The sequence below is a fragment of the Coregonus lavaretus genome (genome assembly GCF_964263955.1).
Source record: "Coregonus lavaretus genome assembly, chromosome: 9".
Taxonomy (NCBI): Eukaryota; Metazoa; Chordata; class Actinopteri; order Salmoniformes; family Salmonidae; genus Coregonus; species Coregonus lavaretus.
Window position 1 is genome coordinate 3,361,427 of NC_139996.1, and position 72,089 is coordinate 3,433,515.

Genomic DNA, 72,089 nt, shown 5'->3' on the forward strand with positions numbered 1-72,089 from the left:
TTCTGAAGTATCACTACTCTGTTCTATCTGAAGTATCACTACTCTGGTCTATCTGAAGTATCACTACTCTGTTCTATCTGAAGTATCACTACTCTGTTCTGTTCTGAAGTATCACTACTCTGCTCTGTTCTGAAGTATCACTACTCTGGTCTATCTGAAGTATCACTACTCTGGTCTATCTGAAGTATCACTACTCTGGTCTATCTGAAGTATCACTACTCTGTTCTATCTGAAGTATCACTACTCTGTTCTATCTGAAGTATCACTACTCTGCTCTGTTCTGAAGTATCACTACTCTGGTCTATCTGAAGTATCACTACTCTGTTCTATCTGAAGTATCACTACTCTGGTCTATCTGAAGTATCACTACTCTGTTCTATCTGAAGTATCACTACTCTGGTCTATCTGAAGTATCACTACTCTGTTCTATCTGTAGTATCACTACTCTGCTCTGTTCTGTAGTATCACTACTCTGTTCTATCTGAAGTATCACTACTCTGTTCTATCTGAAGTATCACTACTCTGTTCTATCTGAAGTATCACTACTCTGGTCTGTTCTGAAGTATCACTACTCTGCTCTGTTCTGAAGTATCACTACTCTGTTCTATCTGAAGTATCACTACTCTGTTCTGTTCTGAAGTATCACTACTCTGTTCTAACACAACAGACATCCTGTTAGTACAAGTATAGTTCTGAAATATTTCAGTGAATTATAATTGAACTGAGCTAGACCCGTCAACTTCTACTGCGTGACTGTACGATATGGTCACCAAAAGCAGATGAGGAATTGTAAATAAGTTGCCAAGTCAATATTTGGTCATATCCTGTATGATTTAATGCTTCAGTAGAGCTCTGAGCATTTAGCAATGACTGGGTGGTGGAGTTGATGTTAAAAAATTTCCTCCAACCAAAAACAAATAATCTGAAGACACAACCCAGTGTTTGAACAGTTGTAGGATATCTATGCTTGTGTCCCAAATTGCACCCTATTCCCTAACTAGTGCACTACTCATGACCAGAGCCCTATGGGGAGTAGCGCACTACGTAGGGAGTAGGAAGCCATTTGGGATTGAGCCTATAACTTTGTGGTCCTGTGGTGAGGCCTGGCTGTGAAGCAGACTAACACTAACGATCATCCCTCTTTTCCAAGAACAGGCCATGAAACAGGACAAGTACTAAACCACCATTGAATTGTGTAACACTGAAGTTCAAAGAAGTTCATCCCATCAGGTTTTAAAGGTTTATTTGAACATCTTTGTACATATGCAGAACATACGTAAAATGTGATGTCGTACAATATATTAAAAAGCAGGTAAAACCATAAGATCAGCGTGAACAGATGGACAGTGCATAATCAATTAGTCATACAAAGGCCCACTCCTTCATTTGAAAAATAACTAAACGGCAGCCCCGTCACTTGGTTTGCTGTAAAAGCTGTCTTTCCATTGATCATTGTTTACATAAGGGTTTACTGTAATCAACGCCAAATGGCACCCTATACCCTATTCCCTATACCCTATACCATACACCATATACCCTATACCCTATGCCCTATACCCTATTCCCTATACCCTATACCCTATACGCTATACCCTATACCCTATACCCTATACCCTATACCCTATACCCTATACCCTATACCCTATACCCTATGCCCTATACCCTATACCCTATACCCTATACCCTATACCCTATACCCTATACCAGGACTCTGTTCCAAAGTAGTGCACTATACACTGAGTGAACAAAACATTCCTGATATTGAGTTGCACCCTTCCCCCCCCTTCCCCCCCCTTCCCCACCCTTCCCCACCCTTCCCCCCCCCCCCCCCCCTTTCCCCCCCTCCCCCCCCTCCCCCCCCCTTCCCCACCATTCCCCACCCTTCCTCACCCTTCCCCACCCTTCCCCACCCCCCTTTGCCCTCAGAACACCCTCAAGTCGTCGGGTCATGGACTCTACAAGGTGTTGAAAGCGTTCCACAGGGATGCTGGCCCATGTTGACTCCAATGCTTCTCACAGTTGTGTCAAGTTGGCTGGATGTCCTTTGGGTGGTGGACCATTCTTGATACACACGGGAAACTGTTGAGCGTGAAAAACCCAGCAGCGTTGAAGTTCTTGACACAAACCGGTGCGCCTGGCACCAGCTACCATACCCCGTTCAAAGGCACTTAAATCTTTTGTCTTGCCCATTCACCCTCTGAATGGCACACATACACAATCCATGTCTCAATAGTCTCAAGGCTTGAAATGTATTCTTTAAACTGTCTCCTCCCCTTCATCTACACTGACTGATGTGGATTTAACAAGTGACATCAATAAGGGATCATAGCTTTCACCTGGATTCTTAATGTTATGTACAGTCATTATATAGGGAATAGGGTACACTTTTGGGACGCAACCAACTTCTCAGGAATATCGATAGTGATCTAAGGACTATTATGCTTAATACATTACCCAATGTCACTTACAGTGAAGTTAATCTGATCTCTGACAGACAGACATAACAATGGTAACGCCTAAAGTTTGATCAGTCCCCTCCTTAAATACAGAGTCAACTATCCCAGCATCATCAAGGTGCTTCCCTGAGTGTAGGTACTTCCTTGAGTGTAGTAGTTTAAAAGCAGGTACCTGGTGCCATACATTATCAGTAGGAGCAGGTAGATTACCTGTTCAGGTGGACCAGGAGGACATCGTTAGAAGAACCATCATGGCACTCCAATGGGTAAAGCCGTGGATTGCTCTCCTCTTCGGACTGTCTGCTGCATATTCTGAGACTGGTAAGAAAAGATAAGACAAGATATGATAAAATGCCATTTAATATCACCTTAGGATAATTCATGTAGCATAGTTTAGGAACTAAAGAGGAGCTGGTCTAGAAGCTAAATAAGACTTGTTCCCTGTCTTTTTCCAGTTATGATTCCAGATATGACTTCCATTGGGAGTCTATATGATTCCAAACTGCAAATCTTGTCAGGTATTCTTTTTTTTACATATATGTTACCTAATACTCAAATATCTATATTATACTGTTATATTATACATCTCGTATTCAGACATGAATGGTGCAACTATACAGTACATTTCCCCCCATGCAGCAGGAGTGAGTCCCACTCATAACGGGCAGGTCTGCAGCACATGGGGTAACTACCACTACAAAACCTACGATGGAGACTTCTTCCAGCTGCCCTACACCTGTAACCACGTGCTGACGTCGCTGTGTAAGAGCAGCAGCGGCTATGAGGCCTTCAACGTTCAGCTGCAGCGGGGAGAGGTAGACGGGCTGCCCACCATAACCAAGGTATTCCTTTGGGATCAGTCCTTTGATTGGTTTTTTAAATTGCACTATGATTTTAATGTAAGGTGACCTTGAGATGTCCTGAAAGGCATCTGTCAAATAAAATGTATTATTATTATTTTTTATTTATTTATTAAGGTGTCTTTGAAGCTGGATGGAACCTTCGTGGAACTGGCCAATGGTAACGTCAGTGTCAACGGAAAACAGTGAGTTCACAGTTCAGTCAACAAAGGCTCTTAGATGTGTAAAACCATTGGCTCTTAAATTTAGTGTAAAATAAATTGTAATAGAGGAAGCAAATTATAGGCGGTTTGTTACCACTTAACTACATCCAATGGAATTAATGTTATTCAGAGATCAATCTTATCAACTGTAGGGAAACAAAACGAATGGAGAGTTTTTTTTAATTTTTTGCTTCAATTGCATTCAGTTGCTACTTTTGTACAAAGAATTCATACATTAAAAATTGTTTTTATTAATATCATGGATGTAGTGTTGGATCATAATTATTTTTGCTGTTTTAACATAATCTACATAATGTCAGTTTCAACGGGCAACAGGGAGGTTCATCAGTGATCAGTGATCTAAAAGCATGAATTGTATAGCATTCAGAGGTAAAACTCTTTTTCTGAAGTTTAGTTGAACAATGTTGACCCTTGTTGGAATACCAACCCTTCCCTCTGATGAACACTGTATTGTTTTGTTCCCCTAGGGTCACCATACCATTTGGTCAGTTCAACGTCTTCATTGAGAGGACCGTTTCCTATGTGAAGATCACAGCCAAGCTGGGGTTAGTCGTCATGTGGAATGGAGATGATTCCCTCTGGGTATGTGTTCAGTCTGCTTTACTAATTTCAATGTGTTTTCTGTCACACTACAGTGATATGCGGTTGTTTTACCTGCTTTGGTTCAATGCACTGATTGTAAGTCGCTCTGGATGAGAGTCTCTGCTAAATGTCAAATGTATGTGATGCTTTGCTGCAATATACTGGTCCTGATGAACGTGGTCTATAGTTAGCTAGTGAATGTAGAACAACATCAGTGTTAGTGGAACTGTTGGGATAAGAGTGGGAACATATCAGTGTTAGTGGAACTGTTGGGATAAGAGTGGGAACTTATCAGTGTTAGTGGAACTGTTGGGATAAGAGTGGGATCATATCAGTGTTAGTGGAACTGTTGGGATAAGAGTGGGAACATATCAGTGTTAGTGGAACTGTTGGGATAAGAGTGGGAACATATCAGTGTTAGTGGAACTGTTGGGATAAGAGTGGGAACATATCAGTGTTAGTGGAACTGTTGGGATAAGAGTGGGAACATATCAGTGTTAGTGGAACTGTTGGGATAAGAGTGGGAACATATCAGTGTTAGTGGAACTGTTGGGATAAGAGTGGGAACAGAGAATGGTGTGAAGACGGCGTTAACTGCGTTAACATGATAAGAGTTTAAAAGGTTTTAACAACATGATGAGAGTTTAAAAGGTTTTAACAACATGATAAGAGTTTAAAAGGTTTTAACAACATGATAAGAGTTTAAAAGGTTTTAACAACATGATAAGAGTTTAAAAGGTTTTAACAACATGATAGTTAGAGAGGGTGTAGCGAAATGCTTGTAGCACAGGTACAAGGAGTGGAATGTTAGCATAAACAGCCTGGTACCCAGGCTAGAACAGCCTCAACTCATGATGAAGTGTGTGAAATGTCAATTCATATGAACTGCTGTAGGTGCATGTACAGCTGGCTGTATGTGAAATGTCAATTCATATGAACTGCTGTAGGTGCATGTACAGCTGGCTGTATGTGAAATGGACATATTAGCGATGCGTTAAACCTCAGTCATCTTCCATTGGTTTTATAGGTGGAGCTGAACTCAAAGTTCCAGAATCAGACGTGTGGGCTGTGTGGAGACTTCAACGGAGTCCAGATTTATGACGAGTTCATTAAGAATGGTAAACACAATCACCAAATGTCTTAGGGGGGGGCGGATTATGCTCCTGTTCTGCTTATGAATGTGTGGGTTCAATCTATGGCTTAGGAACAGGTCCTAAAGTATTTTACCATGTTAAGAAAGCGTTACAAAAAACACAAAACACATGATGACAGAGATAGATAAAACTCTGTTTCTTTTCCCACAGATGCTCATCTCAACATAATCGACTATGGTGATCTTTGGAAGATGAATGGCCCAACAGAGACCTGTACAGAAATCCCTGGTCCCAAGGAGCAGTGTGAAGACCAGGTATTTACACGTCTAGAGCTGAGCTGAACATTTAAGATTTCGTATTCATTACATTTAAACATGATTGTAAGATCTTGGAATGTCAGTTGAAATATCAATATCAACATCCTCATGGCTGACATTTGATCAGTACAAAATCCCTCTATGTTGCCTCTAGTAATTATTCTTCTTCTTCTTCTCCTTCTTCTCCTTCTTCTTCTTCTTCTTCTTCTTCTTCTTCTTCTTCTTCTTCTTCTTCTTCTTCTTCTTCTTCTTCTTCTTCTTCTTCTTCTTCTTCTTCTTCTTCTTCTTCTTCTTCTTCTTCTTCTTCTTCTTCTTCTTCTTCTTCTTCTTCTTCTTCTTCTTCTTCTTCTTCTTCTTCTTCTTCTTCTTCTTCTTCTTCTTCTTCGTCCTTTTCAGACCGAACTTTGTGAGCAGCTTCTCACCAGCCTTGCCTTCAGTAGCTGTAAGGAGCTGATTGCCACAGACTCTTTCATCAAGGCCTGTGCAGCAGACATGTGTCACTGTGGCAACAGTAGCAGCAGTGCCACCTGCGCTTGCCCCACCATGTCCGAGTACTCCCGCCAGTGTGCTCACGCAGGGGGGAAACCCAAACAGTGGAAGACCGAGGAGTTCTGCTGTAAGGGAAATCTGTTTTGTCTTTGTATTGGAACAGTTCTGTTGGAACTCAAAGTAAACACTTTGGTCATGCAATAATGCTTTGCCTTAGGTCATCTGTAGTGTCTTCTTCTTCTTCCAATAATGCTTTGCCTTGGGTCATCTGTAGTGTCTTCTTCTTCTTCGAGATGCTGGTATTTACATTTACGTGACGGAAAACTGAGGAGCAAATCCCAATTTCCACTTAGTTGATGTCAATAAAAGACTAAAGTGAAAATCTGAAGTAATGAAGACTTGGAAACAGATTTCTGATTAGGGTTATTTGTCTGTGTTGAGCAGTGGAGACGTGTCCTTTCAACATGGAGTACCAGGAGTGTGCTAGTCCCTGCACTGATACCTGCTCCAACCCAGAGAGGAACCAGCATTGTGAGGAACACTGCACCGACGGATGCTTCTGCCCTGCCGGTACATGCACTAATATACAGAATACAACATCATACGTCAGCAATGTAACCATTTTAAAGTAGCTGAATACAACATCATTTACATTTAACATTTTAGTCATTTAGCAGACGCTCTTATCCAGAGCGACTTACAGTTAGTGAGTGAATACAACATCATACGTCAGCAATGTAACTTTTTTAAAGTAGCAATAAAAAATATACAAATGTGATCTCACCGACGGATGCTTCTGCCCTGCCGGCACTGCACACTCACTGATTTTAACAGAGATGGGATCAAGTCACAATTTTGCAAGTCTCAAGTCTTAACTTTCGAGTCTCGAGTCAAGTCCCAAGTAATAATGGGTAAGTCCCAAGTTCCACAGCTCAGCTCCCTAATTTGGGGTTTCGAGTCCTCAAGTCAAAGGTTAAGTGTTTAATGCCAATTTCAATGCATCAGTGATTTTGGACCCACATGTTTTACAAACTGCCCCCAGAGCAACTTACAGGAGCAGTTTGGGTTAATTAAGTGCCTTGCTCAAGGGCACACTGACAGATTTTCACCTAGTCAGGTCAGGGATTCAAACCATTGACCTTTCAGTTACTGGCCCAATGCTCTTAACCAATAGGCTACCTGCTGCTTTGGTATGCAGATATTTTCTAAACAGGGCACATGGTTTTAAAGAAATTCTGGAAAAACTCCTGGCCCTAGGGAGGATGAAAATCCTGTCAAACTGCAGCAACCTTGTACTTAATATGAAATATGTTTGAAAACGACTTTCCGTTACCCATCAACCACTGCAATTGGACAATAGAAGTCACAGGGCGGAGCTTGCTTTATGCAGGTTTGCATCGTATAGGCAACTGCAATTACAAAGTAACTCACACAGTCTTTTTATGTCTTCAGTATTGTGTTGTTTGATTAATTTCAGTTAATCATTTTGGATTTAAAAGATCAAGGGAGCCTAGCCAGCAAGCCCAAGTTTGAATATAGCCTAAACCGAATTTGATCACATTCACATTTTCTCTAGAAACAAATAAATGGGCTATAAATTGGCTACATAACATTACCACATATTTCCCCTGGCCAGAGGGCAGGAGGGGACAGGGCTCATTGGCTACATAACATTACCACATATTTCCCCTGGCCAGAGGGCAGGAGGGGACATTGGCTGTGGCCTATGCAGCTAGAGGCTGCAGTTGTTATCAGTCGTCTAGTTGATCAGACTGAGAAATAGTCCCATTTTCTTCCCCTATAGTTTAGGTGGAGGCTGCTGCAGCATTTCTGTCAAGGGTTCTTGCTTGTGTATGTCGGGAGTGATGTGTTATCATGTTGGCTAAACAAATATCGGAGGACAGTGGAGCGGCACGCGCTTTGCTAGATTATGTGCTTTGTGCCCGTGAATCTGATTGGTCAAGTTATTATTATCAGGTGACTAAATGTATTTAATGTCATTTATGGAACCAGGTGAATAAATGTATTTAATTTCATTCATGGAACAAGGTGACTAAATGTATTTAATGTCATTTATGGAACCAGGTGACTAAATGTACTTATTGTAATTTATGGGATCAGGTGACTAAATGTATTGAATGTAATTTATGGAACCAGGTGACTAAATGTATTGAATGTAATTTATGGAACCAGGTGACTAAATGTATTGAATGTAATTTATGGAACCAGGTGACTAAATGTATTGAATGTAATTTATGGAACCAGGTGACTAAATGTATTGAATGCCTTTCTCATAGGAACCGTGTTTGATGACCTCAATCTGACTGGCTGTGTAGCTGTGAACCAGTGCTCTTGTCTCCACAACGGACAGTCTTACCAGCCTGGACAATCATTCTCAAGAACATGCCATACATGGTAAGAGCTGCACTGTATTTATATACACTAAATTATTGTGTGTGTTGAGCCGGATGTGTTGAGCCGGATGTGTCGAGTCGGATGTGTGCGAGCCGGATGTGTTGAGCCGGATGTGTTGAGCTGGATGTGTTGAGCCGGATGTGTTGAGCCGGATGTGTCGAGCCGGATGTGTCGAGCCGGATGTGTCGAGCCGGATGTGTCGAGCCGGATGTGTCGAGCCGGATGTGTCGAGCCGGATGTGTCGAGCCGGATGTGTCGAGCCGGATGTGTCGAGCCGGATGTGTCGAGCCGGATGTGTTGAGCCGGATATGTTGAGCCGGATGTGTTGAGCCGGATGTGTTGAGCTGGATGTGTTGAGCTGGATGTGTGCGTGTGTGTTGAGCTGGATGTGTGCGTGTGTGTTGAGCTGGATGTGTGCGTGTGTGTTGAGCTGGATGTGTGCGTGTGTATTGAGCCGGATGTGTTGAGCTGGATGTGTTGAGCTGGATGTGTGCGTGTGTGTTGAGCTGGATGTGTGCGTGTGTGTCTATGTGTGTGTGCTGTAGGCTAAACTGACTGTCTCTCTCCATTAGTACCTGTAACCAAGGCCAGTGGAGTTGTACAGATCTAGATTGTCCAGCTACCTGCTCCATAGTGGGAGGTTCCCACATCACCACCTATGATGGGAAAGACTACACCTTCCATGGAGACTGCTCATATGTCCTGTCCAAGGTAGGGATCTAAACTAACGTATGGAGACTGCTCATATGTCCTGTCCAAGGTAGGGATCTAAACTAACGTATGGAGACTGCTCATATGTCCTGTCCAAGGTAGGGATCTAAACTAACGTATGGAGACTGCTCATATGTCCTGTCCAAGGTAGGGATCTAAACTAACGTATGGAGACTGCTCATATGTCCTGTCCAAGGTAGGGATCTAAACTAACGTATGGAGACTGCTCCCGCTGTATGTCCAAGGTAGGGATCTAAACTAACGTATGGAGACTGCTCCCGCTGTATGTCCAAGGTAGGGATCTAAACTAACGTATGGAGACTGCTCCCGCTGTATGTCCAAGGTAGGGATCTAAACTAACGTATGGAGACTGCTCCCGCTGTATGTCCAAGGTAGGGATCTAAACTAACGTATGGAGACTGCTCCCGCTGTATGTCCAAGGTAGGGATCTAAACTAACGTATGGAGACTGCTCCCGCTGTATGTCCAAGGTAGGGATCTAAACTAACGTATGGAGACTGCTCCCGCTGTATGTCCAAGGTAGGGATCTAAACTAACGTATGGAGACTGCTCCCGCTGTATGTCCAAGGTAGGGATCTAAACTAACGTATGGAGACTGCTCCCGCTGTATGTCCAAGGTAGGGATCTAAACTAACGTATGGAGACTGCTCCCGCTGTATGTCCAAGGTATGGATCTAAACTAACGTATGGAGACTGCTCATATGTCCTGTCCAAGGTAGGGATCTAAACTAACGTATGGAGACTGCTCCCGCTGTATGTCCAAGGTAGGGATCTAAACTAACGTATGGAGACTGCTCCCGCTGTATGTCCAAGGTAGGGATCTAAACTAACGTATGGAGACTGCTCCCACTGTATGTCCAAGGTATGGATCTAAACTAACGTATGGAGACTGCTCCCGCTGTATGTCCAAGGTAGGGATCTAAACTAACGTATGGAGACTGCTCCCACTGTATGTCCAAGGTATGGATCTAAACTAACGTATGGAGACTGCTCCCGCTGTATGTCCAAGGTAGGGATCTAAACTAACGTATGGAGACTGCTCATATGTCCTGTCCAAGGTAGGGATCTAAACTAACGTATGGAGACTGCTCATATGTCCTGTCCAAGGTAGGGATCTAAACTAACGTATGGAGACTGCTCCCGCTGTATGTCCAAGGTAGGGATCTAAACTAACGTATGGAGACTGCTCCCGCTGTATGTCCCAAGGTAGGGATCTAAACTAACGTATGGAGACTGCTCCCGCTGTATGTCCAAGGTAGGGATCTAAACTAACGTATGGAGTGATATTAGTGCCAACAGAAATATTGAATACAAATTTGATTTCTTAATAGACATTATTCAATTCAGACTCCATTTCAGTTGGCACTAATATGACTCCATACTAATGCATACTGTATGTTTAGTAGATTTAACTCCTGACTCGCTAGCGAACATGTACTGGCCCATGAGCGGGCCACATCCGGCATAGATTGGCGGTGCATATACGTACCATTGTTATCACTATCCATATTCATCTCAGAAATAATATCTAACTTTTCTATCAAGTTGCACCATAATATACACTGCCTTCATTCACACCCCTTGACCTTTTCCACATTTTGTTGTGTAACAGCCTGAATTAAAAATTGATTAAATAGTGTGTTTTTTTTGTCACTGGCCTACACACAATATCCCATAATGTCAAAGTGGAATTATGTTTTTCAAAAAAAACATTAAAAGAAAAAGCTGAAATGTCGAGTCAATAAGTATTCAACCCCTTTATTATGGCAAACCTTAAGTTCAGGAGTAAAAATGTGCTTAACAAGTCACATAATATATTGCATGGACTCACTCTGTGTGCAATAATAGTGTTTAACATGATTTTTGAATGACTACCTCATCTCTGTACCCCACACATACAATTATCTGTAAGGTCCCTCAGTCGTGCAGTCAATTTAAACACAGGTTCAACCACAAAGACCAGGGAGGTTTTCCAATGCCTCGCAAAGAAGGGCACCTATTGGTAGATGGGTACAAATTTAAAAAGCAGACATTGAATATCCCTTTTTTATTTTATTTTATTTTCTTCTTCTTCTTCTTCTTCTTCTTATTATTATTATATTCAGGTTGTAAGACAACAAAATGCAGAATAAGTCAAGGGGTGTGAATACATTCTGAAGGAACTGTAATTCCCTAGAACTGAAAGTATGCAAGTAGTAAGTAGTGTGTTAAAAAAAAAATGAGTTTCCTTAACTTTACTGTCATACCTTGTGCCAATTGTCCCCAGCAAACCAACAACACTGCTTTCACAGTCCTGGGTGACATAGTGAAATGTGGAAATACGGACACTGAGACCTGCCTAAAGGCTGTGACCCTGGTGATTCCAGAGTCCAAGGTAAGTTAGCCTCTCTGCAGTGACACACCCACCTGATAGTGTCATATTAAAATACATCAACATCAAACCATGTTGTATATGTTTAGAGAAAAAAAGCTCAACGTTGAGACTTCTCCTGCTGCCAGTAACTCTTATCACCACTTCAGGGCCAATTCTATTTCAATTCCAGTCAATTCAGGCAGTAAACTGAAATCCCAATTCCAATTATTTTCATTGTTTTTCAGTGAGGAACATTTGGAATTGCTTCTACACCTGCATTACTAGCTGTTTGGGGTTTTAGGCTGGGTTTCTGTACAGCACTTCGAGATATTAGCTGATGTAAGAAGGGCTATATAAAATAAAATTGATTGATTGATTGATTGATCACCAGGGGAGTCTCTCGGTCGTCATCAAGGCCAGTGGAAGGGTCTTTGTCAACAAGATGTTTTCTCAGTTGCCGCTTTTCATGGGTGAGTTACTGCTTGATGGCAACTTGAGAAAAGGGATACAGAAATGTGATATCTGTCTATTTTATTTTTGTCATGAATCAGTATAAACTTCTGTTTGAAACCCACCAGACATGTCACCCATTGAATTGTCTCTTTTTTCTTAGCATCATGTAACACCAATAGCATCCCACAACACAACGGGGGAGCTAAAAGTTAATGGTCCACCAGATTGTGACTAGAACTTGTGTATATTTTCCACAGCGAATGTAACAATCTTTCAGCCCTCTACGTTCTACATCGTTGTGCATACCTCTTATGGGCTGCGTCTAGAGGTCCAGCTAACTCCTATAATGCAGGTCTACATCATAGCTAGCAGCTCCCACAAGGAACAAACCCAGGGTATGTTTCTCTCAGTTCATTCAACGTCTTCGTGGAAGATAAGCGTCTTTGGGTCTTTGAAAAGCGCTATATAAATCCCATGCATTGTTATTATAAAAGCTGATTGGTTGTCAAACTATTGTTATTGTAAAATACCACTTGTTTGGGGGGGGTTTCAGTCAAACCTCATCTGAAACAATTATTAATAAACTAACAATACTTGATGCATTGCATCTTTAGTCAATGTTAGTTTTAACCACTTTAATGAATCTGTTATATTGTTTTGTACCTCTTATCCAGGTCTTTGCGGAGACTTTAACAGCGTCCAAGCTGACGACTTCAGAACCATCAATGGACTGGTGGAAGGAACCGCTGTGACGTTCGCCAACACGTGGAAGACCAAAGCAAGCTGCCCTGATGTGACACAGAGCTTTGAGATCCCATGCAGTCTGAGTGTAGAGAACGGTACTCCTTCGACCTCTTTAAAAACACTAACGTATGTCTAATGCAGCGGTTCTCAAACTAGGGGTCGTGAACCATTGTGGGGTCGCCTGATATGAAAAAAGGGTCGCGGGAGAATTTCCAAAATACCCCAAAGTATATACACTGAACAAAATATAAACGCAAAACATGACAAGTGTTGGTCCCATGTTTCATGAGCTGAAATAAAAGATCCCAGAAATGTTCCATAAACACAAAAACGTATTTCTCTTAAATTTGGTGCACAAATTTGTTTAAATCCCTGTCAGTGAGCATTTCTCCTTTGCCAAGATAATCCATCCATCTGGGGTCAAAAAAAGGCCACTCTACCCCAGTGGTAGAAAAAGGATCACTCTACCCCAGTGGTAGAAAAAGGATCACTCTGTGCATAGATCAGAGTTTATTTTCTAACTAAACATTTGTATTGTTTGCTTATGTTTCGGCGTAGAGAGCCTTTATCAAGGCCTTGGGACACTTTTTGGGGATGACACTTACGTATGTCTACTGAGATGCACAGTAAAGCCTAGATAAAAACTCTTTGTACTTTGTGCTTAAATGTTAAATGTTGCTCATATCTCATATGTTTTACAGAGAGATATGCCAAGCACTGGTGCTCGATGCTGTCAGATCCTGCAGGAATATTTTCCCAATGCCACACTGAGATCAACCCAAAGTACTACAAGGAAGTAAGTATGATGATTTTAATTTGTCAAATGCTCTTTAATTACAGAGTTATCCCAAAGCTCTATCATTCAAGAAGTTCTATATTAAAATGTATCATTTTAATGTATTACTAAATGTAACCTAATGTAGATCTCAAAACATGTCATCAGATTTTTCAAGATGTTTTCAAATAGTATTGTCCTGTGCTTGTGTGTGATTTCAGAAAACAGTAGTTTTCTTCATTAACACATCACATAACTGAACTATCTTCTATTTCTCCTTCTCCTTCTCCTTCTTCTTCTTCTCCTTCTTCTTCTTCTTCTTCTTCTTCTTCTTCTTCTTCTTCTTCTTCTTCTTCTTCTTCTTCTTCTTCTTCTTCTTCTTCTTCTTCTTCTTCTTCTTCTTCTTCTTCTTCTTCTTCTTCTTCTTCTTCTTCTTCTTCTTCTTCTCTCCCTATAGATCTGCCTATATGACAGCTGTAACTGTGAGAGGAGTGAGGAGTGCATGTGTGCTGCGGTCTCCTCCTATGTCCGTGCATGTGCTGCTGCAGGTGTCCTGCTCAGTGGATGGAGAAACACCACCTGTGGTAAGATAAACATCAGAGAACCCCCAAAATGAATTAATGAATGAATGAAGGGTTTCTACTTATATTTACCCACTGTGTTCAGGGTTTCCCCTTATATTAACCCACTGTGTTCAGGGTTTCCCTTTATAGTAACCCACTGTGTTCAGGGTTTCCCCTTTATATTAACCCACTGTGTTCAGGGTTTCCCCTTATATTAACCCACTGTGTTCAGGGTTTCCCCTTATATTAACCCACTGTGTTCAGGGTTTCCCCTTTATATTAACCCACTGTGTTCAGGGTTTCCCCTCCTATTTACCCACAGTGTTCAGGGTTTCCCCTCCTATTTACCCACAGTGTTCAGGGTTTACCCTCTTATTTTAAAACAAAATAAAAGAAATACCCCAAAACATATAATGAAATGTTGAATCACCATACTGTTTCCACAGGGAAGTACACCTCTCTCTGCCCCGACACAATGGTCTATGACTACACCATGACCAGCTGTGACCGCACCTGTCGTTCACTGAGCCAGCCAGACTTTACCTGCCAGGTACATTCACATGGACATCTCATTTCTATGACTTTTATTTATTTAATATTATTATTATTATTCATTTTATTAATGTCTTGGTGTCTAAGATTGTTGTTGTCTTGTTGTTGTTGTTGTTGTTGTGTATGTTCTTGTTGTTGTGTGTGTTGTTGTCTTGTTGTTGTTGTTGTTGTTGTGTATGTTGTTGTTGTCTTGTTGTTGTGTATGTTGTTGTTGTCTTTGTTGTGGTTTTGCTGTTGTTGTCTTGTTGTTGTTGTGTATGTTGTTGTTGTAGTTGCAGACATGCCCAAAGTAATTTCCCCTCAGGGATAAAATAACATTTTTTAATTGAATTGAACAGTTAGACCATGTGCCTGTGGATGGCTGTGGCTGTGCAGAGGGAACCTACCTGAATGACCAGGGAGACTGTGTCCCTGCCTCACTCTGCTCCTGCTACTATGGAGGCACGGTAGTACCCCCTGGAGAGGCCACCAGGATCTATGGGGCTACTTGGTGAGGACTTGCTTGGCATGTGAAAGAAAATCTCAGAAAATCAGATGGTCTTCTTTGTCGTGGCTCTATTCAAATATTTAGAAATCGACTGTCTTCTTCTCAAGTCTTGGTTTACTGCAAGAGGCATGCTAAACCATGCTTAACCCCCTCCTCTTGTACCCCTCTTAACCACCCAGCTCATGCAGACATGGGAAATTAAGCTGTGTTGGAGAACAAAAACATTCATGTGAGTACGACGAAATTCGGAAACACATCTTTATTTGCCAAATACAGCAAATCACTTCACAACCAAGACTCTATAGTTGAGTCATGAACTAGGAAGTTGAGTCCCTACTAACGTATAAAGCCTACTTTTGTTCCCTACAGCCTGTGAAGAACCAATGGGTTTCTTCAACTGCTCCAGTGCAGGGCCCGGAGCCAAGGGCTCAGAGTGCCAGAAGAGCTGTCAAACACTAGACAGTCAATGTGTAAGTCTACAATGGGACATGCCTTACAACACGTTTAATAAAAACATGCCTTACAACACGTTTAATAAAAACATGCCTTACAACACGTTTAATAAAAACATGCCTTACAACACGTTTAATAAAAACATGCCTTACAACACGTTTAATAAAAACACGCCTTACAACACGTTTAATAAAAACATGCCTTACAACACGTTTAATAAAAACATGCCTTACAACACGTTTGAATAAAAACATGCCTTACAACATGTTTAATAAAAACATGCCTTACAACATGTTTAATAAAAACATGCCTTACAACACGTTTAATAAAAACGTGTCTTACAACACGTTTGAATAAAAACATGCCTTACAACACGTTTGAATAAAAACATGCCTTACAACACATTTAATAAAAACATGCCTTACAACACGTTTAATAAAAATATGCCTTACAACACATTTGAATAAAAACATGCCTTACAACACATTTGAATAAAAACATGCCTTACAACACGTTTGAATAAAAACATGCCTTACAACATGTTTAATAAAAACATGCCTTACAACACGTTTAATAAAAACGTGTCTTACAACACGTTTGAATAAAAACATGCCTTACAACACGTTTAATAAAAACATGCCTTACAACACGTTTGAATAAAAACATGCCTTACAACATGTTTAATAAAAACATGCCTTACAACATGTTTAATAAAAACATGCCTTACAACACGTTTAATAAAAACATGCCTTACAACACGTTTAATAAAAACATGCCTTACAACACGTTTAATAAAAACACGCCTTACAACACGTTTAATAAAAACATGCCTTACAACACGTTTAATAAAAACATGCCTTACAACACGTTTGAATAAAAACATGCCTTACAACATGTTTAATAAAAACATGCCTTACAACATGTTTAATAAAAACATGCCTTACAACACGTTTAATAAAAACGTGTCTTACAACACGTTTGAATAAAAACATGCCTTACAACACGTTTGAATAAAAACATGCCTTACAACATGTTTAATAAAAACATGCCTTACAACATGTTTAATAAAAACATGCCTTACAACACGTTTAATAAAAACGTGTCTTACAACACGTTTGAATAAAAACATGCCTTACAACACGTTTGAATAAAAACATGCCTTACAACACATTTAATAAAAACATGCCTTACAACACGTTTAATAAAAATATGCCTTACAACACATTTGAATAAAAACATGCCTTACAACACATTTGAATAAAAACATGCCTTACAACACGTTTGAATAAAAACATGCCTTACAACATGTTTAATAAAAACATGCCTTACAACACGTTTAATAAAAACGTGTCTTACAACACGTTTGAATAAAAACATGCCTTACAACACGTTTGAATAAAAACATGCCTTACAACACATTTAATAAAAACATGCCTTACAACACGTTTAATAAAAACATGCCTTACAACACATTTGAATAAAAACATGCCTTACAACACATTTGAATAAAAACATGCCTTACAACACGTTTGAATAAAAACATGCCTTACAACACGTTTAATAAAAACATGCCTTACAACACGTTTTAATAAAAACATGCCTTACAACACGTTTGAATAAAAACATGCCTTACAACATGTTTAATAAAAACATGCCTTACAACACGTTTAATAAAAACGTGTCTTACAACACGTTTGAATAAAAACATGCCTTACAACACGTTTGAATAAAAACATGCCTTACAACACATTTAATAAAAACATGCCTTACAACACGTTTAATAAAAACATGCCTTACAACACATTTGAATAAAAACATGCCTTACAACACATTTGAATAAAAACATGCCTTACAACACGTTTGAATAAAAACATGCCTTACAACACGTTTAATAAAAACATGCCTTACAACACGTTTTAATAAAAACATGCCTTACAACACATTTTAATAAAAACATACAAGGACAATGTTATGTTACCACAGTCTCAGATTGATCAAATTATTTATAACCTTAGACATAGCTAGGCCCAGGATCCAAACGACATCCTCCGATGGTGCACTGAGATTGACTTTTTAGAAGATTTCTGTTTGAGCAGACATCTGTAACGTTTACAGAGAACCTGATCTCCATGAACATCAAGGAGATCATCTTTAAAAGTCCTTTAAAAACACTTGATCAATTGATCCATTTGACAAATAATGCCCACATGTCATTCCCAGGGACATACAGGCACACTGTCAACTTAAATATCAGTCCTTCCCTATTTCATGTCATTTCATTGTGTGTTCCAGATCAGTGCAGACTGTGTATCAGGCTGTGTTTGTCCTGCTGGTCTGCTGTCTGATGGGAATGGAGGATGCATCGAGGAGGACCTATGTCCCTGTTCTCACAATGGAGTCTACTACCAACCTGGACAGACACTCAAAGTAGACTGCAATACCTGGTAACATCGGCTTCTGCCCCTCCTCTTCCTCTTTGGATATTTTCAAATACAAGTGTCAAATGTTTCCCTCTAAAATCTTGACATGTGATCATGTTTGCATCACTGTAGCACTTGCAAAGGGAGGAAATGGCATTGTACCAATAACCAGTGTGATGGGATGTGTGCCATATATGGGGATGGGCATTTCATCACTTTTGATGAGGAAAGGTTCACTTTCAATGGAGATTGTGAATACACTCTTACTCAGGTAGGGCAATACTCATTAGCATTTATGATTAAGGAACAATACTTTGATTTTATTTTGTATTTTAATAAAAACCCTACTTTATGTACGGTCCACATATTTTCTAATTATTGATCAATATAAAGTAATGATAATAACTAAGCGGTAAAGGTTTTCTGATTCTGTGTTTTAATACATCCTGCAGGATTACTGCAGCAACAATCCAAACGGTACCTTTAGAGTGATCACGGAGAACATTCCCTGTGGAACCACTGGCACCACCTGTTCCAAGGCCATCAAACTCTTCTTGGGGGTAGGAACCGCTGTTCATAAACGGCTTCATGAATGCATTAAAGGTGCAATAGACAAGTCCGGACATTTGGCACAATGTCGACGGCGGTGGCAGCGAGAGTAATTGCATTGCTGAAGTCTATGCGTTTTGCTAGCAGGCTAGATTGACTGACAGAGTGCCTGCTTAGAATTGTCTTCGAGCAGAATTGATAGCAGCACAAAACCCCCATATGTATTTGTTACATTAGAATTTAAAATCGACATGTTGTATCTGTGTACAAACTGGGTAGTGTAAAACCCAGCACCACCACATTGTAACCCTGGTTAGTGTAACCCTGGATAGTGTAACCCTGGATAGTGTAACCCTGGACAGTGTAACCCTGGATAGTGTAACCCTGGATAGTGTAACCCTGGATAGTGTAACCCTGGACAGTGTAACCCTGGACAGTGTAACCCTGGATAGTGTAACCCTGGATAGTGTAACCCTGGACAGTGTAACCCTGGACAGTGTAACCCTGGACAGTGTAACCCTGGACAGTGTAACCCTGGACAGTGTAACCCTGGATAGTGTAACCCTGGACAGTGTAACCCTGGATAGTGTAACCCTGGATAGTGTAACCCTGGACAGTGTAACCCTGGACAGTGTAACCCTGGACAGTGTAACCCTGGATAGTGTAACCCTGGATAGTGTAACCCTGGATAGTGTAACCCTGGACAGTGTAACCCTGGATAGTGTAACCCTGGATAGTGTAACCCTGGACAGTGTAACCCTGGATAGTGTAACCCTGGATAGTGTAACCCTGGATAGTGTAACCCTGGACAGTGTAACCCTGGATAGTGTAACCCTGGACAGTGTAACCCTGGATAGTGTAACCCTGGACAGTGTAACCCTGGACAGTGTAACCCTGGACAGTGTAACCCTGGACAGTGTAACCCTGGATAGTGTAACCCTGGATAGTGCAACCCTGGATAGTGCAACCCTGGACAGTGTAACCCTGGACAGTGTAACCCTGGATAGTGTAACCCTGGATAGTGTAACCCTGGACAGTGTAACCCTGGATAGTTTAACCCTGGATAGTGTAACCCTGGATAGTGTAACCCTGGACAGTGTAACCCTGGATAGTTTAACCCTGGATAGTGTAACCCTGGACAGTGTAACCCTGGATAGTGTAACCCTGGATAGTGTAACCCTGGATAGTGTAACCCTGGATAGTGTAACCCTGTCTACTAGTCTTACATTAGCAATAAAATGAACACATTCTGTTTCTTTCTTTCAGAACAATGAGATCATACTGGCAGATGAATCTGTAAAAGTGATCAAACAAGAGAATGGGGTAGACGTGCCATACCAGGTCCACTCTATTGGTCTGTATGTTGTTGTTGAGGCTGAAAATGGCCTGATCCTCATGTGGGATAAGAAGAATAGCCTGTTTATCAAACTCAGCTCGACTTTCCAGGTGAGTGACTAGAATAGGACATATTCAACCAGTGACTGCACTGTATATTTGTTTAGCAATTGATCAAAGGGAATAGGGGAGTGTACTCATAATTAAACATGTGATGTTATATTAACCATGTTCTCTCCTTCCAGGGCCAAGTGTGTGGTCTGTGTGGAAACTACGACGGTAATGGAAAGAACGACTTCACGTCCAGAAACCAGGAAGTGGTTGTTGACGCTCTGGAGTTTGGGAACAGCTGGAAAGTGTCAACTAGTTGCCCCAACGCTGATGTCATAAAGAACCCATGCGCTTTAAGATCATACAGGGAGTCCTGGTCTCTGAAACGTTGCAGCATCATCACCAGTAAAGTGTTCGCAGCCTGCCACTCAGAGGTACAGTAAACAGCAGATACTAGTCAAGATAGATTCAACACTTTATTGCCATACCAACCAAAGTTGTTAGGAAGTTGACGTAGCGCAGCTCAAATAAACAAAGACAAAAAGACACAGATATAGATACGTTCATTTGCATAACCTATACATACAATAGAGAGTACAGCAGATACATTCTGGGGGGGTAACATATGGAATTGTTTTAAGATGGTCATACCATTGATCATTTAGCTATTTGATTTAGAAATGTAGGACCCCTTTAGGTTTCAAAAAAATATATATAAAAAATATTTGATAAAATATTGAATTTGGCCTTTACTACTGTAGCCCATAGAAACACATTGAATAACACTTTCATAAATGGCAAAAAAAAATACAGTCAAAAAATAAATCATAAGGAATGAAGTTTTGAAGTGTCTGACGTATATTTAGGAGATATAAGAAACCTCAGGTTGTAGCCTCTGAAGATATCTTTAGCACAAAGATGCAATGCTTATTTCCTGTCTTTTACATTTTGGGGTGGTTGTCATGGTAATGGCAGGTCATGTGCAAAACCCCCACTAGAGAAAAAAACATCAGATCTGAGCAGGTCGCATGGAGAATCGGGTTTGAATCAGGTTTGAGATCCACATATGGAAGTGGTATAAATCAGAGCTCAAAAGATCAGATTCCATGTTTTTTTTTGTTGTTGTTGCTGTTTACACATTAAGGACAAGATCAGATAGGTATCAGATATACAAATAATTGGTAAAATATCTGAATTGGACTGCCTGTGTAAACGCAGCCATAGTGACAGTGCATAAGTACAATAATATAGTTAAGGCTTCAACAAGAGTTCATAGACTTCACAGGGTCAATATGGTTAATGCTTCAACAAGAGTTCATAGACTTCACAGGGTCAATATGGTTAATGCTTCAACAAGAGTTTATAGACTTCACAGGGTCAATATGGTTAATGCATCATCATCATCATCAGGAGTTCATCTGTAGTCTGTTCAACAAGCAAGTCAATGCATTGAATAAATAAATGATGGCTAAATGCATCTTCCTAAAAGGTGGACCCCACCCCATTCCATGATGCCTGTGTGAGGGACTCGTGTGCCTGTGACACTGGGGGAGACTGTGAATGTTTCTGTACTGCTGTAGCAGCCTACGCCCAGGCCTGCAACGAGGCAGGGGCTTGTATCAGGTGGAGAACACCAGATATCTGCCGTGAGTCATTTGCTTTGAGTGGGACAATTGATTGATGGATAGGTGGGATTGTTTTTGCTATTGGGGCGAAATACTGATTTGTATGTGTAACTGTTTAATCATTCCTCGTTTGGGACCCTGGTTAAAATGTAACATGTTTTAATTTCCCCAGCTGTGTTCTGTGATTTCTACAACCCTATTGGTGACATGTTTTAATTTCCCCAGCTGTGTTCTGTGATTTCTACAACCCTATTGGTGACATGTTTTAATTTCCCCAGCTCTGTTCTGTGATTTCTACAACCCTATTGGTGACATGTTTTAATTTCCCCAGCTGTGTTCTGTGATTTCTACAACCCTATTGGTGACATGTTTTAATTTCCCCAGCTGTGTTCTGTGATTTCTACAACCCTATTGGTGACATGTTTTAATTTCCCCAGCTGTGTTCTGTGATTTCTACAACCCTATTGGTGACATGTTTTAATTTCCCCAGCTCTGTTCTGTGATTTCTACAACCCTATTGGTGAGTGTGAGTGGCATTATCAGCCGTGTGGAGACCCCTGTATGAAGACCTGCAGGAATCCCTCAGGAACGTGCTCCAGTCAGATCCCTGCACTGGAAGGTAACTAACAGCCCTTCATAACAGCTTGGGCCTTTGATTTAGACCATATTACATGCCAAGTTGTAAAACAAATGTACAGTATAAAATATGTAATGACTCCTCCTCCCTTGTCTATCTATACTGAAAAACTAAACACAAAATATTTAAATATCGTATCCAGCTTTGGTGTTAGAACTAGATACCATGAGCATGATCTAATCTGTGCCGGTGTCCTGGATTAAATTGACTGTTTATCTTAAAGGTTGCTATCCAAAATGTCCTCCGGACCAGCCTTATTTAGAAGAAAGTACCATGAAGTGTGTCCCTATCAAGAAGTGTGGTTGCTACGATGGAGATGGAACACATTACAACGAGGATGACGTTATACCTTCCAAGGAGAACTGTCAGAGATGGTATGTTTTTATATCAGCATTTTGACATATACATAGATACTGTATTTACATTACATAGTATTTAACATGGTTGGTATAAGCCTTAAGGTAGCCTATATTTCTGGTGAGATAAGGCGATGTCAATGGTCCCCCTACAAAGACGTTTTCCTACCATTCAACTGATTTAGCTTTTCAAAGATTGGGATTTGACCTGTTAATATCTTATTGGGATTTGACCTGTTAATAGCGTATTGGGATTTGACCTGTTAATACCTTATTGGGATTTGACCTGTTAATACCTTATTGGGATTTGACCTGTTAATACCTTATTGGGATTTGACCTGTTAATACCTTATTGGGATTTGACCTGTTAATACCTTATTGAGATTTGACCTGTTAATACCTTATTGGGATCTGACCTCTTTATACCTTATTGGGATTTGACCTGTTAATACCTTATTGGGATCTGATATGTTAATACCTTATTGGGATCTGACCTGTTAATACCTTATTGGGATCTGACCTGTTAATACCTTATTGGGATTTGACCTCTTAATACCTTATTGGGATCTGACCTGTTAATACCTTATAGTGAACATACTCCTGAGTGGTGCAGTGGTCTAAGGCACTGCATCGCAGTGCTAACTGTGCCACTAGAGATCCTTGTTCGAATCCAGGCTCTGTCGCAGCCGGCCGCGACCGGGAGACTCATGGGCGGCGCACAATTGGCCCAGCGTCGTCCAGGGTAGGGGAGGGAATGGCCGGCCGGGATGTAGCTCAGTTGATAGAGCATGGCGTTTGCAACGCCAGTGTTGTGGGTTCGATTCCCACGGGGGGCCAGTATAAAAAAATATGTATTCACTAACTGTAAGTCGCTCTGGATAAGAGCGTCTGCTAAATGACTAAAATGTAAACATATAACAGTGCTTTCAAATCATAACAAATAACATCTTATTCGACTTTCAAAGGTACTAAAACCCCCTGCTTTCTTTTTCAAGTCTTTGCTCATCAACTAAGGCCAATTGCAGCTATGATATCGAAGGTAAGGAAAACTGTTACAAACTGAAACATTAGCCTACATTACCAAGAAGGTAACATGACAAGATGATTACATGATAATAACTTGTTCACTGTGAAAATCATATTGCAGCCTGCCATTGTATATACGACGGCAGAACATACCCGTATGGAGCTATCGTATATCACACATCTGACGGTGATGGGACCTGTATTACTGCCATCTGCAAAACCAACGGAACCATTGTCCGGAATATGAAACCCTGTATCGGCACCACAACTCCAACAACTACACCAAGTGTTACAACAACACAAATATCCACCCAAGCACCGACCACAACAGTATTTGTTTTCTCAACTCCTACCACTGCCCAAACAACAACTCCTACCACTAACCCAACAACTACTACGACTACCTCAACAACAAAACCTACCACTACCCCCACAACAACCCCTACTTCAACACCAACCACTCCACCCACTACTACTCCACACTGCCTGATCTGTGAATGGTCAGACTGGATTGACAAACATTATCGTTCAAATGGACCAGAAGGAGGAGATTTCGAAACCATAGATATTTGCAGTGAACCCAAGGAAGTACAATGCAGAGCCAAAGAATTCATTGATGTTCCTTTGGCCGACCTAGGTCAAAAGGTTGAATGCAATTCCTCGGTTGGACTGATATGCCGCAACAAGGATCAAGGCATCCCACCAATATGCTACAACTATGAAATCAGAGTCAAATGTTGTGTTGTTTGTGGGACAACTACCACCTCAGAAAGGCCCACAACACCTACTACCACTGAAATAACAACCACTAGGCCAACAACTACCCCAACAACAACCACAATAACAACCCCTACCCCCACAACAACCATTACACCAACAACAACAACAACACCCACTACCCCAACAACAACCCCTACCACTACCCCAACAACCACAACAACAACCCCTAGCCCCACAACAACCCCTACTTCAACACCAACCACTCCACCCACTTCTACTCCACACTGCCTGATCTGTGAATGGTCAGACTGGATTGACAAACATTATCGTTCAAATGGACCAGAAGGAGGAGATTTCGAAACCATAGATATTTGCAGTGAACCCAAGGAAGTACAATGCAGAGCCAAAGAATTCATTGATGTTCCTTTGGCCGACCTAGGTCAAAAGGTTGAATGCAATTCCTCGGTTGGACTGATATGCCGCAACAAGGATCAAGGCATCCCACCAATATGCTACAACTATGAAATCAGAGTCAAATGTTGTGTTGTTTGTGGGACAACTACCACCTCAGAAAGGCCCACAACACCTACTACCACTGAAATAACAACCACTAGGCCAACAACTACCCCAACAACAACCATAATAACAACCCCTACCCCCACAACAACCATTACACCAACAACAACACCCACTACCCCAACAACAACCCCTACCACTACCCCAACAACCCCTAGCCCCACAACAACCCCTACTTCAACACCAACCACTCCACCCACTTCTACTCCACACTGCCTGATCTGTGAATGGTCAGACTGGATTGACAAACATTATCCTTCAATTGGACCAGAAGGAGGAGATTTCGAAACCATAGATATTTGCATTGAACCCAAGGAAGTACAATGCAGAGCCAAAGAAAACATTGATGTTCCTTTGGCCGACCTAGGTCAAAAGGTTGAATGCAATTCCTCGGTTGGACTGATATGCCGCAACAAGGATCAAGGCATCCCACCAATATGCTACAACTATGAAATCAGAGTCAAATGTTGTGTTGTTTGTGGGACAACTACCACCTCAGAAAGGCCCACAACACCTACTACCACTGAAATAACAACCACTAGGCCAACAACTACCCCAACAACAACCACAATAACAACCCCTACCCCCACAACAACCATTACACCAACAACAACAACAACACCCACTACCCCAACAACAACCCCTACCACTACCCCAACAACAACAACAACTACCCCAACAACAAGCACCACAGAAAGTCCAACAACCACAACTAAGACAACAACCCCATCCACAACAACAACAGTAACAGAGGAATTTACAACTGGTCCAGAATCAACAACCCTTACAACAACAACAACCATTACACCAACAACACCCACAACACCCACTACACCAACAACACCCACAACAACCACTACACCAACAACACCCACAACAACCACTACACCAACAACAACAACTACTACTACTACAACCACAACAACTACTAAGACAACAGCGTATTCCACAACAAGTGAAACAACAGAAGAAATTACAACTGGTCCAGAATCAACAACAACCACAACAAACCCTACCACTACCCCAACTACTACCACAACAACAACCCCATCTACGACTACCTCTGAGGAAACGACAACAACGACCCCAACAACAACCACAATAACAACCCCTACCCCCACAACAACCATTACACCACCACCAACAACAACACCCACTTCCCCAACAACAACCCCTACCACTACACAACCAACAACAACAACACCCACTACCCCAACAACAACAACAACAACTACCCCAACAACAAGCACCACAGAAAGTCCAACAACCACAACTAAGACAACAACCCCATCCACAACAACAACAGTAACAGAGGAATTTACAACTGGTCCAGAATCAACAACACCCACAACAACCACTACACCAACAACAACAACTACTACTACTGCAACCACAACAACAACAACCACCACAGAAAGTCCAACAACTACTAAGACAACAGCGTATTCCACAACAAGTGAAACAACACAAGAAATTACAACTGGTCCAGAATCAACAACACCCACAACAACCCCTACCACTACCCCAACTACTACCACAACAACAACCCCATCTACGACTACCTCTGAGGAAACGACAACAGCCACCACCAAAGCCCCTACCACAACAACACCCACAACAACCCCTACCACTACCCCAACAACAACCACAACAACCCCTACCCCCACAACAACCCCTACTTCAACACCAACCACTCCACCCACTTCTACTCCACACTGCCTGATCTGTGAATGGTCAACCTGGATTGACAAACATTATCCTTCAATTGGACCAGAAGGAGGAGATTTCGAAACCATAGATATTTGCAGTAAACCCAAGGAAGTACAATGCAGAGCCAAAGAAAGATTTGATGTTCCTTTGGCCGACCTAGGTCAAAAGGTTGAATGCAATCCCTCGGTTGGACTGATATGCCGCAACAAGGATCAAGGCATCCCACCAATATGCTACAACTATGAAATCAGAGTCAAATGTTGTGTTGTTTGTGGGAATGAGACAACTACCACCTCAGAAAGGACCACAACACATACTACCACTGAAATAACAACCACTAGGCCAACAACTACCCCAACAACAACCACAATAACAACCCCTACCCCCACAACAACCATTACACCAACAACAACAACAACACCCACTACCCCAACAACAACAACAACTACCCCAACAACAACACCCACTACCCCAACAACAACAACAACTACCCCAACAACTACAACAACTAACCCAACAACAACCACAATAACAACCCCTACCCCCACAACAACCATTACACCACCACCAACAACCACAACAACTACCCCAACAACAAGCACCACAGAAAGTCCAACAACCACAACTAAGACAACAACCCCATCCACAACAACAACAGTAACAGAGGAATTTACAACTGGTCCAGAATCAACAACACCCACAACAACCACTACACCAACAACAACAACTACTACTACTGCAACAACAACAACAACAACCACCACAGAAAGTCCAACAACAACTAAGACAACAGCTTATTCCACAACAAGTGAAACAACAGAAGAAATTACAACTGGTCCAGAATCAACAACACCCACAACAACCACTACACCAACAACAACAACTACTACTACTACAACCACAACAACAACAACCACCACAGAAAGTCCAACAACAACTAAGACAACAAAATATTCCACAACAAGTGAAACAACAGAAGAAATTACAACTGGTCCAGAATCAACACCACCCACAACAACCCCTACCACTACCCCAACTACTACCACAACAACAACCCCATCTACGACTACCTCTGAGGAAACAACAACAGCCACCACCAAAGCCCCTACCACAACAACAACAACAACCCCTACCACTACCCCAACAACAACCACAACAACAACAACAACTACCCCAACAACAACAACTACCCCAACAACAAGCACCACAGAAAGTCCAACAACCACAACTAAGACAACAACCCCATCCACAACAACAACAGTAACAGAGGAATTTACAACTGGTCCAGAATCAACAACACCCACAACAACCACTACACCAACAACAACAACTACTACTACTACAACCACAACAACAACAACACCCACTACCCCAACAACACCCACAACACCAACTACACCAACAACACCCACAACACCCACTACACCAACAACACCCACAACACCCACTACACCAACAACACCCACAACACCCACTACACCAACAACACCCACAACACCCACTACACCAACAACACCCATAACAACCACTACACCAACAACAACAACTACTATTACTACAACCCCAACAACAACAACCACCACAGAAAGTCCAACAACAACTAAGACAACAGCGTATTCCACAACAAGTGAAACAACACAAGAACTTACAACTGGTCCAGAATCAACAACACCCACAACAACCATTACACCACCACCAACAACAACACCCACATCCCCAACAACAACAACAACAACAACTACCCCAACAACAAGCACCACAGAAAGTCCAACAACCACAACTAAGACAACAACCCCATCCACAACAACAACAGTAACAGAGGAATTTACAACTGGTCCAGAATCAACAACACCCACAACAACCACTACACCAACAACAACAACTACTACTACTACAACCACAACAACAACAACCACCACAGAAAGTCCAACAACAACTAAGACAACAAAATATTCCACAACAAGTGAAACAACAGAAGAAATTACAACTGGTCCAGAATCAACACCACCCACAACAACCCCTACCACTACCCCAATTACTACCACAACAACAACCCCATCTACGACTACCTCTGAGGAAACGACAACAGCCACCACCAAAGCCCCTACCACAACAACAACAACAACCCCTACCACTACCCCAACAACAACCACAACAACAACAACAACTACCCCAACAACAACAACTACCCCAACAACAAGCACCACAGAAAGTCCAACAACCACAACTAAGACAACAACCCCATCCATAACAACAACAGTAACAGAGGAATTTACAACTGGTCCAGAATCAACAACACCCACAACAACCACTACACCAACAACAACAACTACTACTACTACAACCACAACAACAACAACACCCACTACCCCAACAACACCCACAACACCCACTACACCAACAACACCCACAACACCCACTACACCAACAACACCCACAACACCCACTACACCAACAACACCCACAACACCCACTACACCAACAACACCCACAACACCCACTACACCAACAACACCCACAACAACCACTACACCAACAACAACAACTACTATTACTACAACCCCAACAACAACAACCACCACAGAAAGTCCAACAACAACTAAGACAACAGCGTATTCCACAACAAGTGAAACAACACAAGAAATTACAACTGGTCCAGAATCAACAACACCCACAACAACCATTACACCACCACCAACAACAACACCCACTTCCCCAACAACAACAACAACAACAACTACCCCAACAACAAGCACCACAGAAAGTCCAACAACCACAACTAAGACAACAACCCCATCCACAACAACAACAGTAACAGAGGAATTTACAACTGGTCCAGAATCAACAACACCCACAACAACCACTACACCAACAACAACAACTACTACTACTACAACCACAACAACAACTCCTACCACAACAACAACTAAGACAACAAAATATTCCACAACAAGTGAAACAACAGAAGAAATTACAACTGGTCCAGAATCAACACCACCCACAACAACCCCTACCACTACCCCAACTACTACCACAACAACAACCCCATCTACGACTACCTCTGAGGAAACGACAACAGCCACCACAAAAGCCCCTACCACAACAACAACAACAACCCCTACCACTACCCCAACAACAACCACAACAACAACAACAACTACCCCAACAACAACAACTACCCCAACAACAACCACAACAACAACCCCATCTACGACTACCTTTGAGGAAACGACAACAGCCACCACCAAAGCCCCTACCACAACAACAGGATTCACTGTCATCACAAAACCAACACAAACATTCACATCACCCACAAAAGGACCTCTAAATCAAAACTCAACACAGACAGAAGGAACTACTACATCAACCCCAACAACAACTCCTACCACTACCCCAACCCCAACTCCTACCACTACCCCAACCCCAACTCCTACCACTACCCCAACCCCAACTCCTACCACTACCCCAACCCCAACTCCTACCACTACCCCAACCCCAACTCCTACCACTACCCCAACAACAACTCCTACCACTACCCCAACAACAACTCCTACCACTACCCCAACAACAACTCCTACCACTACCCCAACCCCAACTCCTACCACATTATGTTTTTGCACATATAAAAAACAATATTTCCCTGCTGGTAAGTGATAGCTTCCTTCATTAAAATGATCAAATCTGACTACATAATGCATTCATACACTTAATTTAATATCTATTTGTTACTAATAATATGTTTTTGTTTAGGTTCCTTGATATACAATGAGACTGACGGGGCAGGCTGGTGCTTCACCTCTTACTGTAACTCAAGTTGTATTGTTGAGAAACAAGCCAGACCATGTCCATCTCCGACCCCAAATACAGTCAGCACTGTCTCAACTACAGTCAGCACTGTCTCAACTACAGTCAGCACTGTCTCAACTACAGTCAGCACTGTCTCAACAACAACAGAAGCTACACGTTCTACAACATCTAGATTGTCCCCGACTACACCTTCCAGAGGCTGTGAATATGTCAATCCACCAAGAAAGGTAATGAAATAAAGTTTCAACAGAATAATTGTGTTTCCCAGTTCATAGTGTTGTGTAGTACGTAGTGTGTTTCCCAGTTCATAGTGTTGTGTAGTACGTAGTGTGTTTCCCAGTTCATAGTGTTGTGTAGTACGTAGTGTGTTTCCCAGTTCATAGTGTTGTGTAGTACGTAGTGTGTTTCCCAGTTCATAGTGTTGTGTAGTACGTAGTGTGTTTCCCAGTTCATAGTGTTGTGTAGTACGTAGTGTGTTTCCCAGTTCATAGTGTTGTGTAGTACGTAGTGTGTTTCCCAGTTCATAGTGTTGTGTAGTACGTAGTGTGTTTCCCAGTTCATAGTGTTGTGTAGTACGTAGTGTGTTTCCCAGTTCATAGTGTTGTGTAGTACGTAGTGTGTTTCCCAGTTCATAGTGTTGTGTAGTACGTAGTGTGTTTCCCAGTTCATAGTGTTGTGTAGTACGTAGTGTGTTTCCCAGTTCATAGTGTTGTGTAGTACGTAGTGTGTTTCCCAGTTCATAGTGTTGTGTAGTACGTAGTGTGTTTCCCAGTTCATAGTGTTGTGTAGTACGTAGTGTGTTTCCCAGTTCATAGTGTTGTGTAGTACGTAGTGTGTTTCCCAGTTCATAGTGTTGTGTAGTACGTAGTGTGTTTCCCAGTTCATAGTGTTGTGTAGTACGTAGTGTGTTTCCCAGTTCATAGTGTTGTGTAGTACGTAGTGTGTTTCCTTTCAGGACTAAAACATACCTTTTCGACTTTAGGACGGTGAAACTTGGAAAACAGGCAACTGCACAACTCAAACGTGCAACATGGGTGTAATTACCACAACGTATGTGGTCTGTGAGTCTGTACAACCGCCTGTGTGTGAAAATGGATTTCCACCAGTGAAAGTCTATGACGAATCAGGTTGCTGCTATCGCTACGAATGTAAATGTAAGTTCAAAACACAATGATTTTTAATTATCTTATCTCCTTCTACAAATACTTCATACTCCAAGTTTACTTGTTTTAAAGACGTCCGGCAGTGATTTTTGAACTTTCCTGTTGAAAAACGATATCCCAAGTATTAATACAGTGAAGTACACACACTAAAGGGTAAACAAATACAATGTGTTTTGAACAAAATAGTGTTTTTTAGACACAACTGCAAACTTCAAGGAGTTGGTCTGATCCAGGGACGCAACTTTGTTTTTTTAAGTGGGGGGGACATAAAAATAATAATAATAATAATAATAATAATAATAATAATAATAATGATAATAATAATAATAATAATGATAATAATGATAATAATGATAATAATAATAATAATGATAATAATGATAATAATGATAATAATAATAATAATGATAATAATGATAATAATAATAATAATAATAATGATAATAATGATAATAATGATAATAATAATAATAATAATAATAATAATAATGATAATAATAATGATAATAATAATAATAATGATAATAATGATAATAATTGTAATAATAATTGTGACAATAATAATAACAATAATAGTAATAGTAATAACATTAATACTTTTTTTATCCAGTCGGATAAACACTCCAAACATCCTACCCGACCGCTCGGAGGCGTCTGCATGGTCCTAAAGCATACTGTTGCCTCGTTTTGTATCACATTCCAATGAAAAAACTGGAGGGGACAAAAATGCAATATCAGAACGTCCCCAGTGAAAGTTGCACCTCTGGTCTGATCTGATGGTGACATTGTGATGTTTTCAGCCTCCCCTCTTGCTTGTGCCATGTCATGAGGATACCTAGACCACCTGTTGTGTTCAGTAAATCAGGTGTTAAATGAGGTGAAAAGGAGACTGGAGTAGGATTTTAAACTCTTGTATTGATGAGTGATCTATCTATTTGGTACCGTTTCTCTGTTTCATCTCTCAGGTATATGCTATGGATGGGGAGACCCTCATTACGTCACATTTGATGGGCAATATTACAGTTTCCAGGAAAACTGCACCTACGTTTTGATTAAAGAAATAGTTCCTCGATATAACTTCAGTGTCAACATCGACAACTACAACTGCGATCCGTCTGGACACGTGACCTGCCCTCAGTCTCTGATTGTCCATTACAAGTCCTATATAATCGTTCTTACTCCGAAGAGATCAACCACGACAAAAAATGTGGTAATTATAAAACACTTATACACTTTTTAAAAGTGCACTTTGATATAGACATTCATTGATATAGATATTCTATGATATAGATATTCTTTGAGATAGATATTCTCATACCACTTTAAGAATGAAAATAATCTAGCTTCATATTTTGAAATGTATTATTTACTTTTTGTAACGTGGAGGTATTGATTAATAGGCATATCTGATCCTGCCGACTACCACAAATATAATTTTTAGTACTACACTAGAGTAGTTAGTAATAGTAATTTAGTAACATTACATAATGGTTAAGCACTTTGATGATGCCATCACGTTAACTCAAAAACCATCATCAAGGTAACCGAAACATTCCCAGGACATTTCAAAGAATTTCATTTTATTGACAAAAGATTAAATGAATTGACAGAATACCACCTCTTATTGTGAGTTCATTTAGTTCTGGAAACCGTTCATATCTTATCTACTGTGTTGTCATGTTATTCTGTTCTCTATTGTCATTAATTACGTTGTGTTTTTCCTTCTCATTCACAAGGTGTACATCAATGGAAATCAGATCTTCCCGACCTTTTCTAATGAAGACCTCATGATCACCAGCACTGGAATAGAGTTACTGTTGACTATCCCTGCCATTAAAGCACAAGTGATGTTTAAATCCCTTATGTACAGTGTAACCCTGCCAAACTCCCTATTCCACAACAACACAGAGGGACAGTGTGGTAAGTATGTAGGCTTTGTGTGTATCCCAAATGGCCCACTGTTCCCCAATGCACTCCTTTCAACCAGGGGATAGGGTCCCATTTGGGATGCAGACATGATGTAGACAAAATACACTTGTAGTATAAATCAGAAGAACAGCTTGTAGTACTCTGTGAGTAAACGGAACCTTATTGGCGATGATTTTATGTTATTTTGTTGCATGTTATTGTATTTCCATGGCATTAAAAAGTTCACTGTACAGTTGCAATGATAGCGTAACCAATTAAAAGATACTGTGTAGGTATGCTTAAAGTTATGAGCGGCTGTTTCTAACATCAAATAACCTTTGTTTCTTTCTCATTCCCATATTTATTTGACCTTTTTAAAGGCACCTGTGACAATATCAGGAAGAACGATTGCAGATTACCGAATGGACAGATTGATCCATCATGTCCTGGGATGGCTCATCAATGGCAGATTCCTGATGATAAAAAACCCTATTGTAAACCGAAATCCCCTACCCCATCTACCACAACTACCCAATCAACCAAACATACCTCACCTACCAAACCGATGCCACCTAGCACACCTACCCCTACGCCTCCAACCTGCCCGTCAGGAAAGACAGCAATCTGTGACATCATACTTAGCCCGTAAGACATGTGACCTTCTAATAACACACTGAGCCAGCGATATTACAAAGACACGTGAATCTGATTGAGGTTGCTAGTTTTGACACTGTATACATAAAACTCTGTAAACTTTCCAGTAATGGGTTGTTGTTCCATAAAGTATAACCAAACTCATAATGAAACTTATCTTACAGACTTTTTATGCCATATCAAAGTTTTATAGAGCATTCATGAAGTCTTCATAAACACTACATAGATGCTTCACTAATAATTTAGCCTGTAAGGCATACAGTAATCAAATATTTCAAAGTGATCTGTCGTGACATGTTATGTGCCCCATTTGGGTTAGGCCTATATAATAACTTAAATGGGTTCTTTATTTTGGAAGGGTCTTTGAACAATGCCATGACGTTATCCCACCACGACCCTTCTTCGAGGCCTGTAAGTTCGATGTCTGCCACATGCCAAATATCACAATCGGCTGCTCCAGCCTGGAAACCTACGCTGTGATGTGTGCAGGAGCTGGAGTCTGTGTCAACTGGAGGAACTCAACTAATGGAAAATGTGGTAGGGAGGGAATTTCATATAAAATAAGGACTGCGTCCCAAATGGCATTGTATTCCCTACATAGTGCACTACTTTAGACCAGGCTCTTGCCAAAAGTAGCGATCTATGTAGGGAATAGGATCCCATTTGGGATGCAGACAAGATGTTAATAAGATTTTACATAATTATAATAATTGTATGATTTATCATAACGAATTGTATTTTGACAACCTGCATTTACAAACTGTTTACTTACTGTTTTGTCTTTCATTCCATCTTGACCATATTACAGAACTGATCTGCCCTAAAACCAAAGTGTATAAGGCATGTGGCCCTACTATCCAGCCAACATGCAATTCAAGGTATCCATCTCATTCCCATCTCATTATTTTACACCACTACCTAGTGTACATGCATTCTTAAAGGTTTCCATTCCGTTTTTCTCCCTAGTCTGTAACGCATTGTTTTTCCTTATTATAGATACAATGACAAATATGTGCATTCATGTGAGGGAGAACAAAACAGCCGTGACATTGTATGTGACACATTCATGGAGGGCTGCTTCTGCCCCGAGGGTACCATCTTGTTCAACACGTTATCTGACACCTGTGTTCGTGACTGTGGTAAGGATGTGTCACAGTTTTGAGGAATACATTGTTTAATTGTGTCTCAAAGTACCACCATGTATGACTTGAAATCTTATTTTCCCTTCAAGGATGCACTGGACCTGATGGGAATCCCAAACAGGTAAGAATGTAGATCGATTCACTGTGGTGTACATCAGAAGAAATGGTGCGACAGTATATACAACCGAAAATGGTTCAACGGCTCGCTTCACATTACGGCCCTCAAAAAGGTTCTGTATAGAACCCCATTTCTTATTTTCTTCAGTTTACTAGTTTCATTGGGGCTTGTTAGTGGTCCAAGCCCTGAAGGGGCTGGAAGCCCTATTGTTATTATCAATCAATCAAATGTATTTGATAAAGCCCTTTTGTCATCAGCAGTAGTCACAGAGTGCTTTACAGATACCCAAGCAGTAAGCAATGCAGAGACAGGAGCACAGTGGCTTTACAGATACCCAAGCAGTAAGCAATGCAGAGACAGGAGCACAGTGGCTTTACAGATACCCAAGCAGTAAGCAATGCAGAGACAGGAGCACAGTGGCTTTACAGATACCCAAGCAGTAAGCAATGCAGAGACAGGAGCACAGTGGCTTTACAGATACCCAAGCAGTAAGCAATGCAGAGACAGGAGCACAGTGGCTTTACAGATACCCAAGCAGTAAGCAATGCAGAGACAGGAGCACAGTGGCTTTACAGATACCCAAGCAGTAAGCAATGCAGAGACAGGAGCACAGTGGCTTTACAGATACCCAAGCAGTAAGCAATGCAGAGACAGGAGCACAGTGGCTTTACAGATACCCAAGCAGTAAGCAATGCAGAGACAGGAGCACAGTGGCTTTACAGATACCCAAGCAGTAAGCAATGCAGAGACAGGAGCACAGTGGCTTTACAGATACCCAAGCAGTAAGCAATGCAGAGACAGGAGCACAGTGGCTTTACAGATACCCAAGCAGTAAGCAATGCAGAGACAGGAGCACAGTGGCTTTACAGATACCCAAGCAGTAAGCAATGCAGAGACAGGAGCACAGTGGCGAGGCAAAACTCCCTAGAAGGTAGGAACCTGGGGAAAAAACCAAGAGAGGAGCCAGGCTCTGAGGGGTGGCCAGTCCTCGTCTTAATAACTTTGAAGTCTCTGCTAACAATGTTTTGTTTTGTCCCAACACAGTTTGGTGAGACTTGGAACAGTAACTGCCAGAAGTGCGAGTGTAATGCTGACACACTGAGTGTCCGGTGTGAACCAGTGAAATGTCAGCACCAAGAAGTTGTTACCTGTAAGAAGTACGGTGAGGTGTTGGTCAACAAGACAGTGGACTGCTGTCAAATAAATACATGTGGTGAGTAGAGACAGTATTTCAGTTTAGACTAGGTAGAGCCACCTTAACGTACTACCAGGTAACCTGGGTACAGGTCTGTTGGTGCTAAATGTTTGGCATATGACATATGCTGCCCTTTTACTCCACCCCATTCCATTGGCGGCTGAATCACATCACATGTGGCTTACTACACCACAGAAACCCCTCTAACCAGACAGTGCAGGGCAGGGTCACTGAATTAAAGGCCAACTACACCACAGAAACCCCTCTAACCAGACAGTGCAGGGCAGGGTCACTGAATTAAAGGCCAACTACACCACAGAAACCCCTCTAACCAGACAGTGCAGGGCAGGGTCACTGAATTAAAGGCCAACTACACCACAGAAACCCCTCTAACCAGACAGTGCAGGGCAGGGTCACTGAATTAAAGGCCAACTACACCACACCTCAAAAGTCATGCCCTGTTGTGGTTTAAGCATTAAAAGTGTGAAAAAAACTGGGGGAAACCAGAGAAAACTGGGGGAAATCAGAGAAAACTGGGGGAAATCCCAAAAAATTGGAAAAACAAAACCAAGAAAACTGAAATTTTGAGAAAACCCCCCAGAAATAAGCAAAAAATGTAAACATTACAATATTACAATTACAATACAGTAGATTTTGAAAGGCCTCACCAATGTGTTCTGCTGTCATGACCACACTTTAGAGTGTCTCATCCTGCAGCACAGCATTCTGGGAGAAGTTGAGGTCAGGTCCAATATTGACTGTTTACCCAAGAGGGAAATAGGTTGGGCTATCCTAGAAATGTTTTAGTGAAATATAATATATATCATTTTGCATATGCTTTTATCCAAAGCATGAGTACATTTTTACGTATGGGTGGTCCCGGGAATCGAACCCATTATCCTGGTGTTGCAATACTCTACCAAGATGGATGACTGTGTAATAAATACTTAGTGAAGCCTCAATTTAATTATTTATAAAGCCTTTATTAAGCAGTGCTTATGCCACACTTTACAAAGCACATCTTTGTCACATTTGACATTGGTGGTTATGTCATACAGTTATGCCACGTTTATGAACCCTTTATAAAGCATGACATACGGTTACAGATGATTTGTAACACATTGATGTAGTGTTTATAAAGCCTTTATACTGTAAGCTGCACGTCATTTGAAGAGGGACCGAAAGGTTAATAGCTGACGTGCATAAAAACAGTGCCTCCATGTACTTACCACAAATGCCTTGTTTGCTAAGTTCGTTGTATTGTACAGTGCTCTCCGTTACTCTGTTTTTGTATCAGCATTAGCACAGTACACATGATCACAATTCTAGCTCCATGATGGCGGCAATTTAAAAAACTCAAAAAGTAGATTGTGCTGATTTACTGGCACATTGGACCATCTCATTGGACCATCTCATTGGACCATCTCATTGGACCATCTCATTGGACCATGTCATTGGACCATCTCATTGGACCATGTCATTGGACCATCTCATTGGACCATCTCATTGGACCATGTCATTGGACCATCTCATTGGACCATCTCATTGGACCATCTCATTGGACCATCTCATTGGACCATGTCATTGGACCATCTCATTGGACCATCTCATTGGACCATGTCATTGGACCATCTCATTGGACCATCTCATTGGACCATCTCATTGGACCATGTCATTGGACCATGTCATTGAACCATCTCATTGGACCATCTCATTGAACCATGTCATTGGACCATGTCATTGGACCATGTCATTGGACCATGTCATTGGACCATGTCATTGGACCATGTCATTGGACCATGTCATTGGACCATGTCATTGGACCATCTCATTGGACCATGTCACGCGCTGTAATGTAACATCTGTGTATAGTGGTAACATGGTGCAGGTATCAACAACTGTCTGACCCTTTTATTGTGTGTTCTTTCAGTGCCCAAACCTGTCTGTGTCCACAATAATACTGAATTCACGGTGAGCAGTAACACTTCTTTTGATATCAGAGCAGTATTACAATAAAACATCTGTAATTTTTTTATAAAATATACCTAAATATTGATGTACCAATCACAGATTGCCCCTTTAAGTCGTCTTGAGAGCCACTGAGGACCCAAGCTTAATGTTTTGCTACAGCACATGATACTAACTCTTGCTTGCACTCTCCAGCTTGGTGAAATTGTTCCCAGCGGCATCTGTGAGGAGTGCAAGTGTGGCCCTAAAAAGGATCCAGTCTCCGAGCTATATGTTGTTGAGTGTGTCCAAATCGACTGTTCCACCACCTGCCAAACGGTACTGTACTCGGGATAATGGCAAACTCAGTTTAACATTTTACATGGTAGGCTATACAGTTTGATATGAAGGACATCCGCTAATGATGCCACCTTGTTGATTCCCGTCCAGGGTTATGAGTATGAAGTCGTACCTGGGGAATGCTGTGGAACATGTGTCCAGAAGGAATGTGTTGTAGCTCTACCAAACGCCACATCTCACATCATTCAGGTGACAGCGATGAGATAATTCACCCAATTTAGATTATTATTAATATCAGGTATCTTTGTGATATCACAAATGGACGAATGACGTCACTAATGAGAACTTATTATAAGTGCTTACAAATGTTTATAAATGCATCATAAATGTTATAGGTCTAAATGCTTAAGAATTGTAATGCTTGTTTACATTTTCAAACCATGAAGTACTTATTTCTGAAAAGCTTATAAATTATTTAGCAACGCTTATTTATTTAAGTTTTTATAACGTGCAGCATTAACTTACCAACATTTCTTTCCTGCTACCTGACAGCTTGGGAAGTTTTGGTCGCCCCCTAGTGACCGCTGTGTGAAGTATGACTGCACAAAGAGAAACGACCAGTTCATCGTTGTGAAAACCAAATTGGAATGCCCAGTGTTCAGTCCAGAAGACTGTGTCCCTGTAAGTAGATGAGAAAACTGGTTGAATTTGTTTCTTTAAAGTAAAGTAACTATATCTAAATATGCTGTTTGCTTCATAGGATAGTAACTTGTAGGTTATATTGAATTTACACCCTAGTAACATTTCATATCTGATCATAGTTTTCCATTATAACATCTATACTGTGTTCTCCAACTCAATAGACCGTAACTAGTCATATCCAAATTTAACTGTACACTATTCTTTTTGACATCACAGGGAACTGAGAAAACTGATGCAAATGGCTGTTGCACATCCTGTAAGTAACAAAACAACGGATTTATTTATAAATATTCATGTTCATAACCTCTTGTGAACATAACCTCTTATGAACATAACCTCTTATAACCTCTTGTGAACATAACCTCTTGTGAACATAACCTCTTATGAACATAACCTCTTGTGAACATAACCTCTTGTGAACATAACCTCTTGTGAACATAACCTCTTGTGAACATAACCTCTTGTGAACATAACCTCTTGTAAACATAACCTCTTGTAAACATAACCTCTTGTGAACATAACCTCTTGTAAACATAACCTCTTGTAAACATAACCTCTTGTGAACATAACCTCTTGTAAACATAACCTCTTGTAAACATAACCTCTTGTGAACATAACCTCTTGTAAACATAACCTCTTGTAAACATAACCTCTTGTGAACATAACCTCTTGTGAACATAACCTCTTGTGAACATAACCTCTTGTGAACATAACCTCTTGTAAACATAACCTCTTGTAAACATAACCTCTTGTGAACATAACCTCTTGTGAACATAACCTCTTGTGAACATAACCTCTTGTGAACATAACCTCTTGTGAACATAACCTCTTTATGTTCATAACCTCTTGTGAACATAACATCTTGTGAACATAACCTCTTGTGAACATAACCTCTTGTGAACATAACCTTTTATGTTCATAACCTCTTGTGAACATAACCTCTTATGACACAATAAATCAATGTTGAGTTACTGTAGATGAAACTGAATGCAGATATGATGAGAGTCTGATGGTTCTGGAATATATAATAATCTACTGGATGTAGTTCTATTTCCATAGCCAGAAAACCAGACCCTGTTTTGTGAGGACATTCCAGTCCTTGTGCTCAGTTTCATTGCCAAATACGCATGACAAGGCGTGGCAAGGAGTTCAGTTATAGCTAAAACCAGGCAACTTTTTCAAGTAGCTCAAAGTCCAAGCACTTTACATAGTAAGGGGGAAACTCACCTCTTTAAAATGTCCTCCCTAACTCTGTCTCCCTCCCCAGGCACTCCAATCAGTCACTGTGATGTGAAGAACACCACCACCTACCTAGAGGTGAAAAACTGCAGATCTACTGTGCCCGTGGAGATCGCAGCCTGCGGGGGATCCTGTGGAACGTCTTCTATGTGAGTAGAAACTCAAAATAAGCACACACACACACACACAGAAACAAACGCAACATGCATTTGGGTCTTGCAGAAATGTGTACGGGTGGAATTGGATTGAAGGGTGAGAATTCAATGGGAGTTGACCTATTGCAGAATGAATTGGGACTGTTTCTAACAGTGTTGTTTGTATGTCCTGTTTGCTAGGTACTCTGCAGAGAAAAACACCTTGATGCACTCCTGCTCCTGCTGTCAAGAGATGTCTACCAGTGAGAGGGAGGTGGAGATGGTCTGCTCTAACGGGAAGAAGTTCATACATTCCTACATTTACATTGATAAGTGCGGCTGCCATGAAACTGAGTGTGACAAGAAGAACCACAAAGATTAGGCACAGAAGTCTTTTAAAATGGCCGTATCAATTTTCCTATTTACATTAACTGCATGGAATATTAAATACCTTTATCTATAGGGAACCAATAGGGTCTGACTCATTATCATATAGGCTACTTTCATGAACTGTATGTCCTTTCTCTCTACACTATCATATAAATGATTCATGTTGTCTAACTTTTTCTCAAATGTATTAAACTGATTAAGAAGCATGCAGTCATTATCTTTCTCATTTTATTTCATATTGTTTAGTGCATCAATGTGCGACTAGGTAAAAAGTACAGATATGATTTAATAAAGAACACATTCATTATATAAGTGCTACTATTAAAGGGGCAATCTGCGGCTCAAACAATAACAAAGTAGGTACCCCGCCACTGTTTTGGCAAAAAGATGAAGGATGGGGCTGGAGGAATTTAACCACTTTCAAACTCATAAACAGAGCCATGGATGCAAGGACTGACCATCCATGATATCAACATTATAGTTTTAACCATGTTTTGAGGATATATAGTGTTTGTTAACAATGATGTTGTTTACGAACAATGGAATAAAGCAATGTTATATTTGGGGTTCTGATGGGCTGCTACTGTTGAACTAAGCTCATTGGACATTTATAAGTTATATTCTTCAAGAATCAATGGGTTTCATCAATTTAAAAGACCAAAAATGTATGTAGCAATCACAGATGAGTCACTGAAATCTGCAACATTGATTACCTATTCCAATACATTGATGTCAAAATGTCACAAGAACCATACCCACTGGGCACAGACGTCAATTCAACATTGGTTCAACATCTATTCAACATCTATTCAACATTGGTTCAGGGTTATTTCATTGAAATGACGTGGAAACTACGTTGATTTAACCAGTGTGTGCCCAGTGGGCAGTATATTATTAGAAACAAAATTAGGGTACACAATATTTATGCAGTCACTCACTGGCGACTTACCATGAGGTGTTTCTATACGGATGTTATTGAATGTAACAAACTGGCGACCTACCTGTCATTTCCAGAGATCCACTCACTGACAGTAATAACTGGCGACCTACCTGTCATTTCCAGAGATCCACTCACTGACAGTAATAACTGGCGACCTACCTGTCATTTCCAGAGATCCACTCACTGACAGTAATAACTGGCGACCTACCTGTCATTTCCAGAGATCCACTCACTGACAGTAATAACTGGCGACCTACCTGTCATTTCCAGAGATCCGCTCACTGACAGTAATAACTGGCGACCTACCTGTCATTTCCAGAGATCCACTCACTGACAGTAATAACATCAATCTACCTTTTGTTTAGCCAATTATATCTCAATTAATGTGTCTGTCATTTCAAAATGTAGCTAATAATCACCTAAAGATTTGTTTCTTTATTGACATTTAGATTGCATTTTTAGAGAGAAAGTTTACAGCCAGTTGAACATTTGATTTAAGAGCGGTGAGCTGAGCTGTTGGTCCTGTTTCGATTGACTGACTCTGAAGTTTGTGAAGTTAAGGGGAGTTGGAACTATGAATCCAATTAGGTTGACGTCTTATAAAAAATATGATTGGGAAGTTGTTGATGCTAAAGTGTTAACAGATGGGAGCTTGCTGGTGTTCTGTAAGGACATGGAGCAGAGAGATGGGAGCTTGTTGGTGTTCTGTAAGGACATGGAGCAGAGAGATGGGAGCTTGTTGGTGTTATGTAAGGACATGGAGCAGAGAGATGGGAGCTTGTTGGTATTCTGTAAGGACATGGAGCAGAGAGATGGGAGCTTGTTGGTGTTCTGTAAAGACATGGAGCAGAGAGATGGGAGCTTGTTGGTATTCTGTAAGGACATGGAGCAGAGAGATGGGAGCTTGTTGGTGTTCTGTAAGGACATGGATCAGAGCGATGGGAGCTTGTTGGTGTTCTGAAAGGACATGGAGCAGAGGGATAGGGAGGTATAAGGTGTTGAAAGGCGTGCCTGACCAAGCAGGGTAGTATAAGGTGTGGTGGAGGTGTGTGGGTGCTCACAGTGTGGGCTATGGTGGGTATGAGGCAATGAAACAGGCAGTAGAGAGAAGGGTGTCATGCTGAGGCAGTGAGGGTGGTCCAGGACCAGGGAGATACAGGATCAAGGTAGAGAAGACAGTTAGAATGGTCCAGGACCAGGGAGATACAGGATCTAGGTAGAGAAGACAGTTAGAATGGTCCAGGACCAGGGAGATACAGGATCAAGGTAGAGAAGACAGTTAGAATGGTCCAGGACCAGGGAGATACAGGATCTAGGTAGAGAAGACAGTTAGAATGGTCCAGGACCAGGGAGATACAGGATCAAGGTAGAGAAGACAGTTAGAATGGTCCAGGACCAGGGAGATACAGGATCTAGGTAGAGAAGACAGTTAGAATGGTCCAGGACCAGAGAGATACAGGATCAAGGGTGATTAAGGTAGGCATATGGAGCAGTTTCAGTGCCAACAGAAATTGTATTAGAATTCCATAATTTTGCAAAGTTTTAAATAAACTAAAAAATTGTTTGTGCACATCCCGGCCAGCCAAACCCTCCCCTAACCTAGACGACGCTGGGCCAATTGTGCGCCACCTCATGGGTCTCCCAGTCGCGGCCAGCTGCGACACAGCCTGGGATCAAACCCGGGTCTGTAGTGACGCCTATAGCACTGTGATAAAGTGCCTTAGACCGCTGCGCCACTCGGGAGGCCAATTATGAATTTATATTAGGATATTGAATTTGAATGTAATCTTTTTGAATTTGTAACACACAAATTGAATTCATAACCTTAACTTGTATTTCATGATTTGAAACTGAATTGAGTGAATATTGCATTCAGTTTTCAAATTCAATTTCAATTTAATTGAATATTCAAATTAAATATTTATATATTCTTTTTCAATATGGTAGATATTGCATTCATTGTCTGTGTATCAAGTTTGCAAACTATAATTTCAAGTTTATCAAAGTTTCATATATTCAACTTCTCAGATGCATTCAGATTTCAGTTTTCAAATTCAGTTCTCTAAATTCACATTCAAAACCAGAGACAACATCCTGGCACTTTGCCAGCCAGGAAAGGTAGAGGAGAGCAGGTAGAATTAAATGCTCACTGTGGTCGACAGAAGCTTCTGGCAGTTTCTGAAGCCAATGTGGCATGTTGAATTTATTTTCTTTCTATGAATTTGGCTCTAGCATTTGAACCGTTTTGGCTATAAGCTATGATAACCCAATTCCTGAAAGCTAAGACTCTCTGGAATATGGATGTGCCTTCTGATCCCCTCTATGGTGATCACAGGCTGCGTTAGAAGGGAGTGTCACAATTATCCCTGTCATAGCCCTTCTAAGGATAGCCTTTCTAATCTATTTCATCTTGTGACTGACTGGGTTCGAACCAGGTCTCCTGCGTGTCACAAGACTGTGCTTAGAATCAGAGGTCAGGAAGGCCCAGGTGAACTAGCAGACGGTTGTGGCTGTCTGTGTCTATGTGGAGAAAGCGTACAATATGATGTGGAATGAGGGGTTGCTAATCAAGCTTGGTCTTATGGGGGTAGGAGGAAGAACGTACAACTGGATAAAGGACTTCCTGTTTGGAAGGTCTATCCAGGTGAGGGTGGGGAAGTCTTTATCAGGAAGCTACTTGGTGGATAACGGTACACCGCAGGGGAGCGTGATTGGTCTTCTTTTGTTCTTAATCATGATCAATGATGTTTACTCTCAGCTACAGACGGATATTGGGAGGTGGTTATTTGCTTCAGATTCTCCAAAAGGTTCTACAGCTGCACCATTGAGAGCATTTTGACTGGCTGCATCACCGCTTGGTATGGCAACTGCTTGGCATCCGACAGCAAGGCGCTACAGAGGGTAGTGCGTACGGCCCAGTACTTCACTGAGGCTGATCTCCCTGCCATCTAGGACCTCTATACCAGGCGGTGTCATAGGAAGGCCCTAAAAATGGTCAAAGCCACCCAAGCATTAGACGGTTCACTCTGCTACAGTCTGGCAAACGGTACCGATGCACCAAGTCTGGAACCAACAGGACCCTGAAAAGCTTCTACCCCCAAGCCATAAGACTGATAAATAGTTAACCAATAGCTACCCAGACTATCTACATTGATCATTTTTTTACTAAATATTTTTGACTCATCACATACGCTGCTGTTGCTGTTTATTATCTATCCTGTTGCATAGTCACTTTTCTCCTTACCTACACTATATATACAAAAGTATGTGGACACCCCTTCAAATGAGTGGATTCAGCTATTTTAGCCACACCCATTGCTGACAGGTGTATAAAATCACAGCCATGCAATCTCCATTGACTGTAGAATGGCCTTACTGAAGAGCTCAGTGACTTTTAACGTGGCACTGTCATAGGATGACACCTTTCCATCAAGTCAGTTTATTACATTTCTGCCCTGCTAGAGCTGCCCCGGTCAACTGTAAGTGCTGTTATTGTGAAGTGGAAACGTCTAGGAGCAACAACGACTCAGCCGCGAAGTGGTAGGCCACACAAGCTCACAGAACGGGACCGCCGAGTACTGAAGCACGTAGAAAACGTCTGTCCTTGGTTGCAACACTCTCTACCAAGTTACAAACTGCCTCTGGAAACAAAGTCAGCACAATAACTGAGCTTCATGAAATGGGTTTCCATGGCCGAGCAGCCGCACACAAGCCTAAGATCACCATGCGCAATGCCAAGCGTCGGCTGGAGTGGTCGAAAGCGCGTCGCCATTTTACTCTGGGGCAGTGGAAAGGTGTTCTCTGGAGTGATGAATAATGCTTCATCATCTGGCAGTCTGACAGAAGAACCTGCCCAAATGCATAGTGCCAACTGTAAAGTTTGGTGGATATGGAATAATGGTCTGGGGCTGTTTTTCATGGTTCGCCCTAGGCCCCTTAGTTCCAGTGAAGGGAAATCTTAAAGCTACAGCATACAATAATATTTCTAGACGATTCTGTGCTGCCAACTTTGTGGTAACAGTTTGGGAAAGGCCCTTTCTTGTTTCAGCATGACAATGCCCCCGTGCACAAAGCGAGGTCCACTTGACTGGCCTGCACAGAGCCCTGACCTCATCCCCATTGCTAGGTTTCAATTCAATTGGCAACAGATTTTCATGCAAATATTCTAAAATCTGCATAAAAACAATATGTGCATTTCAGAGTTTCCTTCAGTAAAATTTGGTGCTGGACAACTAGACCATGAAGATTTTCATTTACCAGACATTTGAGAAATTTACCGGACATCCATATGCATTCAGATCCGACCTGGCACAGCCAGCGCTATTGAATAAAGGAAGCATATTGGCCAAATGAGCCACATTTACTGTCAGAACGCTGAGTGTGGATGTGGTGCAGGGAATCAAGCGCAGGAACAAGGGTGTTCGTCAACAGACTTTAGTAATCAAAAATAGAACTCCAAACAGGTGGATAGCCAACCCAACCGGGAGGCATGAACAAAATTACGCACACACACAACAGTGCGTAAAACAAGAAAAGGCGCACGCAGTGCGGACTCTCGACACAAACAACACGAGAGAGAAAAACCCATCAACAGCAACAGCTGACATAACAATCACACATAACACCTGCCCCAACACACGATAACTAAATAGGAAACAAAATCAAACACTAACAAGGGACAGGTGTACAAACAGACAAAACCAAACAAACATGAAACATCGAACGGTGGCAGCTAGTACTCCGGGGACGACGACCGCCGAAGCCTGCCCGAACAAGGAGGAGGAGCAGCCTCGGCCGAAACCGTGACATTTACGTGTCCTTAAAAACAGCCTATAACAAATCACAACAGCACTATTCCTTGAGTTTTGATGTGTAGCAAAACTTTATAGCCTATTTTTGTTTTTGTTTTTTACAATAATTGTCAGCTGTCGGAGATTTGACCACTAAATATATCAGGGCATTGCATGTATGATACTGTATGATATTACTATAAAAAAATATAAAAATAGAGATGCTATGATATGAATATTCATTTCTTTATGTCAGATGGCTACTGTGTCTGCTTTACAGATATAGACGGACAGAAGGAGGCAAATTCATAAATTGTCAATGAGAATATTTTGTAGAAAGATAAGCATCGTATTGTTAGATTATAGGAGTAACTATGGTAGGCCTGAAACCTCAAGTTCAACAGTTGGAGTCAGTTGGAGCGCCGGGGATCACTGCCTTCATACCATAGGCCTGCAGTAGCTAAAGGTTAATAATAGCCAAACCAAACCTTCACAAAAATGTCTAAACTTTATTAGGGAAATATCAAAGTAAGTCAAGCCATTGTTTACAGGGAAAATATGAGCAGTGGTAAACACAGCATTAGGCCTACAGCACAGGTGTCAAGGTAGATGTAGGTGGGTGTGGGTGGAATCAGGCGCAGGACGCAGTACGTTAGTCCAACAGACTTTAGTGATGCACAGCAAAACAAACACGAAATAACTGCCCTGAGGCAAAAGCTCCGCACGTAGGCGAAAACACAAGCGCACAAAACAGGTGCGACAAAATACTCCAAAACTAAGGAGCAAAATAGCTCAACCGAGCAAACAGTAATAATCCAGCCTACCGGCACGACAGTAAAACAATCACACACAACACTAGACAAACACAACGAGAACTTATAGGACACTAATTACACTAAACGATAACAGGTGTACAACAATCAGACAAAAGCAAACGAACATAGAAACATACAACGGTGGCAGCTAGTATTCCGGAGACGACGAACGCCGAAGCCTGCCCGAGCAAGGGAGAGAGGCAGCCTCGGCCGAAACCGTGACAACAGGAGGTTGGTGGCACCTTAATTGGGGAGGATGGGCCTCGCGGGTAATGGCTGGAGCAGAATTAGAGGAATGGTATCATGATTTCCATGTGTTTTTGTGATTCCATTAGTTCCCTTCTGGCCATTATTATGAGCCGTTCTCTCCTCAGCATCCTCCTGTGGCCTACAGTTGGAACTTAATATGCCAAAGAAAATGGCTCAACAGAACGTAACAATACACGTGCCAACTGGCTCAACGGAACGTAACAATACACGTGCCAACTGGTTTAAACCTTCACAAAAGTTTTGAACAGGCTGTATTGCAGTAATTACCAACAAAGGCAAGTGCCTACCGTACCCAACAAATGACAGAAATAGGCTAATGTTATTTATTTCACAAAAGACCTACTTATAACCTGTCTTAAACTAAATACGGAGCACACAATTAAAAAAGACCGATGTAATTACCCGCTCACTATGCCGAAACCAGTCGGCGACAGCTGGGACAGTACCCTCCCTTGTGCCCAATAAAAACACACTACCCTCCCCTGTTCCCAATAAAAACTCACTACCCTCCCCTGTGCCCAATAAAAACTCACTACCCTCCCCTGTGCCCAATAAAAACACACAACCCTCCCCTGTGCCCAATAAAAACACACTACCCTCCCCTGTGCCCAATAAAAACACACAATCCTCCCCTGTGCCCAATAAAAACACACTACCCTCCCCTGTGCCCAATAAAAACACACTACCCTCCCCTGTGCCCAATAAAAACTCACTACCCTCCCCTGTGCCCAATAAAAACACACTACCCTCCCATATTTTGGACCACCCCTCCCCCTCAGTAAATTGCGATCTGTCCCTTATAACACCCATTAATAAAATTAGGAGGTCCCGTGAAAAACACGGGTATTATTTAAGATACTCTTTGAAGAGGGTTTCAGATGTTTTTGGAAGATGGACAGGGACTCTGCTGTCCTAGCTTTAGGGGGAAGCAGGTTCCACAATTGGGGTGCCAGGACAGAGAAGACCAGAAGTGGCAGAACGGAGTGCTCCGGTTGGGGTGCAGGGTTTGGGCAGAGCCTGAAGGTGAGGAGGGGCAGTTCATCTTGCTCTTCCGTAAGCAAGCACCATGGTCTTGTAGTGGATGCGAGCTTCGACTGGAAGCCAGTGGAGTGTACGGAGGAGCGTGAGACATGGGAGAATTTGGGAAGCTTGAACACCAGGCGGGCTGCAGCTTTCTGGATAAGTTGCAGGGGTTTGATGGCACAAGCAGGGAGCCCAGCCAACCGCGAGTTGCAGTAGTCCAGACGGGAGATGACAAGTGCCTGGATTAGGACCTGTGCCGCTTCCTGTGTGAGGTAGGGTAGTACTCTACGGATGTTGTAGAGCATGAACCTGCAGGAGCGAGTCGCTGCTTAGATTTTTCTACTTTGAAGAAATAGTGAAATGATTTCACCACAGCTCTGCAGCCTACTCAGGCTAGCCTAGCCTAGCTAAACAGGATTACTAAAGACAGAGATAACATTGTCTGAGTTGATGACTTTAAAGAATGAAAAATAATAGTAATAAAATAAAAACTAATGTACACCTGAAATATTGTATTATTTCATAGTAATTTCCTATTTTTCTATTGATGTCTACTCCATGGCTGTGTAGCCGGCGCGGTCAGCTCGTCGCCGACTACTGCGTTGTGTTCCGGTGCACTGAAGACAAGACACTGGCGTACTTGAAGGCACTTTATTGTGTACAACTCTCTCAATCTGTTCAACATCAAGGAGAGAAAATGTTCAAAACTCTACCCTCGACCAGAATCCGCCTCTCTCAGTCGAGTACAATGCAGACAGAATATAATCACATTCAAAAATACAAGGAATAAAATACAACATAATTGGAAAATAAACATCGCATCTGGTGTATATCTTATGTATGTGTCATATTGCATGCTATCTCTGCCAAAAACTCTGAGCTTTTAGCCTTTACATTAATACTGTGCAACATGACATAAACCATCTTTCAAATAGGTAATACATACAATAATATGCACGAAGCAACATGTAATCCTTCACATTGGAGCTTTTCAGTGCCATTAAACACTAATCAATACATGAAAACATTTTAAATGAACACATATTTTTAACCTGATATAGGGAATACATACCTGTTCAACATCAAGGAGAGAAAATGTTCAAAACTCTACCCTCGACCAGAATCCGCCTAACATAAAAAGAACAACGTGGGCTTCAACACAAGAGGATAGAATGACGATTGCTAACTTACAGCTAAACAAAACACGAGGTTAGCTAAGTTAGCAATTTCTCAAACTCTCAAAAATAGCTAAATTCACGACACAGCTTGATTAAATGTACGTACACTCATCATATAATATACATACAAGTTACTATGTGCACTGAAACGTTTTAGTTTTAACAGGTATATCAAGTTTATGTCACGCCGAAGTGAACACATACCTCTCTCAGTCGAGTAGAATGCAGACTGAGAAAAGCATGAGACCCCTCCTCATATAACCAAACCAACACTCTAGAGGGCGCACTTACACAACTAACTCTCCCAATATCTGTAAACTACACGAAATGCTGAACAATACAATATTTTGGTGAAATCAACTCACAAAATAAAATAAAAAATAGAAAATGAACGGTTGCAAAAATCTGTAATTCTTTGACCTGTTACATTCACCCCTCTATAATTTCACCAAAATCCTTCGCACTTCGAGGGTGGAAAAGAACCAAAAACATATAGAATAAAACTCTTGTCCACTTGGTCCAAGATAGCCCTGGGACTCCATTTCCCATATACAGCTTATAAAGCTACTTACAAAGTAAGTTAAAAGAAAACAGCAGTTGATCAGGCTACTGCCCCTTCTAGTGAATATGATGCCTTATACACCATATGAAATCTTGGAACACTTTCCCTCCAATATGAACATCTCATGACCCAGGTCATACTACTGGTAATAAAGAAAAATATCTTAATCTCAAAAATGTATCTAAAATAAAGAACGGAAAGACAGTGACCTTCTGACTCCTGTAAAAAACCCTTGGTGAGTGGTTTTTGCACCATGTTCTCTATCAAGCGATCGACTGCCTTAACAACCCTGCCAGTACGTGTTCTGACAACCTGACTTTCAAACCCTTGTACTTGGGAGGGTATCTGACTATCAGTCAGTGTAACAGGTGAATTGACGTCCGAAGACCCTGTCTCATCTAAGTCAGGAACATCAATTGGGGCAACAGAATCAGTGTCAGTCATGTGCAAATCAGGGGGGTCACTGGAATCCGACAAGTCTCTCACAGGTGAGTATTCATTTTCCCCTTGGCCTCTGACCTCTTTAGACTGGGCTCTCGTGGGTGTCAGTTGAACAGACTTCCTGGACAGAGAGTGGGGCATCTCATTCTCCATCTCAGACTCATCAGCTTCTCCAATAGACTCAGAGTCAGAGGATGCGTTTAACCACGAACATGTACGGTCCTCAGAAGCATCTACTGCTAGGCCACTCAAAGCATCAACAGAAGGAGGCTGAAACTCACTGGCCACATCCGAGGCAGCTCCATTCATCTCTTCATCGCTTAGTTCTGGCATGGGCAAGAAGCTCACGTCCAACATCAAATTCCGATGAACAACTTTTGTTTTCCCACTTTCGTCTCTGACTTTGTAAACGTGAGTCTGAGGGTTCCGGTCTATGATGGTATACATAGTGGCTTCCCACTTATCCGCTAACTTCCTCTTCCCTCTCTCTGCTTTATTAGCTAACAAAACTCGGTCGCCAACGTTCAAATGGGTTCCACGAACTCTCTTGTTGTAGCCATCAGCTTGATGTTGCTGTCCTTTCCTCGCATGCTGCTGAGCTATGTCGGCAGCCACATGGAGGTTCGCCATCAGTTTCTCTGCATAGGTCTTATAATTCACCACGACTGGATCCCTCAAGACTTGTTTGAAGACCATGTCTACTGGGAGTCTGGGGACTCGACCATACATCAAATAGAATGGAGGATATCCAGTTGTTTCATGAGTGGTGGCATTATACGCAAAAGTCAAAGTCTGTATCTGTTGGACCCAGTGTTGCTTAGCTGTCAGGGGTAGGGCACGCAACATACTGCCAAGTGTCCTATTGAACCTTTCGGTTTGCCCATTTCCCATGGGATGGTATGCTGTTGTGTGTGTTTTCATAATCCCTGTGAGGCTGAGGAGTTCAGCTATGAGTTTGCTTTCAAAATTGGCCCCTTGATCAGAATGTATTCGCTCTGGGAAACCGTAGATGCAGAATACGTTATCCCATAACTTCTTTGCTATTTGCTTTGCAGTTTGGTTTATGCAGGGAAAGGCATGAGCCAATTTTGTAAAGTGGTCTGTTATGACTAACACATCGACAGATCTTTGCTTACAGTCCTCAGCACTCCAAAAATCAATGCACACCAGCTCCATGGGTGCCAAAGTGCGAATGCTCTCCAAGGGAGCTCGGGCAGCTGGTTCAGGGGTCTTTGCAAGGATACAGCGTTGGCAGCATTTCACATATTCCTTGATGTCTCTTCCCATTTGCGGCCAGAAGAAACGCTGTCGGGCGAGGTGTGCTGTTCTAGCCTGCCCTTGATGCCCAGCGAAATCATGCACACCAGCGAGAGCTTTGGCCTTCAAGCTAGCAGGCAACACAAACTGATACCTCTTCTCTCTGCTTAATGGGTCTTTGGTTACCCTATATAGGACTCCGTCCTGGACTTTTAGATGATGCCACTGCTTGCACAGTGTCTGGGTCGTAAGAGCTAACCTCCTCCTCCCTCGCCTAGGTGGTGGCTCACCCCTCTGAATGAGTGGCAGGACTTCCCTGATAACTGGATCTATTTCCTGGCTTTGCCTCAGCTCGCCGATGGAGAGGGCTGGAAGTGTGTCTTGTTCTGAGGGCACCGCCTGGGGAAGAGCATTGAGAAACTGTGTTGCTCTTATCTCTGCTCCCCTTTCACACTCTACATGAGCTTCACAAGCAGATTTCACATGAGAGGGTTCTTGACTGCCGGCCAGCCTGTCTTGAGTGGGGTCCATAGTTACACAGCACCCTGCATCAAGTGCCTGGAGACACTGGGTCTTACTCCGGAAGAGATCTTGGACTTTCTCCTCTTTGGTTCCCTCCGCCTCGGCCAAAAGACTTCCATAGGGCTCACTGATCAACCTTTGGCTCACTGATTTAGCAAACGGATCTCTACTCAGGGCATCTGCCACAATGTTCTTTACCCCAGGAATGTGTTTGATACTGAAGGTGTAGGGGGAAAGCTTTGCCACCCACCTCTGTTCGCAAGCGTCAAGTTTTGGTTTGGTCATTATATAGGTCAAAGGATTATTGTCGGTCCATACTGTAAAAGTGTGGCCTTTCAACCAGTGGCTGAATTTTTCACAAACACTCCATTTGAGCGCCAAGAACTCCAGTCGGTGAGCAGGATACCTCTTTTGTGAGCCAGTGAGGGTCTTGCTGGCAAAGGCGATCGGGCGTGCCTTCGTTTCTCCTTCTGGTATCTGGGACAGAACTGCCCCAAGGCCATCAAGAGACGCATCAATGGACAGAACCAAGGGCTTAGAAAAGTCTGGATGGCTAAGGACCACACAATTCAGGAGCTTCCCCTTAAGGCCGGCGAAAGCGGAATCGCAGTCAAGGGTCCAATCCGCAGGTTTGAGCTTTCTGTAAACTCCCGCATTCTGACTGTACTTCCCGGCCTTTCCTCTCCGTTTCTGGCCAGCTGTGAGAGCAAACAGGGGTTTTGCGATGGAGGAGCAATTTGGTATGTAGTGTTGGTAATAAAATACCATCCCCAGGAACGACTTCACTCTGCGAACTGAAGGAGTGCAGCCATCATCTTCCATCAAGTCCTTCTTTGACATTTTGGTGATGACCTTGACCTTCTCTGGGTCAACAGCAACACCGTCACTGTCAACGATGTGTCCAAGAAACTTCACAGATCTCCGCAACAGATGGCATTTTTTTTGGACTCAACTTTAGATTGTGCTCCCGTAGCCTCTGGAAAACAACCTCTAATCTGCTGAGGGCCTGCTGTTCATTGGGGGCAAATATCAAGAGATCATCTAGGTAGCACAAGAGACTGCTGAAGTTAAGATCGCCAAAGATACTCAGCATCATCCTCATGAAGGACGCTGGACTGTTGCAAAGCCCCTGTGGCATTCTGTTATACTCGTGCAGGCCTAATGGTGTTGTGAAGGCGGTATACTTTTTGTCCTCCTCATGCATGGGCAAGCTATAAAATCCCGACGTGAGGTCCATGGTGCTGAAGACAGCATTACCGCCAAGGGCAGCCAAGCAGTCCGATTGATGGGGCAAAGGATGAGCATCCTTGATAGTTCTTGCATTCAGCCATCGAAAGTCTGTGCATATCCGGAGGTCGCCATTTTTCTTCCAAACCATCACGAGTGGAGAAGCATATTCACTCATTGATTTCCGTATGATTTCCTGTTCCTCCATCTCGGTGAGAACTTGGCGCAGCTTTTGATAGTGGGCTGGCGGCACTCTGCGATATGGAAGACGGAAGGGACGGTCGTCAGTGAGCCGGATCCTATGGGCAAAGCCCTTGGCTTCTCCACAGTCAAGATTATGCTTTGAAAATATATCCTGATATTTCTCCAGCAATGTCACAAGTTGGAGCTTGGTGGAGGGGCTCGCTTCACAATGATCAATGTCGACATTTCCTAGACCAGACTTCTGCAGTCTGTCTTTCAGGTCACCGTTGTCGTCCTGTTTCACATGAGTCACTCTAACAGAGCCAGCATCACTCTGACAGGAACCCTGGAACAGTGTGAGATCTTCAGCTGCAACACAAGTAGAGACGTCCGCAAGCTTGCTGTTCCTTTTCAGTGTGAGTGGTTTGTCTGAGATATTAGTGATTTTCATGGGAGTCCAGCCATCTCCCCATAGCGGTGTTACCACTCTCCCCACCATAATGCCCCGAGGCACACACCTGGAGGTTGTAGGCTCCACCATAACTGTACTCCCAGGTGACTTGGGTATATTACTTGGCAGTCTTCCCCACAGCAGGTACTCTTGTTTGGGAAGGAGAGTCACCGCCTGAGTTAGCTTCACTGTCCCTACTTTTCCTGGGACATCTTCACCCCTCCATCTTGTGAGACTGGTCATCATTTCTAAAAACTGTTCGCCATCTGGAGACCCTTTTGTGTTGCTCGAGATAAGTGTCCAATAACTGTTCTCGTTTTTCAGCTGATGCAGTACACGTTTCAACATGTTGGTGCCTACTATTATGTCGTCTTTCTGACCAGTGATCACCAGAACTGGGACCATGCACTTTACCCCATACAGACTTAGTTCCATGTCATACATGCACTTGGGGCGCACTTGTACTCCTCCACAGCCAACAAGGATGATATGCTGTGAGAGTTCTTGATGTGGAGTCAAGACGCTATCCGATAGTAGTCTTTGCTCTGCCTCTTCACTTATCGTGCAGGCCATTGAGCCTGTATCGAGGAGCCCTTGCAACTGAGCACAGCCATTAACTGTCACCGGTGCGTGAAATAACTCACTGAACGTCTCAACTCTGTGAATATTCTGAACAATTACCGTGCAATTATCAGACATTGCTTTACAGACATTGACATACATCTCCTTCAATTCTTCACTTTCTTCAAGGGTTGAATCTTCAACGCTCACACATCCCCTTTCCGTATGTGAGCTATCTAGTTTAAACTGGCTCCACCTTGCTCAGAGTTAGGTGGTATGTGCGCTAACTGTGGCTGAGCGTTAATTCTTGGCCGGCGCTGTTGGCATTCTCTCTTCCAGTGGCCGGGCTTGTAACAGCCCATACAGAGGTTCGCCTGTCTACAGTGTGTAGTAGTTGAATGTTCGGCAGACTGACAGACTTTACATCTACTCTGAACAATGGCTGCTGGCCCCCTGCTTGGTGGCACGACTGCTGTTGTGTGTGCCGTCTGCTCTAGCACACGGTTCAGCAAGCCAATGAGAGACTGCATGCAGATGCTCTCTGTCTGAGGAGAGGATGGAAGCCCCATTGCCTTTGGGTAGCCAGTAAGGTCTGTTGGGTTTTCAGCAGCGACTGTCTCTGTGGTTAATGCCTGAGCATGTGCACCAATGTTCTTTGGCCGATAAGATTTGGCTTGAAACATTGTTCTAGCCTCTCTCTGATGTTCAACGAGGTGTTCCTGAATCTCATTTGCTGTCCACTTTTCAGCTGTTTTGCACTTTAGGACACTTGCAAGAGCGGGGTCGGGACAGTGTTTCACCAGCATCATTGTGACTTCGTGAGAGGGGTCCTCAATGTTTCGCCCCTGCCTTCTCAGACACTCATCTGCGACATCCACAGCCTTGTTCAAGCGTATCCAATAGTCCATGGGACTTTCTCCGGCCAGAGGAAGTGTGTTATAGAAATCTGCTAAAGGCATAGAGGAGTAGGTTAACTCACTGAAATGTTGTTTCAGAATATCAAAGACGAGCTTGGAGTTCTCAGCTGGCTGCAGCGATGGCATACTGCGCAGGGTAACTTTAACAATGTCTCTAGCCTTTCCCATTAGTCTTGACATTATCTCCTGGGAGTGCTCTTGCGGGTGTACACCCCTCTTATTCAGGTAAACGCTCATAATCTCTTCCCACTCATGCACTGTGTGTTTGTTTGTTCCATCACCCCTGAAGTACGGCGGCTCTTTGACATCTGTCTTCATGACTAACTTTACTCCTGTCATGTTCAAATCAGACTGTCCATATCCTAAGTTCAGGCTAGGCGTAGGAGTGGTTTGGTTATCTGCACTACCAACAGATCTCTGTAATTGGCTAGCAATGTTCTCTCCTATTTCATGAGCTAACTGTGTGATGAGACTCCCTAGGTCTGCAGAACTCACATGTGAACTAGACACTGGCTGACGTGGAGAATGTTCATCTGTTTGGGTGTGAGTGTATGAAAATGCAGGACGGCCCACTGAACTAACGCTGCTTGCAATGTCTGGAGCATCTCTTAAGCTACGCATGTGTGGTGCGGGGGAATATTCATCAGTGCGTAAGCGTGTGGACGAGAGTACAGGTCTGCCTAGTATACCAGCACCCCTAACCGGCGTGCTCTCCACCCTACTCATAAACCTGCCCCTCCCCAGGCTTACCCCTGCAGCATCTCCAACACTAAATGGTGTCTGCGCATCCTTACCATCAGCCATTTATTTTTTTTTTTATAGAAAGTTGTAATAGACTATGGTAATGATATGTGAATCACCAGAACATGTGAATATGAAAAAAAATATTTGTAAAATGATAGAAGTAGCTGAGGTAAGCAATTAAGAGCTACAATTTACACATTAATGTTTGCCCTTATACTTGTCAACGTTCCGAAGAGGTTCCTACTCGTCACAGCAACCACCGGCGATCACCCTGGCGATGATCTGAAGCGAAGATATCCGGGTCACGGCACCAATGTAGCCGGCGCGGTCTGCTCGTCGCCGACTACTGCGTTGTGTTCCGGTGCACTGAAGACAAGACACTGGCGTACTTGAAGGCACTTTATTGTGTACAACTCTCTCAATCTGTTCAACATCAAGGAGAGAAAATGTTCAAAACTCTACCCTCGACCAGAATCCGCCTCTCTCAGTCGAGTACAATGCAGACTGAATATAATCACATTCAAAAATACAAGGAATAAAATACAACATAATTGGAAAATAAACATCGCATCTGGTGTATATCTTATGTATGTGTCATATTGCTTGCTATCTCTGCCAAAAACGCTGAGCTTTTAGCCTTTACATTAATACTGTGCAACATGACATAAACCATCTTTCAAATAGGTAATACATACAATAATATGCACGAAGCAACATGTAATCCTTCACATTGGAGCTTTTCAGTGCCATTAAACACTAATCAATACATGAAAACATTTTAAATGAACACATATTTTTAACCTGATATAGGGAATACATACCTGTTCAACATCAAGGAGAGAAAATGTTCAAAACTCTACCCTCGACCAGAATCCGCCTAACATAAAAAGAACAACGTAGGCTTCAACACAAGAGGATAGAATGACGATTGATAGAGTAACTCTCTCCGTCTCCAAGTTTGATGCGATGCTTACAGGACCGGGACACGCCGCTCAACGCACACTTCCTGTCAGAGGCAGAGAAACAAACACTACTCACTCATTTATCTATGGAACTCTATGGGCTCTATGGAACTCTATGGGCTCTATGGAACTCTATGGAACTCTATGGGCTCTATGGAACTCTATGGAACTCTATGGAACTCTATAGGCTCTATGGAACTCTATGGGCTCTATGGAACTCTATGGAACTCTATGGAACTCTATGGGCTCTATGGAACTCTATGGGCTCTATGGGCTCTATGGAACTCTATGGGCTCTATGGGCTCTATGGAACTCTATGGGCTCTATGGAACTCTATGGGCTCTATGGAACTGTATGGGCTCTATGGAACTCTATGGGCTCTATGGAACTCTATGGGCCGGTTTCTGGACCTCATTCATCTATGGAACTCTATGGTGCCGGTTTCTGGATCTCATTCATCTATGGAACTCTATGGTGCCGGTTTCCAGACCAAATTAAGACTAATCCTTAGGATTTTTTGTCCAAGAGTAGCTTAATCTGGGTCCGGGAAATTGGCCCTACATGTAAAAGATATTAAAATGTCATTGTTAGCTTTTTAACATTAGAAACAAAGAATGAACAAAAGCGTGGTCTGAACACTGGACAGTGACTGAACACTGGAACAAGACATGCCTGCCTGGTTAGACAAAGTGTTAGAGGGGGCATTCTGACCAGAGGAAAGGGTAAGGGTTAACATACAGTAGGTAGCCACAGAGTACTATGCACAGCCACACCATAGAACAAGTTATTGTTGTGGAAAAAGGAAAGTAATCAAATGATTGGCTCCTGAAGTCACTCCTAAAGTCACTGAATACTTTCCGAAGGCACTGTATGCACAGAGTACATAATAAGTAAGTAGCAAAACAGTACAGTAATAAACATGATTGTATTTGCCGGGAAGAAAGGCGCAGACAGATGCATTCCCTTGGGGAAGGGAAACAGGAGTTAACCACGTACACTACCGTTCAATAGTTTGGGGGTCACTTAGAAATGACCTTGTTTTCGAAAGAAAAGCAATTTTGTTGTCCATTAAAATAACGTCAAATTGATCAGAAATACAGTGTAGACATTGTTAATGTTGTAAATGGCTATTGTAGCTGGAAACGGCTGATTTTTAATGGAATATCTACATAGGCATTCAGAGGCCCATTATCCAATGGCGCGTTGTGTTTGCTAATCCAAGTTTATCATTTTAAAAGGCTATTTGATCATTAGAAAACCCTTTTGCAATTATGTTAGCACAGCTGAAAACGGTTGTGCTGATTTAAAGAAGCAATAAAACTGGCCTTCTTTAGACTAGTTGAGTATCTGGAGCATCAGCAATTGTGGGTTCGATTACAGGCTCAAAATAGCCAGAAACAAATAACTTTCTTCTGAAACTTGTCAGCCTATTCTTGTTCTGAGAAATGAAGGATATTCCATGCGAGAAATTGCCAAGAAACTGAAAATCTCGTACAACGCTGTGTACTACTCCCTTCACAGAACAGCGCAAACTGGGTCTAACCAGAATAGAAAGAGGAGTGGGAGGCCCCGGTGCACAACTGAGCAAGAGGACAAATACATTAGTGTCTAGTTTGAGAAACAGATGCCTCACAGGTCCTCAACTGGCAGCTTCATTAAATAGTCCCCGCAAAACACCAGTCTCAACGTCAACAGTGACGAGGCGACTCCGGGATGCTGACCTTGCAAAGAAAAAATCCAGTGTCTTAATCTTTTCTTTTTATTGGCCAGTCTGAGATATGGCTTTTTCTTTGCAACTCTGCCTAGTAGGTCAGCATCCCGGAGTCGCCTCTTCACTGTTGACGTTGAGACTGGTGTTTTGCGGGGACTTATTGTAAATAAGAATATAATATGTTTCTAAACACTAATGTAGATGCTACCATGTTTACGGATAGTCCTGAATGAATCGTGAATAATGATGAGTGAGAAAGTTACAGACGCACAAATATCTTACCCCCAAGACATGCTAACCTCTCACCATTGCAATGACAGGGGAGGTTAGCATTTTTTTGGGGGGGTATGATATTTGTGCGTCTAACTTTCTCACTGATCATTATTCACAACTTAAACAAATGAGTGCTTCCATTTAGTTATTGAATAGGTATTTTCAGTATTTAGTACGGTTTTGGATTGCTGAGGGTAGTTTTTTTTTTTAAGGGATGTAATTTCTGTCCTCCCTCCTCCTATGATCCAAGCCGCTCACCCCCCAGACAGACTCACCAGCCCAGACAGAGACAGAGGCATTGATCCAAGCCACTCACCCCATACTCACCAGCCCAGACAGAGACAGAGGCACAGCTAAACCGATTCGAAAGCGGAAGATTCCTGCAGCATTAAAGTTTGAACACTGACCCAGTTCTTCTGCCTTTGTGTTGGTACCGGAGAGTACTAGGGATGGGAAACGTGAACTCCTCATTCATTACTCCCCACACATTTAAAAGCATTGGATCGGTGGAAGCATGGGCTAGATTAGAGGGAGTTTCCACCATATTTCAGTTCCTTTCAAATCTGTGATGGGAAGTGAACAAGTGCACACTTTGGGAGGTAGGAGAGATATTTGAGACGTAGACTTAAGTTTGGGAGCACCAGCCAAGTCCTATTAGAGAGGAGCTGTTAGTTGGAGAGAGACCCATAGGGGTCCTATTAGAGAGGAGCTGTTAGTTGGAGAGAGATCCATAGGGGTCCTATTATAGTCCTATTAGAGAGGAGCTGTTAGTTGGAGAGAGATCCATAGGGGTCCTATTATAGTCCTATTAGAGAGGAGCTGTTAGTTGGAAAGAGATCCATAGGGGTCCTATTAGAGTCCTATTAGAGAGGAGCTGTTAGTTGGAGAGAGATCCATAGGGGTCCTATTAGAGTCCTATTAGAGAGGAGCTGTTAGTTGGAGAGAGATCCATAGGGGTCCTATTAGAGTCCTATTAGAGAGGAGCTGTTAGTTGGAGAGAGATCCATAGGGGTCCTATTAGAGAGAAGCTGTTAGTTGGAGAGAGATCCATAGATTAGAGAGGAGCTGTTAGTTGGAGAGAGATCCATAGGGGTCCTTTTAGAGTCATATTAGAGAGGAGCTGTTTGTTGGAGAGAGATTATAGGGGTCCTATTAGAGAGGAGCTGTTAGTTGGAGAGAGATCCATAGGGGTCCTATTAGATTCCTATTAGAGAGGATCTGTTAGTGGGAGAGAGATCCATAGGGGTCCTATTAGAGAGGAGCTGTTAGTTGGAGAGAGATCCATGGGGGTCCTATTAGAGTCTTATTAGAGAGGAGCTGTTAGTTGGAGAGAGATCCATAGGGGTCCTATTAGAGTCACATTAGAGAGGAGCTGTTAGTTGGAGAGAGATCCATAGGGGTCCTATTAGATAGGAGCTGTTAGTTGGAGAGAGATCGATAGGGGTCCTATTTGAGAGGAGCTGTTAGTTGGAGAGAGATCCATAGGGGTCCTATTAGAGAGGAGCTGTTAGTTGGAGAGAGATCCATAGGGGTCCTATTAGATAGGAGCTGTTAGTTGGAGAGAGATCGATAGGGGTCCTATTTGAGAGGAGCTGTTAGTTGGAGAGAGACCCATAGGGGTCCTATTAGAGTCCTATTAGAGAGGAGCTGTTAGTTGGAGAGAGATCCATAGGGGTCCTATTAGAGAGGAGCTGTTAGTTGGAGAGAGATCCATAGGTGTCCTATTAGAGTCCTATTAGAGAGGAGCTGTTAGTTGGAGAGAGATCCATAGGGGTCCTATTAGAGTCCTATTAGAGAGGAGCTGTTAGTTGGAGAGAGATCCATAGGGGTCCTATTAGAGAGGAGCTGTTAGTTGGAGAGAGATCCATAGGTGTCCTATTAGAGTCCTATTAGAGAGGAGCTGTTAGTTGGAGAGAGATCCATAGGGGTCCTATTAGAGTCCTATTAGAGAGGAGCTGTTAGTTGGAGAGAGATCCATAGGGGTCCTATTAGAGTCCTATTAGAGAGGAGCTGTTAGTTGGAGAGAGATCCATAGGTGTCCTATTAGAGAGGAGCTGTTAGTTGGAGAGAGATCCATAGGTGTCCTATTAGAGTCCTATTAGAGAGGAGCTGTTAGTTGGAGAGAGATCCATAGGGGTCCTATTAGAGTCCTATTAGAGAGGAGCTGTTAGTTGGAGAGAGATCCATAGGGGTCCTATTAGAGTCCTATTAGAGAGGAGCTGTTAGTTGAGAGAGATCCATAGGGGTCCTATTAGAGAGAAGCTGTTAGTTGGAGAGAGATCCATAGATTAGAGAGGAGCTGTTAGTTGGAGAGAGATCCATAGGGGTCCTTTTAGAGTCATATTAGAGAGGAGCTGTTTGTTGGAGAGAGATTATAGGGGTCCTATTAGAGAGGAGCTGTTAGTTGGAGAGAGATCCATAGGGGTCCTATTAGATTCCTATTAGAGAGGATCTGTTAGTGGGAGAGAGATCCATAGGGGTCCTATTAGAGAGGAGCTGTTAGTTGGAGAGAGATCCATGGGGGTCCTATTAGAGTCTTATTAGAGAGGAGCTGTTAGTTGGAGAGAGATCCATAGGGGTCCTATTAGAGTCATATTAGAGAGGAGCTGTTAGTTGGAGAGAGATCCATAGGGGTCCTATTAGATAGGAGCTGTTAGTTGGAGAGAGATCGATAGGGGTCCTATTTGAGAGGAGCTGTTAGTTGGAGAGAGATCCATAGGGGTCCTATTAGAGAGGAGCTGTTAGTTGGAGAGAGATCCATAGGGGTCCTATTAGATAGGAGCTGTTAGTTGGAGAGAGATCGATAGGGGTCCTATTTGAGAGGAGCTGTTAGTTGGAGAGAGACCCATAGGGGTCCTATTAGAGTCCTATTAGAGAGGAGCTGTTAGTTGGAGAGAGATTATAGGGGTCCTATTAGAGAGGAGCTGTTAGTTGGAGAGAGATCCATAGGTGTCCTATTAGAGTCCTATTAGAGAGGAGCTGTTAGTTGGAGAGAGATCCATAGGGGTCCTATTAGAGTCCTATTAGAGAGGAGCTGTTAGTTGGAGAGAGATCCATAGGGGTCCTATTAGAGAGGAGCTGTTAGTTGGAGAGAGATCCATAGGTGTCCTATTAGAGTCCTATTAGAGAGGAGCTGTTAGTTGGAGAGAGATCCATAGGGGTCCTATTAGAGTCCTATTAGAGAGGAGCTGTTAGTTGGAGAGAGATCCATAGGGGTCCTATTAGAGTCCTATTAGAGATGAGCTGTTAGTTGGAGAGAGATCCATAGGTGTCCTATTAGAGAGGAGCTGTTAGTTGGAGAGAGATCCATAGGTGTCCTATTAGAGAGGAGCTGTTAGTTGGAGAGAGATCCATAGCGGTCCTATTAGAGAGGAGCTGTTAGTTGGAGAGAGATCCATAGGGGTCCTATTAGAGAGGAGCTGTTAGTTGGAGAGAGACCCATAGGGGTCCTATTAGAGTCATATTAGAGAGGAGCTGTTAGTTGGAGAGAGATCCATAGGGGTCCTATTAGAGTCCTATTAGATAGGAGCTGTTAGTTGGAGAGAGATCCATAGGGGTCCTATTAGATAGGAGCTGTTAGTTGGAGAGAGATCCATAGGGGTCCTATTAGAGTGCTATTATAGAGGAGCTGTTAGTTGGAGAGAGATCCATAGGGGTCCTATTAGAGTCTTATTAGAGAGGAGCTGTTAGTTGGAGAGAGATCCATAGGGGTCCTATTAGACAGGAGCTGTTTGTTGGAGAGAGATCCATAGGGGTCCTATTAGAGTCCTATTAGATAGGAGCTGTTAGTTGGAGAGGGATCCATAGGGGTCCTATTAGATAGGAGCTGTTAGTTGGAGAGAGATCCATAGGGGTCCTATTAGAGTCATATTATAGAGGAGCTGTTAGTTGGAGAGAGATCCATAGGGGTCCTATTAGAGTCTTATTAGAGAGGAGCTGTTAGTTGGAGAGAGATCCATAAGGGTCCTATTAGAGTCTTATTAGAGAGGAGCTGTTAGTTGGAGAGAGATCCATAGGGGTCCTATTATAGAGGAGCTGTTAGTTGGAGAGAGATCCATAGGGGTCCTATTAGAGTCCTATTAGAGAGGAGCTGTTAGTTGGAGAGAGATCCATAGGGGTCCTATTAGAGAGGAGCTGTTAGTTGGAGAGAGATCCATAGGGGTCCTATTAGAGAGGAGCTGTTAGTTGGAGAGAGATCCATAGGGGTCCTATTAGAGTTCTATTAGAGAGGAGCTGTTAGTTGGAGAGAGACCCATAGGGGTCCTATTAGATTCCTAGTAGAGAGGAGCTGTTAGTTGGAGAGAGATCCATAGGGGTCCTATTAGAGTCCTATTAGAGAGGAACTGTTTGTTGGAGAGAGATCCATAGGGGTCCTATTAGAGTCATATTAGAGAGGAGCTGTTAGTTGGAAAGAAATCCATAGGGGTCCTATTAGATTCCTAGTAGAGAGGAGCTGTTAGTTGGAGAGAGATCCATAGGGGTCCTATTAGAGTCCTATTAGAGAGGAGCTGTTAGTTGGAGAGAGATCCATAGCGGTCCTATCAGAGAGGAGCTGTTAGTTGGAGAACAATGCTTCAGAAACACGGTGTCACTGACAAGGATTAGAGAGGGAAGTAGAAGAACAGGGATTAGTGAGGACCTAGAATAACGGATTAGAGAGGACCTAGAAGAAGAACAGGGATTAGAGAGGAACTAGAAGAAGAAGAACAGGTATTGGAGAGGACCTAGACGAACAGGTATTAGAGAGGACCTAGAAGAACAGGTATTGGAGAGGACCTAGAAGAAGAACAGGTATTAGAGAGGAAACTAGAAGAAGAATAACAGGTATTAGAGAGGACCTAGAAGAACATGTGAGGTTTTGTGACACAACACAATGCCACAGATGTCTCAAGTTTTGAGGGAGCGTGAAATTGGCATGCTGACTGCAGGAATGTCCACCAGAGCTGTTGCCAGATAATTGAATGTTCATTTCTCAGAGTTCTGGACTCTACCATAAGCCGCATCCAACGTCGTTTTAGAGAATTTGGCAGTACACCCAACTGGCCTTACAACCGCAGACCACGTGTAACCATGCCAGCCCAGGACCTCCACATCCAGCTTCTTCACCTGCGGGATCGTCTGAGACCAGCCACCCAGACAGCTGATCAAACTGTGGGTTTGCAAAACCGAATAATTTTTGCACAAACCGTCTCAGGGAAGCTCATCTGCGTGCTCGTCGTCCTCACCCGGGTCTGGACCTGACTGGCTCATCTGCTCGTCGTCCTCACCCGGGTCTGGACCTGACTGGCTCATCTGCTCGTCGTCCTCACCCGGGTCTGGACCTGACTGGCTCATCTGCGTGCTCGTCGTCCTCACCCGGGTCTGGACCTGACTGGCTCATCTGCTCGTCGTCCTCACCCGGGTCTGGACCTGACTGGCTCATCTGCGTGCTCGTCGTCCTCACCAGGGTCTGGACCTGACTGGCTCATCTGCGTGCTCGTCATCCTCACCAGGGTCTGGACCTGACTGGCTCATCTACGTGCTCGTCGTCCTCACCAGGGTCTTGACCTGACTGCAATTTTGCATCGTAACCGACTTCAGTGGGCAAATGCTCACCTTCGATGGACACTGGCACGCTGGAGAAGTGTGCTCTTCACGGATGAATCCCGGTTTCAACTGTACCGGGCAGATGGCGTCATGTTTCAGCAAGATAATGCATGGCCCTATGTTGCTAGGATCTGTACACAATCCTAGTGGCCGGGGACTTTAATGCAGGCAAACTTAAATCAGTTTTACCTCATTTCTACCAGCATGTCACATGTGCAACCAGAGGAAAAAAATCTCTAGACTACCTTTACTCCACACACCAAAGCTCTCCCTCGCCCTCCATTTGGAAAACCTGACCATAATCCTCCTGATTCCTGCTTACAAGCAAAAACTAAAGCTTGTAGTACCTCGCTCAATACGGAAGTGGTCAGATTACGCGGATGCTATGCTACAGGACTGTTTTGCTAACACCGACTGGAATATGTTTCCGGGATTCATCCAATGGCATTGAGGAGTATACCACCTCAGTCACCGGCTTCATCAATAAGTGCATTGACGACGTCGACCCCACAGTGACCGTACGTACATATCCCAACCAGAAGCCATGGATTACAGGCAACATCCGCACAGAGCTAAAGGCTAGAGCTGCAGCTTTCAAGGAGCGGGACACTAATCTGGACGCTTATAAGAAATCCTGTTATGCCCTGAGATGAACCATCAAAAAGGCAAAGCGTCAATACAGGACTAAGATTGAATCCTACTACACCGGCTCTGACGCTCGTCTGATGTGGCAGGGCTTGCAAAGGATTACAGTCTACAAAAGGAAACCCAGCTGCGAGCTGCCCAGCGACACGAGCCTAGCAGACAGGCTAAATGCCTTTTATACTGGCTTCGAGGCAAGAAACACTGAAGCATGCATGAGAGTACCAGCTGTTCCGGACGACTGTATGATCACTCTCTCCGTAGACGTTTAAACAGGTCAACATTCACAAGGCCGCGGTGCCAGACGGATTACCAGGACGTGTACTCAGAGCATGCGCGGACCAACTGGCAAGTCTTCACTGACATTTTCAACCTCTCCCTGACTGAATCTGTAATACCTGCATGTTTCAAGCAGACCACCATAGTCCCTGTGCCCAAGAAAGCGAAGGTAACCTGCCTAAATGACTACCGACCCGTAGCACTCACGTCTGTAGCCATGAAGTGCTTTGAAAGGCTGGTCATGGCTCACATCACCACCATCATCCCAGAAACCCTGGAGCCACTCCAATTTGCATACCGCCCCAACAGATCCACAGATGACGCTATCTCTATTGCACTCCACACTGTCCTTTCCCACCTGGACAAAAGGAACACCTATGAGAGAATACTGTTCATTGACTACAGCTCAGCGTTCAACACCATAGTGCCCACAAAGCTCATCACCTAAGCTAAGGACCCTGGGACTAAACACCTCCCTCTGCAACTGGATCCTGGACTTCCTGACGGGCCGCCCCCAGGTGGTAAGGGTAGGCAACAACACATCTGCCACACTGATCCTCAACACGGGGGCCCCTCAGGGGTGCGTGCTTAGTCCCTTGCTGTACTCCCTGTTCACCCACGACTGCGTGGCCAAGCACGACTCCAACACCATCATTAAGTTTGCTGACGATACAACAGTGGTAGGCCTGATCACGGACAACGATGAGACAGCCTATAGGGAGGAGGTCAGAGACCTGGCAGTGTGGTGCCAGGACAACAACCTCTCCCTCAACGTGAGCAAGACAGAGATGGTTGTGGACTACAGGAAAAGAAGGGCTGAACACGCCCCCATTCTCATCAACGGGGCTGTAGTGGAGTGGGTCAAGAATTTCAAGTTCCTTGGTGTCCACATCACCAACAAACTATCATGGTCCAAACACACCAAGAAAGTCGTGAAGAGGGCACGACAACTTATTTTCCCCCTCAGGAGAATGAAAAGATTTGTCATGGGTCCCCAGATCCTCAAAGTTCTACAGCTGCACCATCAAGAGCATCCTGACCGGTTGCATCTCCGACCGTAAGGCGCTACAGAGGGTAGTGCGTACAGCCCAGTACATCACTGGGGCCAAACTTCCTGCCATCCAGGACCTCTATACCAGGCGGTGTCAGAGGAAGACTCCAGTCACCCAAGTCATAGACTGTTCTCTCTGCTACCGCACTGCAAGCGGTACCGGAGCGCCAAGTCTAGGTCCAAAAGGCTCCTTAACAGCTTCTACCCCCGAAGCCATAAGACTGCTGAACATATAGCCTCATTATTGTTATTTTATTGTTTCTTTTTATATTTTTTTATTTTTTACTTTAGTTAGTAAATATTTTCTTAACCAACAATGCAGTTTTAAGAAAATAGAGTTACGGGCTTGTAAGTAAGCATTTCACGGTAAGGACTACACCTGTTGTATTCAGCACATGTGACAAATAAAAATTTATGTGATTTGACAATTCCTGGAAGCTGAAAATGTCCCAGTTCTTCCATGACCTGCATACTCACCAGACATGTCACCCATTTAGCATGTTTGGGATGCTCTGGATCAACGTCTACGACAGCGTGTTCCAGTTCCCGCCAATATCCAGTAACTTGAAGAGGAGTAGAACAACATTCCACAGGCCCCAATCACCAGCCTGATCAACTCTATGCCAAGGAGACGTGCCCCAATCACCAGCCTGATCAACTCTATGCCAAGGAGACGTGCCCCAATCACCAGCCTGATCAACTCTATGCCAAGGAGACGTGCCCCATTCAACAGCCTGATCAACTCTATGCCAAGGAGACGTGGCGCTCTGCATGAGGCAACATTCCACAGGCCCCAATCACCAGCCTGATCAACTCTATGGGAAGGAGACGTGCCCCAATCACCAGCCTGATCAACTCTATGCCAAGGAGACGTGCCCCAATCAACAGCCTGATCAACTCTATGCCAAGGAGACGTGCCCCAATCAACAGCCTGATCAACTTTATGCCAAGGAGACGTGCCCCAATCACCAGCCTGATCAACTCTATGCCAAGGAGACGTGCCCCAATCAACAGCCTGATCAACTCTATGCCAAGGAGACGTGTCACTCTGCATGAGGCAACATTCCACAGGCCACAATCAACAGCCTGATCAACTCTATGCCAAGGAGATGTGTCGTGCTGCATGAGGCAAATTATGGTCACAACAGATACTGACTGGTTTTCTGATCCACGCCCCTACCTTTTTTTAAGGTATCTGTGACCAACAGATGCATATCTGTTTTCCCAGTCATGTGGAATCCATAGATTAGGGCCTAATACATTTATTTCAATTGACTGATTTCCTGATATGAACTGTAACTCAGTAAAATCTTTGAAATTGTTGCATGTTGCGTTTTAATATTTTTGTTCAGGAGAGATGTAGTAGTAACTCTCTCTGTCTCCAAGTTTGATGCGATGCTTACAGGACCGGGACACGCCGCTCAACGCACACTTCCTGTCAGAGGCAGAGAAACAAACACTACTCACTCATTTATCTATGGAACTCTATGGGCTCTATGGAACTCTATGGGCTCTATGGAACTCTATGGACTCTATGGAACTCTATGGGCTCTATGGAACTCTATGGGCTCTATGGAACTCTATGGTACCGGTTTCTGGACTTCATTAATCTATGGAACTCTATGGTGCCGGTTTCCAGACCAAATTAAGACTAATCCTTAGGATTTTTTGTCCAAGAGTAGCTTAATCTTAGGAAATTGGCCCTACATGTAAAAGATATTAAAATGTCATTGTTAGCTTTTTAACATTAGAAACAAAGAATGAACAAAAGCGTGGTCTGAACACTGGAACAAGACATGCCTGCCTGGTTAGACAAAGCGTTAGAGGGGGCATTCTGACCAGAGGAAAGAGTAAGGGTTAACATACAGTTGGTAGCGTGCACAGAGTACTATGCACAGCCACACCATAGAACAAGTTATTTTTGTGGAAAAAGGAAAGTAATCAAATGATTGGCTCCTGAAGTCACTCCTAAAGTCACGGAATACTTTCCGAAGGCACTGTATGCACAGAGTACATAATAAGGAAGTAGCAAAACAGTAATAAACATGATTGTATTTTCGGGAAGAAAGGCGCAGACAGATGCATTCCCTTGGGGAAGGGAAACAGGAGTTAACCACGTACACTACCGTTCAATAGTTTGGGGGTCACTTAGAAATGACCTTGTTTTCGAAAGAAAAGCAATTTTGTTGTCCATTAAAATAACATCAAATTGATCAGAAATACAGTGTAGACATTGTTAATGTTGTAAATGGCTATTGTAGCTGGAAACGGCAGATTTTTTATGGAATATCTACATAGGCGTACAGAGGCCCATTATCCAATGGCACGTTGTGTTTGCTAATCCAAGTTTAGCATTTTGAAAGGCTAATTGATCATTAGAAAACCCTTTTGCAATTATGTTAGCACAGCTGAAAACTGTTGTGCTGATTAAAGAAGCAATAAAACTGGCCTTCTTGAGACTAGTTGAGTATCTGGAGCATCAGCAATTGTGGGTTCGATTACAGGCTCAAAATAGCCAGAAACAAATAACTTTTTTCTGAAACTTGTCAGTCTATTCTTGTTCTGAGAAATGAAGGATATTCCATGCGAGAAATTGCCAAGAAACTGAAGATCTCGTACAACGCTGTGTACTACTCCCTTCACAGAACAGCGCAAACTGGGTCTAACCAGAATAGAAAGAGGAGTGGGAGGCCCCGGTGCACAACTGAGCAAGAGGACAAATACATTAGTGTCTAGTTTGAGAAACAGACGCCTCACAGGTCCTCAACTGGCAGCTTCATTAAATAGTCCCCGCAAAACACCAGTCTCAACGTCAACAGTGAAGAGGCGACTCCGGGATGCTGACCTTGCAAAGAAAAAATCCAGTGTCTTAATCTTTTCTTTTTATTGGCCAGTCTGAGATATGGCTTTTTCTTTGCAACTCTGCCTAGTAGGTCAGCATCCCGGAGTCGCCTCTTCACTGTTGACGTTGAGACTGGTGTTTTGCGGGTACTTATTGTAAATAAGAATATAATGTTTCTAAACACTTAATGTAGATGCTGCCATGTTTACGGATAGTCCTGAATGAATCGTGAATAATGATGAGTGAGAAAGTTACAGACGCACAAATATCTTACCCCCAAGACATGCTAACCTCTCACCATTGCAATGACAGGGGAGGTTAGCATTTTTTTGGGGGGGGTATGATATTTGTGCGTCTAACTTTATCACTGATCATTATTCAAAACGTAAACAAATGAGTGCTTCCATTTAGTTATTGAATAGGTATTTTCAGTATTTAGTACGGTTTTGGATTGCTGAGGGTAGTTATTTTTTTAAGGGATGTAATTTCTGTCCTCCCTCCTCCTATTGATCCAAGCCGCTCACCCCATACTCACCAGCCCAGACAGAGACAGAGGCATTGATCGAAGCCGCTCACCCCATACTCACCAGCCCAGACAGAGACAGAGGCACAGCTAAACCGATTCGAAAGCGGAAGATTCCTGCAGCATTAAAGTTTGAACACTGACCCAGTTCTTCTGCCTCTGTGTTGGTACCGGAGAGTACTAGGGATGGGAAACGTGAACTCCTCATTCATTACTCCCCACACATTTAAAAGCATTGGATCGGTGGAAGCATGGGCTAGATTAGAGGGAGTTTCCACCATATTTCAGTTCCTTTCAAATCTGTGATGGGAAGTGAACAAGTGCACACTTTGGGAGGTAGGAGAGATATTTGAGACGTAGACTTAAGTTTGGGAGCACCAGCCAAGTCCTATTAGAGAGGAGCTGTTAGTTGGAGAGAGACCCATAGGGGTCCTATTAGAGTCATATTAGAGAGGAGCTGTTAGTTGGAGAGAGATCCATAGGGGTCCTATTAGAGTCCTATTATAGAGGATCTGTTAGTTGGAGAGAGATCCATAGGCGTCCTATTAGAGTCCTATTAGAGAGGAGCTGTTAGTTGGAGAGAGATCCATAGGGGTCCTATTAGAGTCCTATTAGAGAGGAGCTGTTAGTTGGAGAGAGATCCATAGGGGTCCTATTAGAGTCTTATTAGAGAGGAGCTGTTAGTTGGAGAGAGATCCATAGGGGTCCTATTAGAGAGGAGCTGTTAGTTGGAGAGAGACCCATAGGGTTCCTATTAGAGTCTTATTAGATAGGAGCTGTTAGTTGGAGAGAGATCCATAGGGGTCCTATTAGAGAGGAGCTGTTAGTTGGACAGAGATCCATAGGGGTCCTATTAGAGTCCTATTAGAGAGGAGCTGTTAGTTGGAAAGAGACCCATAGGGGTCCTATTAGAGTCAAATTAGAGAGGAGCTGTTAGTTGGAGAGAGATCCATAGGGGTCCTATTAGAGAGGAGCTGTTAGTTGGAGAGAGAACCATAGGGGTCCTATTAGAGAGGAGCTGTTTGTTGGAGAGAGATCCATAGGGGTCCTATTAGAGTCCTATTAGAGAGGAGCTGTTGTTAGTTGG

At 42.8% G+C, this 72,089-nt stretch overlaps 3 protein-coding genes across 3 annotated transcripts; all 3 read left to right on the forward strand.

Moving 5' to 3' along the window:
- Positions 1–3,055: 3,055 nt before the first annotated feature.
- On the forward strand, positions 3,056–22,155 carry LOC311134819 (mucin-2-like; the record flags this gene model as incomplete). The annotated part of the gene is made up of 19 exons (XM_084168600.1): positions 3,056–3,298; positions 3,434–3,501; positions 4,008–4,122; positions 5,150–5,240; positions 5,427–5,530; positions 5,930–6,149; positions 6,467–6,592; positions 9,072–9,148; positions 11,435–11,542; positions 12,252–12,369; positions 12,649–12,813; positions 13,420–13,514; positions 13,951–14,077; positions 14,503–14,606; positions 18,421–18,528; positions 19,784–19,963; positions 20,098–20,337; positions 21,393–21,549; positions 22,019–22,155. The coding sequence occupies 19 exons, from the start codon at positions 3,056–3,058 to the stop codon at positions 22,153–22,155; spliced, it is 2,583 nt and encodes an 860-aa protein (XP_084024726.1).
- Positions 22,156–22,438: 283 nt separating this feature from the next.
- Positions 22,439–30,207, forward strand: LOC311134820 (uncharacterized protein; the record flags this gene model as incomplete). The annotated part of the gene is made up of 3 exons (XM_084168601.1): positions 22,439–22,529; positions 25,589–27,361; positions 27,644–30,207. The coding sequence occupies 3 exons, from the start codon at positions 22,439–22,441 to the stop codon at positions 30,205–30,207; spliced, it is 4,428 nt and encodes a 1,475-aa protein (XP_084024727.1).
- A 2,287-nt stretch (positions 30,208–32,494) lies between these two features.
- LOC311135257 (intestinal mucin-like protein) lies at positions 32,495–41,461 on the forward strand. Its single transcript, XM_084169197.1, has 15 exons — positions 32,495–32,733; positions 33,260–33,443; positions 33,812–34,076; positions 34,444–34,622; positions 34,894–34,963; positions 35,082–35,224; positions 35,317–35,348; positions 36,390–36,558; positions 38,471–38,511; positions 38,704–38,826; positions 38,938–39,036; positions 39,340–39,468; positions 39,706–39,745; positions 40,757–40,877; positions 41,064–41,461. The coding sequence occupies exons 2-15, from the start codon at positions 33,311–33,313 to the stop codon at positions 41,242–41,244; spliced, it is 1,725 nt and encodes a 574-aa protein (XP_084025323.1). The 5' UTR covers positions 32,495–32,733; positions 33,260–33,310; the 3' UTR covers positions 41,245–41,461.
- The last annotated feature ends 30,628 nt before the right edge of the window (positions 41,462–72,089 follow it).

What these genes read in the sequence shown, in the direction of transcription:
- LOC311135257 (XM_084169197.1), top strand. Translation starts at nt 33,311, where the DNA reads ATGATCACCAGCACTGGAATAGAGTTACTGTTGACTATCCCTGCCATT. An exon ending in CTCAACTAATGGAAAATGTG is followed by an intron (nt 34,623 to 34,893) that starts GTAGGGAGGGAA and finishes ACCATATTACAG; the next exon opens with AACTGATCTGCCCTAAAACC. An exon ending in GTTCCACCACCTGCCAAACG is followed by an intron (nt 38,827 to 38,937) that starts GTACTGTACTCG and finishes ATTCCCGTCCAG; the next exon opens with GGTTATGAGTATGAAGTCGT.